General features: G+C 40.0%; 1 protein-coding gene across 2 annotated transcripts; it reads left to right on the plus strand.

The window, feature by feature from the left end:
* The first annotated feature begins 4941 nt into the window (after nucleotides 1–4941).
* CA13 (carbonic anhydrase 13) lies at nucleotides 4942–55358 on the plus strand. Of its 2 annotated transcripts, XR_004059223.1 has the most exons (9): nucleotides 5290–5372; nucleotides 10574–10771; nucleotides 19055–19173; nucleotides 26586–26681; nucleotides 27870–27932; nucleotides 28450–28605; nucleotides 38339–38437; nucleotides 41919–41982; nucleotides 55224–55358. XR_004059223.1 is itself a non-coding variant. In XM_010381748.2 (7 exons), exons 1-7 carry the CDS (start codon nucleotides 5336–5338, stop codon nucleotides 38456–38458), a joined length of 789 nt encoding a protein of 262 aa, XP_010380050.1. In that variant the 5' UTR covers nucleotides 4942–5335; the 3' UTR covers nucleotides 38459–41161. The 2 variants fall into 2 exon arrangements, 1 of the variants encoding a protein (XP_010380050.1); XM_010381748.2 differs by lacking the exons at nucleotides 41919–41982; nucleotides 55224–55358 and having other exon boundaries at nucleotides 4942–5372; nucleotides 38339–41161.
* Nucleotides 55359–56048: the final 690 nt, after the last annotated feature.

Below are 56048 nucleotides of genomic sequence, written 5' to 3' on the forward strand. Positions count from 1 at the left end.
TTCCCTAGCCCCCTGCCTGCCAAACTGTTCTTAAAAAACCCTAACCTTGAAATTTGGTGGGAGGCTGATTTGTGTAATAATAAAACTGTGAGTAGGGCATGGTGGCTCATACCTGTAATTTCAGCACTTTGGGAGGAGGCCAAGGCAGGAGGATTGCTTGAGCCCAGGAGTTTGACACCAGCCTGGGCAACATAGTGAGACCCTGCCTCTTCCCCCTCCAAAAAAAAAAAAGTTAGCCAGGCATAGTGGCACATGCCTGCAATCCCAGCTACGTGGGAGCCTGAGGCAGGAGGATGCTTGAGCCTGAGAGGTGGAGGCTGCAGTGAGCCATGATTACACCACTCCACTCCAGCCTAGGTGACAGAATGAGACCCTGTCTCAAAAAACCAACCAAACAAAAAAGCTCCAGTCACTCATTTAGCTGGCTCTATTGCAATTCCCCTATCTTAATCAATAATTAATTCTGGGCCAGGTGCGGTGGCTCAAGCCTGTAATCCCAACACTTTGGGAGGCCGAGACGGGCGGATCACGAGGTCAGATCGAGACCATCCTGGCTAACACGGTGAAACCCTGTCTCTACTAAAAAAAATACAAAAAACTCGCCGGGTGAGGTGGCGGGCGCCTGTAGTCCCAGCTACTCTGGAGGCTGAGGCAGGAGAATGGCGTAAACCTGGGAGGCGGAGCTTGCAGTGAACTGAGATCCTGCCACTGCACTCCAGTCTCGGCGACTGAGGGAGACTCCGTCTCACAAAAAAAAAAAAAAAAAAAAAATTAATTCTGCCTAGGAAATGGGCAAGATGAACCCACTGGGCAGTTTCAGGGTCTCATAGCAAAGGGAGATTCAAATTTGTAGACCCTGAAGCTCCTACAATTTTGGGACTTTTTTTTTTTTTTTTTTTAAGAAAAGGAACGTAAAGTCACAAATATAAAATTAGTATGTGGCTTTAGAAGTGGTCCCTCAGTGAAGGGCTATAGATTTTAAGGTTTATTAGCTTCATTATTATTGGGATATTATTGTTTTTAGGATCGTTCAGTGAAGAGAATGTTCAAACGCAACACCACGGGTTTATTTCTTAGCTTCTGTCATTTCCTATTTTTATATAAACCAGAATGAAAATCATGCTTCCAGAGATTATCAATATATTTGTTCATTTGCTCTATCTTACAATGTTCACACAAGTGGTTTCCAGCCAGGCGCAATGGCTCATGCCTGTAATCCCAGCACTTTGGGAGGCCGAAGCTGGTGGATCACTTGTCAGGAGTTCCAGACCAGCCTGGCCAACATGGTTAAACCCTGCCTCCACTAAAAACACAAAATGACCAGGGCCAGGGCATGGGGTTGGGGAGGGGGGGGCGCCTGTAATCCCAGTTACTTGGGAGGCTGAGGCAGGAGAATCGCTTGAACCCGGGAGGTGGAGGTTGCAGTGAGCCGAGATCGCACCACTGCACTCCAGCCTGGGTAGCAGAGCGAAACTCCATCTCAAAAAACAAACCAACCAACCAACCAATGAAAAATGGTTTCAGAAGCATAACATCAGTATCCTACCAAAACAAACCTACTAGTAATGTTCAAGATTTTCTTGCATTTCTTCTTAATATGTTATATGTCCTACTAAGGATATATAGCCAAAGTACTAAATTCGAATGCTATTTAACTTTTTCTTTATGGTTACATTATCAATTCAATATACAATTAATTTTAATTGTTTCTGTTTGAATTCAATTTCAGGGTTTGCTTTTTTATTCTCTTTGATTTAATTTTATTTTTTAAAAATGCAGAACAATGTTAGAAGAAAAATCTTAGACAAATTAAATTGAACAGAGTTTAACTGTGCAAACAACAATTTGCAAATTGGGCAGCGTCTCCAATCAGAATAGGTTCAGGGAGACTCTGGCCCTTCTGTGTGGTTAGATTGATGGACAGGGAAAGGAAAATGATGGACAGAAAGTGGAAGTCAGGTACAGAAACAGCTGGTTTGTTACAGCTGAAAGTTTACCTTAGTTGAACAGGGTTTGAACAGTTGGCTGCCTTTGATTGGCCAACACTCAGTGATTGGCACAAGAGTGGGCTACAGTCTATTTACACATCTAGTTAGGTTAGAGTTCACTATATACAGAGAAAACTTTAAGCTGAACTAAAATATATAAGGAGGCAACTTTAGGCTGAAGTTAATTGAACAACATTTATGATTAAAAGTAAAAAAGATACACTGACAAGTTTTACTCATCCCTATCCCTCTGTTACTGGAAAGCAGTCCCAATCCAAACCCCAAGAGAGAGTTCTTGGATCTCATGCAAGAAAGAATTTGGGGTGAGTCCACAGAGTAAAGTAAGGCAGGTTTATTAGAGAAGTAAATAAACAAAAGGGGCCGGTGCGGTGGCTCACGCCTGTAATCCCAGCATTTTGGGAGTCTGAGGCGGGCGGATCACGAGGTCAGGAGTTCGAGACCAGCCTGGCCAACATGGTGAAACCCCATCTCTACTAAAAATACAAAAATTAGCCAGGCATGGTGGTGTGTGCCTATAGTCCCAGCTACTCAGGAGGCTGAGGCAGAAAAGTCGCTTGAACCTAGGAGTCAGAGGTTGGTTCCATTGCCTCTGACACTTCCACCCCATTCACGCTCATCCTCTAAAAGGAACCATTTTTATTGATTTATGGCTTATTCTCTCCTTTTTTGTAAAAATCGGAAAATATGTGTGCAGTTTCTTATTTCTATTTTTTTTCTTAAGCATGTAGTCTATTATATACACTCTTTGCTCCTTTGCTTCCCCCACCCCCGCATCCTCAATACATCCCAGGACTCACTTTACATCTGTTCTGCTCATGGAGATCTTCATTCTTTTTATAAATGGACAATAATACATTGAATGGCAGCTGGGCGTGGTGGCTCATATCCGTAATCCCAGCACTTTGGGAGACCGAGGCGGGTGGATCACCTGAGGTCAGGAGTTGGAGACCAGCCTGACCAACATGGTGAAACCCCATCTCTACTAAAAATACAAAAATTAGCCGGGTGTAGTAGTGCATGCTTGTAATCCCAGCTACTCTGGAGGCTGAGGCAGGAGAATCGCTTGAACCCAGAAGGCGGAGGTTGCAGTGAGCTGAAATCACACCATTGCACTCCAGCCTGGGCAACAAGAGTGAAATTCCATCTCAAAAAAAAAAGTCCATTGAGTGATGGATGCTCTACAGATGATCTAACTAGTTTCCTATGAAAGGTAATTTGATTGTTGCCAATACTTAGGTTGCTGTTTTAGAAAATTATATAGACTGAGCTATGAATTTAAACAAGAAGGAACTTGAAACCACTACTGCAAAATTATAATTGAGACAGTGAAAGAGATCAGGCCTAACCAACTCCATCTTATTTCTAACTTCCAAGCTGTCCTTATTCATTCCTAGGCATAGACTGAACTAAGTTTGAGGAGGAACATAGTTTATAGTTTAGAACAAAGACAATAACAGCCCATTTCCCAAAACAAACCCTCTTCTTGTCTGGGGACTAGACCACCTTTGTAGGACTAACAAATTAGCCAAAAGATTAGAAATTATGGTTTAGGAGTCATACAGCTGGAGGCTACAAGATTCTGACCCTCCCCAAATTGCTTCTGGGAATAACATCACTATTGTAAAGCCTAAAACCAGTGCTTGAGATATGTTGCAGACCCTGCACTTGATGGATCAGCAGGCACCACCCAGATCCATAAACTGGCTCAGCTGATCCCACGGCCTCCACCCAGGAACTGACTTACTGCAAGACAGCTTTGACTCCCTGTGATTTCACCTCTGACCAAATAATCAGGTCTCCTGACTTGCTGGCTGTCCCTCACCCACCAAATTGTCCTTAAAAACTTTGATCCCCCAATGCTTGGGGAGACTGATTTGTGTAATAATAAAACTCCAGTCTCCTGCACAGCCGGCTCTACATGAATTACCCTTTATGTATTGCAATTCCCCTGTCTTGATAAATCAGCTCTGTCTTGACAGCTGGCAAGGTAAACACATTGGGTGGTTACAAACTGTGTACCCAAGCAATAGAAGTAACAACTTGGGAAGTATTTGAAACCCACTGACGACCAAAATTTCTTTAACAATTTTGGTCTATTCAGTCATTCATCCATTCATGTAACCACTATTATTGGGTATCAGGAACTGATATTTACTTCGAACGTTAAGAACATCATTCATCTTGACATACCAAATCATCCAGTTACTGAAAATGGGTTTACTAGGTTCCTTACAAAGAGGTTGCTTGGATTTATAAAATATGAGGCAGTTGACCCGAGACAAGGAGGTAGAAAGTGGTTCGTGTACCCAATTTTTATTTTTCACTTTGAACCCAGAACACTCACGATTCCAGGCCGGAAATTCAAGTCTCTGCAGCTAGTTCTGACTCCAGTCCTAGGGTAATAAGCTCACCAAGCATCCAGGAAAGATGTCCTGAAAACCTTCTTTCTTGCGGGGTCAGGAGGGCAGCAGAATTTTGGAACCAAATCTCAACAGCTGGTTTTGGTTTCCTCACTCACCAAGCCACAAGTCTGTAGAGTGAGAGGAAGAGGTGAGGAAAGGATAAATGGGCAATGGAGCCAGCCCAGGACGGGGAGCTGGTCCTCTCTAACAGCGACCCCACCAGCTTTAGCTGTGCGACCTGGGGCAGGTTACCTCGTGTCTCCTAAGCCTGAGCTCCTAATTAGGGGGCACACGTCTTTCTCGAGGAAATGCTGAGAGGATCTAATGGGAAAACGTGGGTAAACATCTTAGCTAAGACCCTTGCCCACGGTAAGCCCTTAATAAGTAGTTATTTTTTCAATGGTGGTGATTACCAGCGTCATTATTGTTTTGTATTTGTAATCACCACTGCCGGGACCATCACCAACCTCTTTTACGCCTCCACGGGGATCCCCACCTCCCAGCCTGGCAGTTCCAGGCTCTGGTGACTCATTTATTTCCTGCAAGCCCTCTAGGCAAAACCTTCCTCTCCCGAGTGACTCCTCCTCAGAAGGCAGGAGTTCCCCCCCGGGAAACCTTTCTCTCTCCGTCTCTTTCTCTCTCTCTCTCTCTCTCTAACTCAACTCTCTCATTCCCGAGTCCAAACTAAGAGAGACTCGCGCCTTCCAGGACTCAGCCAGCGGCGCGGGCGCCTTCCCCGCACGCCTCTGCCGCCTGGAGGACGCGGGCGGGAGCGCCCCGGGCTGGGTTCACGGTTTCGCACTCCTGCCGCCGGCGCCCCGCGGTCCCGCCTTAGCAGGCTCCCTCCCGCGCCCCTCCCCGCCCGCTCCTTCCGCGCTCTCGCTGCCCAGCCACATCTTCCTCTGCCTTCCACCCCGAGGGACCATGTCGAGGCTCAGCTGGGGATACCGCGAGCACAACGGTGAGCGCCTTTTCCTGATCCGAGGGGGACTTTGTGCTGGAGGCGAGAGGACTGGCGCGACGGCCCGGCGCTCGCTGACCACACACTCGGCTCGCACATTGAGAAACTTTTCGGTTCCTCTTAAAACTAAGCAGCACTCCTCAGAGCCCAGTGCAGGAAGGGGAGAGCTGGCTTGTCAGGGTAGACGGGTTGTTGGTAGTGGATGTGAGCGTTGGTGTGTATCTCTATCAGGATTCCCCAAACTCCCAAGTGTTCATACGTGTGCGTTCACCTTCATCTGAAAAGCCAAGGACTTTGCCTAGTAACAGCCACTTATCAATTAAAGGCTTGGAAATTAGAAGTCTGATGACACACTTTGGTGAAATAAGGACAAGTCCGCTTTCAGTCTTTTAAGCTCACTATTCACTTAGGAAAAACAAATCATAGAAAATCTTTGAAAATATGTTTAGGAAATCTTAACTTGCATTGTGACATTGAAGATTAAGTTGGCTTCGTGGCAAACAAAAAGCTGTATGTTTCCTAATAGCTGTTACTGTAAATATTCCCACAGCAATTTGCAGCTGGTTGACTACTACTGGGGACTTTGGTAAGGGTTCACGTTCTTGCTGGGAAATGAAGTTACATCTTCACTCTTCCTCTCTTTCCACGCTCATCCTTGCAGGGTGAGCAAAGGATTACTGAAATTATAGGATAAACAATAACGAGACATACACTTTTCGTCTTGTATATCCCACATTATCAAAAGTAAAACATTTTTTCTTGTTACTACGTTAAACTGAACTGATTGTTTCAAATAATAATTATTGAAATAATCGCAGTGACATCAAAAAGCCTTATAGTAAATAACTGGCAAAATTAAGGCTTGATTTAGCCATTCCTCAATGTGCATATGTTTCAAAACATCATGTTGTACACATAAATATATACAATTTTTGTCGATTTAAGGAGTAAATACGTAATAATAATTAAAGAAAAAATTAAGGCTGTGAATAATAATACTTTCCTTCTATTAGCATGTACATTATTGAACAGTATAGAATGGTCAAATTTTATAGAAAGTTTAATTTCACAGACTAACAGAAAAATTCCCTTTCTAATTGTAGTCTGTTTAATTTCTAATTGTAGCCTGTTTTTAAACATGCTAGTTTAAAAATGGCAGCAGGTAAAATTTATAACTTTAATAATAAAAAGTGTATACATAGACTTCTTCTTGATTAAGGCAATAAGTATAATCTTACATTTTGCTAATTTCCAGTGAATGTTTAGGGGGAAAATATGACAAATCTACTTTCATTTCCCTCTCTGCTGAAATCGTTTTTATTAGAGTTATTTAATAGTCATTGAATCCCAACTGCGCCCTTATGGTAGTTAGGAAGAAGAAGGGTATTTCAATCAATGGATATTGATTACTCTTTAGTAGGTTAGAAATTATTGGCCCAAATGAAGCTTATTTCAGGAATTTAAAAAATTCATCTTAGCAAAGCCATTAATAAGGAGTGGTTTTGTATTTCTGTTAGGAATTGTTCTGTTAGGAGTTAGCCATTCCCTTCTTTTAGATGCAATCTCTCTCTGAAGACCACATCCTTACTTAACGGTGTGGTCTTCAGAGAAAGATTGGGAAAATCTTATTGGAAATGTATTATATACTAACTAGGCAAGGTTTTTGTTTGTTTGTTTTTTGTTTTTTGTTTTTGAGATGAGTCTTGCTCTATTGCCCAGGCTAGAGTGCAGTGGCACTATCTTGGCTCACTGCCACCTCTGTCTCCTGGGTTCAAGCGATTCTCCAGCCTCAGCCCCACCAAGCAGCTGGGATTACAGGCACGCACCACCATGCCTGGCTAATTTTTGTATTTTTAGTAGAGACGAGGTTTCGTTACGTTGGCCAGGCTGGTCTAGAACTCCAGACCTCAAGTGATCCGCCCGCCTTGGCCTCCCAAAGTACTGGAATTACAGGCGTGAGCCACCGCTCTGGGCTTAACTAGGCAAGTTTTATTGTTGTTGTTTTTTTTTCTGTTTAAACATTGGTAAAACCAGTGACTGAGCAGATAAAAGGAAACTTAAGCTGGGGATAGCAACACTGATGAAATGAAACATCAAGACTTGAAGCCCTGAATGGGTACTGCCTTGACAAATAACTTAAGGTGTCTTCCCCTAACTTTTGACTACTTTATTAGTTTAGTTTAGGGAATGTGACATCACTGAAAAGTGTGTATCACTGTAGATATTTAAAAGTTCCTAAATCAATTGAGCAACCACCACATATCTCTAATTAAGAATTCTGCTGGCTGGGCTTGGTGGCTCACGCCTGTAATCCCAGCACTTTGGGAGGCCGTGGCCGGTGGATCACCTGAGATCAGGAGTTCAAGACCAGCCTGACCAACATGGAGAAATCTCGTTTCTACTAAAAATACAAAATTAGCTGGGAGTGGTGGCGTGCGCCTGTAATCCCAGCTATTCGGGAGGCTGAGGCAGGAGAATTGCTTGAACCTGGGAGGCAGAGGTTGCAGTGAGCCGAGATCATGCCATTGCACTCCAGTCTGGGCAACAAGAGCGAAACTCCATCTAAAAAAACAAAAAAAAAGAATTGTGTTTAGGCCGATTATGGTGGCTTGCACCTGTAATCCTAGCTACTCAAAAGACTGAGATGGGAGGATAGCCTGAGGCCAGGAGTTCCAGACTAGGCTGCGGGGTCATGGAGGGGACAAGGAGGAGAAGGAGGAGGAGGAGGAGGAAATTTTTTTTGGAAAAATTGAAAAAGGGGACGTCTTTAAGAGGCAGAGTGCTGAACTGACTATGGTAGTTAGTAGATAATATTGGAAATGTGATACAAAGTATTATTACTTTTATTTTATTTTGATTTGACATTTTAGAAAAATAGTTCTGTTTATAAATGACTGGAAATAGGAGAGCAAAGCAATTAGGAGAAGAAAGCAACTCTTTAGTGATTGGAAGAATGTCACCTGCATGTTGTGAAACACACATTGTGTATTTGAAATTGAATTTTCATTAGGTTAACTCTTACTTGGTGGCAGTGAAATAGAAGGCTTTTTCTGAATTAAGGGGGAAAAAAGGTCTCGTTGTATATTGAAAAAGTTCTCAGAAAGATGGTAAAATTATTGAATAAACAAGACTTTTTCTGTAATACATTCTAAGCAAGGACTTTTGATGCTCAAGTGGCTTTGAAATCCAGTTTGTCAGATGACACCTTTTAAGCTGAGTGTATAGTTATATATTTATGCTATGACTTTTTGTGCCTGAAGGATATATGAAAGAAAAAATGTGTGTATGTGTGCATTCTCTTTTGCAAAAATGAAGCATAGTAAGCGGTATTTGATTTAGAATTTGGGCCAGGCGTGGTGGCCCGTCGCTGTAATCCCAACACTTCGAGAAGCTGAGACATGCGGATCACCTGAGCTCATGAGTTTGAGACCAGCCTATAGTGAGACTTTCTTTCAACAAAAAAACAGTTTTTATAAAAGTAGCTGGGTGTGGTGGTACACACACACACTGTGTATTCTTAGCTACTTGGGAGGCTGAGGAAGAAGAATTCTTTGAGTTTGGGAATTTGAGGCTGCAGTGAGCTGAGATCACACCTCTGCATTCCAGCCTGGGCAACAGGGCAAGACCATGTCTCAAAAAAAAAAAAAAAAAAAAAAGATTTAGAGTTTTACACTTTAGAGTTTTTTGATGATTGTGATATATTGCATTTCTTTAAATATCATGCTAAATTTTATCATTTAAAAATGTTTTTTGGTTGTTAGTAATATGTTTAATGAATTGTCATGCTATGATGTTTTAATTAGTACTTGATTTTTAGTGAAAGATTGGTTAGCAAAGTAGGTGGGTAAACCTTAGTCAGTAGCCCAGTGTAGGTGGTGATAGCTGTGTAAATTTCAGGAATAGTAGCGAGAAGAGAATAAGAACCTATAACCTATAAAGTGACTCACATTTGTAGAATGATGTGGAGTTTACATGAAACTACAGCTTTGCTGCTGATTTTGAGAGGCAAGACTTTATAGAGTCTTCCAAAGAAGTAAAGAGGATTGAAAAAGGGAACTGTCAGCTGATTGGCTCGTTTCAGTTTCCCTAATGTGTCTGATTTGTGAACTGGATACGATTTTGACGTTTTGAATAGAGGACCGGGATGACACTTGTCTCTTTTGTTGAAATTCAAATGTAACATTGGCAAAATAACCACAGAAGAACCTTCTGAAATGAAGAAAGAGAGAAATAAATTACAACCTGACTCCACTGCAGATAATCAACAATATTACATTTCCTGATATGGTGCAGCCATTTTATTTGGATTATCCTAGGTGAAAAATTTGTATGTTTTCTTGGTATGCCTGTTGCACATCACAAGTAATTGAGTGGAGGCCTGAGTGACACTAGAAGATAGCACTGAGTGATAGAAGGAAGAATAAAGAAGTAAGCACAGCATCTTTTTTTTTTTTTTTTTTTTTTTTTTTTTTGAGACGGAGTCTGGCTCTGTCACCCAGGCTGGGGTGCAGTGGCGCGATCTCGGCTCACTGCAAGCTCCGCCTCCCGGGTTCACGCCATTCTGCTGCCTCAGCCTCCTGAATAGCTGGGACTACAGGCACCCGCCACCTCGCCCGGCTAATTTTTTGTATTTTTAGTAGAGACGGGGTTTCACCGTGGTCTCCATCTCCTGACCTTGTGATCCGCCCGCCTCGGCCTCCCAAAGTGCTGGAATTACAGGCGTGAGCCACCGCGCCCGGCCAAAGCACGGCATCTTTAAGAATGACACCCTTTCTTTGCTTCATGGCTTTTTCAGCTTTTTTGACTCTCCCAATCTGCAAACTTGACCTCTGGAGCAACAGCTCATTCTTAAAGCTGAGACTGAATGTCATTGTTTTCAATGATGAATTGTATTATTGTTTTTAGTTTGGTAGAAAGTTACCTTTGGAGAGTACTTTATAAAATTTACAGACTCCTTTGTCTACAAGGGTTAGTTTAATTCTGAAAATGACTTAAGGCACACCAAGAGTTTCCCACATCTATAATAAAAACAACTCATCTTGTAAAAAGAACACTTAGATGTCAAGGACCTGAGGATGAGAATCTCATTGTATTAATCTTTGCGTTTTCTTCCATTTCAAGCACAGTGCCTTATACTCAATGTATGTTTGTTGAAAGAAAGAACTTATTTAATCCTTTTCTTTTGGTCCTATGTATTTAAGGTCCTATTCACTGGAAGGAATTTTTCCCTATTGCTGATGGTGATCAGCAATCTCCGATTGAGATTAAAACCCAAGAAGTGAAATATGACTCTTCCCTCCGACCACTTAGTATCAAGTATGACCCAAGCTCAGCTAAAATCATCAGCAACAGCGGCCATTCCTTCAATGTTGACTTTGATGACACAGAGGACAAATCAGGTTGCCTTTTCTTTTTGTGTGTGTGTGGTGGTGGGTGAAGGGTTTGAATAATTAGACTACACTCTTTTTTTTTTTTTTTGAGACGGAGTCTTGCTCTGTTGCCAGTATAATGGCGCAATCTCGGCTCATTGCAACCTCCTCCTCCTGAGTTCAAACGATTCTCCTGCCTCAGCCTCCCAAGTAGCTGGGATTACAGGCGTGTACCACTATACCCAACTATTTTTTTTGTATTTTTAGTAGAGTCAGGGTTTCACCATGTTGGCCAGGATGGTCTTGATCTCCTGACCTTGTGATCCGCCTGCCTCGACCTCCCAAAGTGCTGGGATTACCTTCGTGAGCCACCGCGCCCAGCCTAGAATACACTCTCTAATCTTTCATGTTTTGTTTTTCCTAGACCTGGAATTTGTCAAATTGAAGCATATTTTTTCTTCATGTGAATTGAGATATCTTGTTATATATTTGAACCTTCAGATAATCTTACCTTAAAATAATAAAGAGTATTTAGAAAAGGATATGTTGCATGATAATTTAAAATTGACCTTAACTTGTTATTATAACTTAAAATTTACCATTATAAAAATGTTGGAAGTTTAATAGCTTTTATAAATATTTCATGATTTGTTTCCGCAAAGTATTAGCCGTAATTATTTTAGCATCATTTGCAAACCTATAATGCCATTTATGCTTTAATAGAAAAAGTTTAATAGTACATGCTTTAATAGAAAAAGTTTAGTTCTTAAAAAAACTTATTCCCTTATTTTAATTGCCAAAGTAATATCTACTCATAGTAAATAAAACAATATGGAAACATATGACAAATATTAACGTCTCTTTCTTCCCACAGTCTCTACTGAAGTAACTATTTCTTCCATAATATTTCAGTGCTTAGTTATGTATACATACACATGTATCGTCCTTGTTTTGCATTTTCTTATTAAAAATACATTTGGAATAATGCTGTATAACTCTGAAATTTTTTTCCCATTTACAAATATTTTATAGACATCTTTCCAGATTAAAATATATCTTGTTTAAAAAGCTAAACTGCAGCCAGGTGTGGTGGCTCACACATGTAATCCCAGCACTTTGGGAGACTGAGGTGGGAGGATTGCTTATGTCCAGGAGTTTAAGACCAGCTTGGGCAACATAGTGAGACCTCATCTCTACAAAAAATAAAAAATTAATCAGGCATGATGGGGTGTGCCTGTAGTCCCAGCTACTGTGGAGGTTGAGGCAGGAGGATTGCATGAGTCCAGGAGGTCAAGGCTGCAGTGAGCCATGATAGTGCCACTGTACTTAGCCTGGGTGACAGAGCAAGATCCATTCTCAAAAAATAAAAATAAAATAATTTTAAAAGTTGAATTGTATTATCTATGCTCATATCGTAATTTATGTACCATTCTCCTAATAATGAACATTGAAGGGAGGGAAAGTAGAAGTTTAATTTAAAAAATACATACATATTGGAAACTTTCTGTATATTCCCTATTAATACTTTTTTTCTAGGACATGTAGTCATTTCATTTAATGATTAGTTCTTGGGATAGTGTCTTTACACCGTGAATAAATAATGGACTCACAGATTATCTGTTAATTTATTAAGTGATGAAAAAAACATTTTCTTGAAATGAATGTTTAATCCCTCTTCAGACTATCTACTGCCCAAGCAGAGTTTCTGCCCAAAGTGTCAAGTTTAAGTGTAAGATGAGATAAAATATTAGGGAGAATCATACTGGGAAACACTTTTTAGGGTCTCTGACAGATTGTTTTTATTTTTAGTCTAAGATCAGGATGGAGCTATATTAGCTGTATTAATGAAAAAATATAGTTAATTTTTAAAAATCCTTAATCGAAAGAAAGTTTTTACTTATTAATTGAGCCCTGATTTAGATTAGTAGTAATATCTTATATTTATATAAAGCTTTATTGTTAGCAAAAATTATAAGCCCACACACATTGCTTCCTCATATTTGTCAAATTCATAAAAGTGGTATTTATTTATTTATTTATTTATTTATCTATCTATTTTTTTGAGACAAGGTCTTGCTCTGTTGCCTAGGCTGGAGTGCAGTGGTGTGATCATGGCTCACTGCAGCCTTGACCTCCTGGGCTCAAGCAATCCTCCTGCCTCAGCCTCCTGGGTAGCTGGTACCACAGGCATGTGCTCCCATGCCCAGCTAAGTTTTGTATTTTTTGTGGAGACAAGGTTTTGCCATATTGCCCAGGCTGATCTTGAACTTCTGGGCTCAAGGGATCCGCCCGCCTCGGTCTCCCAAAGTGCTGGGAGCCACCACACTGGCCTAAGTAGTACATTTTCATCAGAGCATTGTAAAAAATACATAAAGACAAATAAATACATGGTATTTTCAACTTTTTGGAAGAAATGCAAGTAAGGAGGGACCTGGCTTTTTGTATACATGTTCAACTATGTTTCTTTCAGCCCCTCAGTTTCGTGAATCTATGTTAATAAAAATGGTTAAGCCAGGCCTGCTGGCACACACTGGTAGACCATGCTGCTAGGGAAGGAGGATGATTAGTTAGGCCCAAGAGTTCGAGGGCAGCTGGGTAACATAGGAAGACCCCATCTCTTGTGGTTAATGTAATTGTAAAAGTGTCCAAGTCTTCTAAATACAAAGTTTATACCACCCATAATTGTAGTTTGTTACTGTTTACAATATCTCAAACATTTAAAAAGTGAAACTGTCTCAGAAAATAAAAAGATAAATAAATAAAAAAAATAAGGCTGGGTGTGGTGGCTCACATCTGTAATCCCAGCACTTTGGGAAGCCGAAGTGGGCAGATCACCTGAGGTCAAGAGTTCGAGATCAGCCTGGCCAATATGGTGAAACCTTGTCTCTACTAAAATACAAAAATTAGCCAGGCGTGGTGACACACGTCTGTAATTCCAGCTACTCAGGAGGCTGAGGCAGGAGAATGGCTTGAACCTGGGAAGCGCAGGTTGCAGTGAGCCAAGATCGTGCCACTGCACTCCAGCCTGGGTAACAGAGCAGACTCTATCTAAAAAAAAAAAAAAAAATGTAAAGCTACTCATTCCTCATTTTAGAATGAGAAAAGATTACATTTTACTTCATTTAAAACTTTAAGTATTTTCTTTATAAATGTAGACGTTCATAAGGTAAAAAAATTATACTCTGATTTGCTGTATGATAACCCAGGTTTCTCTCTCTCTCTTCTGTTTTTCTCTTCCTTTCATTTTTGTCTACTTCGGGTTAATCAGTGAAATCAATTTATGTTTCCAGATTTGACACTTTATCATCAGTAGTGTGTGTTCTTTCTTTTAAATGAAGATCCTTTTCCTATCTAGTTCACAATAAAATTACCAGGATTAATTGAAAATATCCATAAAGTACTTTGTAGTCCTCTGAGACAGTAACTATGTAAATATGGGTGATGATTCTTATTCTTTTTTTCTCAAGATAAACCTACCACCCACCAAAGAGATTGTTTCATGGTGATTTGGGAGATTAAGTCAATTAAAAAGAAGAAACCACCATAGTTAAATGAAATAAATTTTTGCTGTTTTTTTTTTTTTTTTGATTTTTGCTAAACTATAAAAAACACAAAGATACTTTCTGTAGCAAACCACATTAATTTGAATAAAACAGTTTCCATTTTGTAAAGAAGCCATTTTTGACCAGGATTAACCCTGAATCCCACCTCAGGCATGTCAATAAACCACAGGCATGAAATCTTCCTCATAGTCCTTGGAGGGCTTGTTTGGCTGGACACATCCATGCTCCATAGTTAAACCTTTAGAGAACTACTCAGAAATCCTTGCAAAAGGGAGCAAAAGGGAGCGGGTGGATGTGAAATTTTTCCCTTCCTCCCTCCCTCCCTCCCTTCCCTCCCTCCCTCCCTCCCTCCCTCCCTCCCTCCCTCCCTCCCTCCCTCCCTCCCTCCTTCCTTCCTTCCTTCCTTCCTTCCTTCCTTCCTTCCTTCCTTCCTTCCTTCCTTCCTTCCTTCCTTCCTTCCTTCTTCCTCTCTCCCTCCCTCCCTCCCTCTCTCTTTCTCTCTTTCTCTCTTTCTTTTCTTTCTTTTCTTGACTTGCTTTGTTGCCAGGCTAGAATGTAGCGGCCCAGCCATAACTCAGTGAAGTCCCGAACTCCTGGGCTCAAGTGCTTCTCCCCTCTCAGATGCACACTAACTACCATGCCTGGCTCATGAAGTATTTTTTTTTTTTTTTTTTAAAGACAAAGTCTCACTGTGTCACCCAGGCTGGAGTGCAGTGGTACAATCTCAGCTCACTACAACCTTTGCCTCCTGGGTTCAAGTGATTCTCCCACCTCAGCCTCCTGAGTGGCTGGGATTACAGGTGCATGTCACCATGCCCAGCTAATTTTTTGTATTTTTAATAGAGACAGGGTTTTGCCGTGTTAGTCAAGCTGGTCTTGAACTCCTGGCATTTATAGTAGAGACATGGTTTCGCCATGTTTTTCAAGCTGGTCTTGAACTCCTGGCCTCAAGTAATCCACCCACCTTGGCTTCCCAAAGTGCTGGGATTATAGGCATGAGTCACTGTGCCATGCCTGGCTCATGAAATTCTTTAGGAAGACTTCTGGTTGGCTGTAATATACAGGGGAAATAGTAGTCTGATGAAGAAAGACAAGGCTGTTCTCACCTGAGCTCCTGGTCTTTCTGGACTCAAACAGTATCTCGCTTCTTTGGGAAGCTCACCTGAGGCCCTATCACCCTTGCTGTGGCTCCCAGGGCATCCTGGAATTTTCCTAACACAGAACTCTCCACATTATGTTGTAACTGCTAGTTGGCTTCTCTGTCTTTCCGTTTAGCTAAAGCTCTCTATGAGCAACAACTATGTCTTAGTTACCTACCTAGGATGGTGCCTGGCACGTGGCAGGCACTCAATACATGTGTATTTAAGTTACAAAAAAAAAAAAAAACCTTTTTGTATGACGGAAAGACCTGGAAAATACCATGACATAGCATTAGGGTGCCTTAGCATACATAGGTTAACTCTCAATAAAATTAAAAACCACCAGAAATCCATTAATATTTACCATTTAACACTTAAATGCTTAAACATTATTCATGCTGGAACCTTTATTTTTAAAAAATATGTGGTATTAATTTTTGTATTTTATAAATGAAATAGTTCTTGGATTATAGTAGGCACTCAATAACAATTAGTAACTACTACATATAACAATAATGGTGTGTGTTCTTTTTGTGGATAAAATATGTGTGCTGAAATTTTAAAAAGATATCAAAAATAAAGTTGTCTTCTGATTAAGAAAGTCCTGCTAGGAAGAGCAGTAACTTGATGAATTCAGTGATTGTTCTTTAATTTTCATCTCTGGAAAATGCCAATTTTTCAGTTATGCTTCCATTATCTGGTTCTAGGTAACTGCCTGAAGTCAAACAAATTATTCACAAGATCTTACACTATATGTTCTTAAAAACAAAAACAAACAACAAACAGAAAAAGATTTAGTAGGTGGACATACCATAGGTGTATAATCCTCCCAGGAGCCAAGATAGCTAGGAAATGAATTGGTGGTCTATGACAAAGTGATAATTATATAAAGCTCTATTATGATTATTTGTTTCCTTCAATAGACTAAGTTTCTTAAGGATAAGAACAAACTTGTTTATCATTGCATAATTAGTATTGAATAGTTGCTAGCCCATTGTAAGCTCTTAATAATTGTTGAATGAGAGAGTAGCTTGGTGTGTATACGCTCTGGGTAAAGTAAGTCAGATTTAACGAAGGTTCTTCTGGCTCCCTAAATAATACAAGGTCCTACTGAGTGGGAACATCTATGTTCTTTGGTCTCTCTCTCTCTCTCTCTCTCTCTCTCTCTCTCTCTCTCTCTCTCTCTCTCTCTCTCTCTCTCTCTCTCTCTGTCTCTTTCTGTCTTTCTCTCGGCATAATCCTGGCAGATTTGTGCTCTTGCTTCTTGTTTCTCTAGATTCCAAGCAAATTGCAGATGTGCTGTTCATGTAGCTTTACTTCAGAGAACAAGATTACCATAAAGTGATTATTCTCAGGTTTACTAGTCCTAAGAACTTAGATTTTAGTGATTCCTAGGTAACTTCAGTAGCATCCCTACAAACTAAAGTTTGTGGAGGAGTGCCTTAACAGGTGAGGTCTCTTATTTTATCTTGGTAATGTTAATTGATTCAAGTACTTTCTAGGCACTGGAGATACAGGGAACCAAAACAGTTTCTGCCTCAAAGGAATTTGCATCCTAATTGGCAGAGAGTAAATGCGTGAGCAAACAGATCCTGTTGCCAGCTTGCTTGTCATTCAAGACAGCTGACTACAGTGTAGTTTAGGAAAATGGCTAGGGTTAGCAAATTACCAACAATTTTTAAAAAGTCAAATTTAAGGCTGGTATGGTGGCTCACACCTGTAATCCCAGCAATTTGCGAGGCTGAGGCAGGAGGATCACTTGAGCCCAGGAGTTTGAGACCAGCCTGGGCAATATGGTGAAACCCCATCACTACAAAAAAATACAACTAGCTGGGCATAGCTGTGTGCGCCTATAGTCCCAGACACTAGGGAGGCTGATGTGGGAGGATTGACTGAGGCTGCGAGTTTGGGCCCCACTGTACTCCAGCCTGGGCAACAAGAGAGACCTTGTTTCAAAAAAAAAAAAAAAAAAAAAAACCCAAAACGCTGCAACCTCTGCTTCCTGGGTTTAAACGAGCACTTTTGGCTAATTTTTGTATTTTTTTTTGTTTGCTTTTGTAGATACAGGGTTTCACCATGTTGGCCAGGCTGGTCTCAAACTCCTGACCTCAAGTGATCCACCTGCCTCAGCCTTCCAAAGTGCTGGGGTTACAGGTGTGAACCGCCACACCCAGCCAAACAAAAAGTATATATATATATATATAAAATATCTCTATATACAGATATTAAATATCAACTATATAGCATATATTTATATTAAATATAATACATATTAAAATTATATAAATATATATTTAAATAATAAGACGGGGTCTTGCTATGTTGCCCAGGCTGGTCTTGAACTCCTGGCCTCAAGCAATCCTCCCTCCTTGGCTTCCCAAATTACTGGGATTATAGGTGTGAGCCACCATGTAAGGACTGTTCATGGAAATTTAATAATGCTTATGGTATATTTAGCATCCAGTGCTTCCTGATTCTCTCATATGCTTTAAACATGCCCAATAAAGATTAATTAGGATGAGACAATTTAGGACTATGTTTTCTATTAAGAAATTTTTCTATATACTTAAGATATGATTTATTGTCATAGTTTTAGAGATCATATTTACTGAGGAAAAGTACTCAAATGTACTTTGTCAAAGTGACAAAGATATGACAGGTTTTTGAAAAATTATTTTTGTCCTGTATTTCACATTTCCCCAAGAATATAGAATTTAAGGACAAAAGGTATGATTGCTTTGCCTGTTTTTATAGTAAAAAACTGTGTTGATTGTGTTGACTGTGTGTCAGGTAGTAATAAGTGCTTTGTTTTCAATTTTTCTTCTGTTTTAATGACAGCATTAGGAGGAGGTACCATTACTATCTTGTTTTTACACGTGGAAGATAAAGTTTAGAAGTTAGGGTTTGTGGCCAGGTGTGGTAGCTCATACCTGTAATCCTAGCACTTTGGGAGGATCGCTTGAGGCCAGGAGTTTGAGACCAGCCTGGATAACATAGTGAGACCCCGTCTTTACTTCTAGCTACTCGGGAGGCTGAAGTGGGAGGATGACTTGAGCCCAGAATTTAGAGGTTGCAGTGAGCCATGATAGCATCAGCTTGGGCAACAGAGCGAGACCTTGTCTCAAGAAAAAAAAAAGAAAAGAGAAGTTAGAGTTTGTTCAAGATCACATAATTAGGAAAGGACAGCATGAGTGTAGGCCTTCTAATTGCTGAAGCCTGCGCCCTAACCACAATGCTGCACTGCTCTACCAAGCTCAAACTGGACCTCTCTGCATGTCACAGCCTTATTCAGATAGGCTGACTTATCCTCAGATAAACACAACCATTCCTTACCTTTCAAAAGTCCTAATTTCTATAGCTTTCTAACCAGATGATTTCTCAGGTGTTCCATAAAAATCTGTATTGTGGACGCTTTAAGCTTTTAAAAATGTTCTGTTTTCACTCTACACGTATTTAAAAGTGGTATTCTTGTCAGCAAAGCAAATGACACATTTGTAAAAAATTCCTTGGAGGACATGGATGTACAGAATAATTCAGGGAGATGTTGTGGTTTGAGCAGTTTATATAAATATTTTTTTCTTGCTAACAATATAAAACATGTTGGTGTTTAGTTCTGCATGGTGGTCCTCTCACTGGAAGCTACAGGTTACGGCAGTTTCACCTTCACTGGGGGTCTGCTGATGACCACGGCTCCGAGCACATAGTAGATGGAGTGAGCTATGCTGCAGAGGTAAGCCCTCAGATATATCTTTGTGATTCATGGTTTTCCTACATGGTGGGATTTAAGGGGTACAGAGACAACTTTACTGATTCCAAATAGATCCTGAGCCAATTAGGTATCTTAGTGTCTGAAATTGCTTTATTCATTCAACATGAGAGTTTATCAATATGAGAGCTTCAAATGTTGCCCTCCTAAGCCTTAAACCAACCCAGAGAGCTTAGGGTTATGTGTTCCCATTTTAGAAATGAGTAAACTGGTTGCTGGAGAGATTAAGTAATTTATCCAGCTAGGAAGCATTGAGACAAGTTTAAATCTAGATCTGTCTGATATCAAATTACGAAGTGTTTCTATCTACTGAAAGGCCAGTGAGTAGAGAGAGAAACATTTGTCTTATGTCCAAATGTGGTCATATTTCATCCAGATACAAATATCCACTAATATGTAAAGACCACATTAAATAAGTGATATTTAAATAGGTAAATGGCAAAGTTTCACTGAGGAAAAAAAAAAGACAAACTCTTCTGAACTCTACTTTATTTCTATAATTACAGGTATAAAAAATAAAAATCTGTTAATTATTCAGCTTACTGGTAAATCATAACACAAGAAAGCATTTATTGAGTTGTTTCTACTCCTTTTTTCTTATAATTATATTCACTAATAATACTCTGTGCAGGATCTGGATTTAAAAAAAATACTCTACTTTTTTTAATCCTCTGGTTAAAGAACAAAGCATAATAAGCTTCAGATTTAATCTGATTAAATATTACTAACACCCAACTTTACCATGAGATGAAAATGAATTATATGACTCAATCAATACTATTCACGTGAAAATAATTTAGTTTCTGAGTCGCCTAGGCAAGACAGAGCTAAGTTATCAGACAAGTGAAGTTTTTCTTCATGTTCTCATGGTTACTGAGCTGTAGAGTTTAGATACCCCGTACAGCCCTGCTGTTCAGAGAAATCTGACAATCGAACTTTTTTCCAGTTTCACTCTTCCGTTGACATGTACCTCTGCCCTTTTAAGGTTATCATCCAAAATGTTTGCTTTGCCACTAAATCACTTGTGTTTGAGGCTAAGTAGCTTTAGGGTATGGAACCTGCTCTGTCCTCAGGGTAGAGAAATAAAATGTATATACAAAGTTTTTAATGATGATGGACAAACTATGTCAAGAAGGTAGAAAGTGGGCTCCTGAGTTTGTCTGGTGTCTCAATTTGGATCATTTACCAAATAGTTTTCATGTTTTCTTTCTAAAGTTTTATGTTCTGAATATAACATGTTGTACGAAATGTCCAAAGCACCCTCGGGACTAATTACTGGTTGCTTTGGATCACTGGTCTCTCATTTTCCTTAGCAACTCAGGAAAATTGGTCAAAATGCTTTGTGTGGTTACACCTTGTACTTTAATAAACTTGAAAGTACTACATACTCAGAGAAGCTTAGGTTTTCTGCCAGCTGGCAAGTAGTTTCCTGAAAAGGGTCCTCCTGACACATGTCAGAGCCTTAGAGTCCTTACCTGCAGATCAAGGGCCATTTTTGTAGATAAAGACTTTTTGTTGTTAGTGTTCTGCAATAAATCATTTATTTATTTATTTATTTATTTAAAGCAAACCAGTGAAAGAAAGGACCAAAACCTTTGGTTCATATATGTATTTATGAATGGAAAAAATTTGTAATGCAAATTTCACTTATTCAAAAACTTAGGTACAACTTACAACATTACAGATAATTCTTTTCCCTTCTTTTGTTTCACATGGAGACCTTGGAGACTCAATTCATGTTAAGACACCTAAGTATGAGTCCTCCAGGTAAATATTACACAAATTGGAAGCATCTTGGAATTTTTAAGTATATTTTAAGACATACATTTTTATGCATGCTTTAAACAAACAGGTTTTTTTTTTTTTTTTTTTTTGAGACAGAGTTTTGCTCTTGTTGCCCAGGCTAGAGTGCAATGGTGCGATCTCGGCTTACTGCAACCTCCGCCTCCTAGGTTCAAGTGCTTCTCCTGCCTCAGCCTCCTGAGTAGCTGGGATTACAGGCATGCACCACCATGCCTGACTGATTTTGTATTTTTACTAGAGACAGGGTTTCTGCATGTTGGTCAGGCTGGTCTCAAACTCCCAACCTCAGGTGATCTGTCTGCCTCAGACTCCCAAAGTGCTGGGATTACAGGCGTGAACCACCGCGCCCAGCCAGTATTTTTTTTTTTTTTTTAATGAGAGAATCTAACAAAAAATCTATGACCAGCACCAGCATTTAAAGATAAAGCTTTGTGGATAAAGCTTGGAATAGATTTTCTGTTTTCTTTCTTTCTTTTTCTTTGAGATAGGCTCTTGATCTGTTGCCCAGGCTAGAATGCCATGGTACAAACATGGCTCACTGTAGCTTTGACCTCCTGGGTTCAAGGGATCCTCCCACCTTAGCCTCCAGAGCAACTGGGACCACAAGTGGGCACCACCACATCTAGCTAATTATTTTTTATTTTTTGTAGAGACAGAGTCTGGACATCTTGCCCAGGCTGGTCTGAAACTCCTGGGCTCAAGCAATCCTCCCTCCTTGGCTTCCCAAAGTTCTGGGATTACAGGCCTGAGCCACTGCACCCACCCTTGGAATTGTATACTGTTCTTTAATATGCATTCAAGGCTATTTCTTATTTCATTGGCTTATATATTCATTCATTCTTTCACTCAGTAAGAATTCATTGAGAATCAAACCCGCTCCTAATCTTTACACAGCTTACTGATGCTTACCCTGAAGGGAGTGCAGCCTCACACATATTTGAGGTCAGAAAATGCTGCCCTATGGGATGGGCATCCGTTTTAAGTTAAACCAGGTTTAACCTAAACCTAAACCTGGTTTAACTTAAAACCTGATGGATGAAGGGGAGGGAACCAGGTCAACTGGGGAGATAGCAGTGGTTTTGCATAAAATCATGTGTGAGGATGTGGGTTGGGAAGGAGGCTTACACATTTGAAAAACAGTATGGCCTTCAACAGTGTAGTTAGAGCATGGAGAATGAAGGGGAGAGTTGTCAGAGGCCAAGTTGGAGAGGCTGGGAAGGGCCCAATCTAACTGAGGTACGTCCTGGTAAGGATTATGAAGGTGATTCTGAGTACAATGGGAAGCCACTGAATGGCTTTGAATTGGGAAGTGGTGATATTTGCATTTCAAAAATAATTTAACTATTGTTTGAGAATAGATTGGATGGAAGCAGGAGTGGCTAAGGGGAGCTTTGGAGGAAACTTTTGCGGAAAGTTCCTGGCAATAAATGAGAGTGCAGGTGGAAGCTGGCTGGCAGTGGCAACTTTAGTGGGATTTGTCGATTGGCGGGTTTGAGAGTGAGGAAGGGCAGGATCCATGTTTCTGGGTTGAGATAGGAAATGCAGATAGAGAAAGTCTGGGTCAAACCTCAGAGTTGGTGGGGTAGGAGAGGTAGACAATAAACAAATAAATGGTGCATGGTAAGTTCTTTGATGGGAACAATACCGTGTGATCTAGTAGAGTGGTTGAGGGCTTAGGAAAAGCCTCTTTGAGGCGATACATGAATTGAGACTGAATGATAAGAAGAAAGCACTGTGAGAAAAATCTAGAGAGAGCTTTCCAGGAAGTGGGAGCAGCAAGCACAAGTGCTCTAAGGCAGGAGTGTGGCTGGCGTGTTCAAGAGGAGAAAGTCATTGGCCTATAGGATTGGAATTAATGAGAAAGGAACAGTTATGTGCCCTGTCCCAGAGAGGCAGGCAGGGACCACGCCACATCGGGTGCCTTTGGGCATGGTAAACAGTCTAAAGTTTATCTGTAACGCAGTGGGAAGAAGACAATGGAAGGTTTTGATCGGGGAATGACATGTTCTGCTTTATATTTTACAAAATATAACTAGCTGCTGGGTGGAGAGGAGGCTGTTGTCAGACAAATGTTGAAGTAGGGAGAAGAACTAGAAGGTTGTGGAAGTCATTCAAGTGAGCAGTGACAGTAAGTTGGACTATGGGAGTGGTGGAGACGAAGAGAGCTGGACAAATCTATGATGTTTGGGAGATAAAGTCAATAGGGTTTGCTGATGAAAAGGATGTCATGATTGAAGGAAGGAAAAAGAGGAGTTTAGAAACACTCTAAAGGTTTCGGTGTAAGCATATCGGAGGCTAGTGGTGCCATTTACTGAAATGTGCAAGTCTGGGAAGGAGCAGGATGCAGAGAGGAATTCACTCTCTGTTTTAGACAGGTTGTTTGAGATGCTTGTTAGGCATTCTACGCTCATGTTCAAGTAGGCTGTTGGATAAAAACTTCGGGTTTAAAAAGAAGTCAAGGCTGGAGATGGGGGCATTTGGGAGTCCTTGCATTTGGTTTCACGTTCAAAAGAACCCCTTTGTGCTCAGCTCCATGATTCCAAGGAGTTGATTAGTTTTTCCAGCCACTTTTGTACTAAGTTCATGACCATCATCAAGTTATGTTCCCTTGTGAGCAAAAAGAAGAAGTGAAAGAAAGAAAAAAGACATTTAAAGTTGCAACATATACAACTTTAATTTTAGGGCTAATATGATGGTTTGTGATATTACAGAGAGATTAAAGCGATCTAAATCAAGAAACATTTTATCCCAAAAGTTAGGCATCTACAAAACTAGGCTAATTGTCCATTCTGTGTTTGGAACTTTAATGAAAGTTTAGGCAGAATATGGCCGGGCGCGGTGGCTCAAGCCTGTAATCCCAGCACTTTGGGAGGCCGAGACGGGCGGATCACGAGGTCAGGAGATCAAGACCATCCTGGCTAACCCGGTGAAACCCCGTCTCTACTAAAAATACAAAAAACTAGCCAGGCGAGGTGGCGGGCGCCTGTAGTCCCAGCTACTCGGGAGGCTGAGGCAGGAGAATGGCGTGAACCCGGGAGGCGGAGCTTGCCGTGAGCTGAGATCCGGCCACTGCACTCCAGCCCGGGTGACAGAGCAAGACTCCGTCTCAAAAAAAAAAAAAAAGAAAAAAAAAAAAAAAAAAGAAAGTTTAGGCAGAATATATAGCAAGCATTTTAAATATGTAGTTAATAATAAAACTGATTTCAACATTCATCATGGATTTTTGGCATAGTATTTGGCAGTATATTTTGCATACCACTAATATGCATTTAAAACTGCTAAATTTTAATATTATTATCTAGAAATTAGTTGCCAGTAGGGAAGAATCTAATTTTCATTTTTGTAGTGGCTACAATTTCTTGTCATTCAGCTCAAATCACTGCTGTTGTCAATGTTAGTCAGGAAATGTGAGTTTGCTATTTTTTTTTTTATGTTTTAATTCAAATATAAATGCTAATAGAAGTGGTATCAGTTTCTCTGGGAAGTTATTGCTGCCAGTTAAGTAAGATGTGTAGGAGAGAAAGAAAAAGATTTTCTTGGCCTAGTTTCCCATCATAGTTTAAATAGTTGTATTTTTAGCTAGCAGAAGGATGGTTATATATAGGATATATATGTGTCCATTCATCTCTCTTTAGTTACACATTCATATTTTAATCAGTTCTGGTTGTGACCCTAAAGAAGTCATTTTATATCTTCCTCTCTTTGGTCTCATCTCTTACTAAGAGAACTGGTGCACTGGCACGGAGCCACTTAAAACAATTTTAACATCCTTATCAGCCCTTCCCTGACAGTGAATGTCATCTGTCTCACGTGAGCCAAATGAATTCTGTTTCATCACCCAGTGTTTTCAGGTTTCTTTCCTCCCCCAACTATCTCACACCAACCTGGAACATGGCACTATAGGAATCTACTTTTATATTACTTGCCTGATATCGCACAGTCTTCCTTGATCGTTTGTGAATGGTACACTGTTTTATAGTTTTATAGTTGACTGTTTATGATAATTGTTATCTATTCATAAATTATCTCCTATAAATTGCCTGTAAGACATAGAGTTATATTTAAAGGATGGGATAAAAATGTATTTGAAAATGCTAAATCCTCTCTGTAACAGTCAGCTAGAAAGATGATTTGGGCATGAAGGCTCACAAAAGTATTTTCTTCCTGATAAACAAAAGGGATTCGTTAGGAGATCTTGTCTGAAGTCAGTCCCTCATATCAGGTCCTTGGACACCATGGCTTGATCACCATTTATGATCGTAGCTAAATCTTTTGGGCATGTCGCATTGCCCTTTGGCTTCTGTCTCAGTTTGTCCTTTTGGGGAAGACTCCCCAAAAGTGATTTTCTCCTTTATCGTTATTCTGAAATTTTTCACACTGGTGGGTGTGTTAGAGATACTGTATTGCTTGCAATGGTAAAACATTTAGGATACCTTTAGGTGTTGCATAAGGCTGCTTGCATATGAGTAGAGTTGTGAGGTGGGTGAAGTCTGTTTTCCAGAGTTCCAGGCCCTCCACCTCCTTCCCTTCCCCATTGTCTATTTATCCCCCTCCTTAGTAGCACCAGCTACCCTCCCATTTTCTACCTCTTTTTCCCCCATTGAAACTTGCTTTCAGCAAAGTATCTAAACATATTCATAGAACATGGTAAGTGTATCAAAATGATAAGCATTTTTATGTGTGAGATGACAAATATGTTAATCAGTTTGACTTAATCATTCCACATTTATACACATATTAAAACATTACATTGTGCCCCATAAATGTAACACTTATAATTTGCCAAATAAAAATGCTCTTAATAATAAAAAAGTTTGAATGCTACTTAACATGATTACTCATAAGGAGACTTTGTGTTTTCAAGCCATAAAAAGTGTTAAAATGACAGGTAGTAAACATTTAACTGGGCAGTTTTAGAAGCAGCCTCACTGTCCTTGGTAGCGGGATTGTCCTGGAAAACCTACTATGTAGGAGGTTGACTTCTCCACCCACCTGTGAGCTCAGGGCCCTTCCATGGACTTTACTGCCAGCCAGGATCTAATCTGAGGCTGCTCCATTGCAGTCTCATCTGTGGAAGACATGGAGGAGCCTCCAGTTACTTGGGAACAATGACTGGAGTTTGTTAGAGCTGGAGAGGCTGTGAAGGATGTTCAAAGCTTTTTTTTTTTTTTTCTGAGATGAAGTCTTGCTCTGTCGCTCAGGCTGGAGTGCAGTGGCGCAATCTCAGCTCACTGCAACATCCACCTCCTGGGTTCAAGCAATTCTCCTGCCTCAGCCTCCCGAGTAGCTGGGACTATAGTCATGCACTACCATATCCAGCTAGGATGCTCGAGGCATTCTATATAGTCTTTAATATAGTGCACCACAGGCTAGTTAAGTGACTGTGATCCTTCACTTCATGAACTTTCACTTTTGGACAAAAATAAATAAGAGGATTCTGTCCAAGATTCTTGTGGTAAATACATTATACATAAGTGTACAGCACTAGAAAATTTGTAAATGTTTTATTTGCATTTATGTTTTTCAGGATGTCTAACAAAACATTCCTACTATGTTGTGTATCTCCCTTTCAGCTCCATGTTGTTCACTGGAATTCAGACAAATACCCCAGCTTTGTTGAGGCAGCTCATGAACCAGATGGACTGGCTGTCTTGGGAGTGTTTTTACAGGTGAGAATCTACTGATTTCATTTTAAATGATCAGCCTTGTTGAAGAAAGAGCTTCAGTCACGAAGTAGACATTTAACCATCTTGTTTAATAGTAAACTCAATTTAGGTGTAGCATTTTCCTTTTGCAATGAATATTTAAAAATTATATATTCATTTAGGAACATTGTCTTATAAGTCTTCTTATTGTCCATTGGTCATTTTTATGTGAATAACAATAGCAGCATCAACATCAAGAATAGCAGCAGAAATAACAACTGAGATATTGGAAGAAAACATTTATTCTGGGCTCTTCCTAATTGTATACTATTTAGGACAGAATAAAGTTCAAGCTCCTGATTCTTCAAACACTGGTCTCACCACAATGACATATTGTCCCAATGTGCTCACTGGTTTTTAAAAAAAATTTATTGTATTTCCTTTAATCTAATATTCACATGTGGTTAGACAATTATTGTCATCATACCTGGGAACAGGTTGGGCTTCTCACCTCCCTCTGCCTCCACATTCTTGTAGGCGTGCCCCTTTGTCACACCCCATACTCTCCATGTGTTGTAACTCATGAACAGGGAATACCATGGATGGCAACAGTTTCTTGCCTTTGGACACCAAGTAGGGGTGGTTGCGGCAGGATCCAGGTGCTTTAAAACCTTCAGGTAGATTCAGAACACCTGTAATAATGAAAAGAGGATCCTTTATGAATCTATAATTTATGATGAGTTTGCTTATGATGATATATTCTCTTGATTTGGGACCTCAAATCATTTTAGGCTGCAAATGTGAGATGTTTGCATCTAGTATTTTGATGCCACCATTGTCCGTTTGAATTGAGGGGCTGTCACATCTAGCTAAGTAGTGCAGGTTATTTGTTAGACTGTCTTATACAAAGTTTCTCTCAAGTTAACCTACATCTTAAACACTGATAAAACTGAACAAATATTAAGCTGTTACTATTAGTTTTGGGACTAAGCTGCAAGTTCAGTACAGGAACCCTGTAATATTATCTTGTTCAGATCCTTCTGGCATGATAAGACCGGCAGGTAAAAGAGAAGCTTTGTTATAGAACAATCACTGTATGTTATGTGCTGGCTGAGGTTTTTTAAAAAATAATTTTAAAGTAGCGGGTGAAATTGAGTGATTCAGACCTGATCTGCTACAGTAACCATTTCTTTTGAAATTTTATGTTTTTAGATTGGTGAACCTAATTCCCAACTGCAAAAGATTACTGACATTTTGGATTCCATTAAAGAAAAGGTAAAATGAATTACTATTTGTTAATAATTAACGTATTTTTTGTTCTCTCCCACATTTTCTTATCTTCCTTTAAAGACTTAGACATCTGCTGCCTGCTTTGAAGTTTGCAACATACTTGATAAAAAAAAAAGCAGAAGTAACCTATTATCACTTATCTTTTGAATGTAAAGGTCTTAAATTACCTAAAATCAACATGAATACATATACTTATGCATAATTAGTCTCTGGTATTATATTACAGAGTAAGCCTTTAATTGTAACACATTTAAGGGACCCACTTATATTAAAACAAACTTTATGCTTCTTAAATAAATCTATATGATATGTTACTTTATCTAAAAGTTTTAAGATGAAGATAGATGCTTTTTAAAAGATACTAAAAGAAGATATTAGATAACTCTGGATGCAGATATTCTATATTTACGGAATTATAATGGATGTGCATGGATGTATGTTTTTTGAGGTCTATGTAAAGCTATCCCATTGTAATTTGTGGGAATTCTTTTTGTTCCCCCAGGGTAAACAAACTCGATTCACAAATTTTGACCCATTATCTCTGCTTCCACCATCCTGGGACTACTGGACATATCCTGGTTCTCTTACAGTTCCACCTCTTCTTGAGAGTGTCACATGGATTGTTTTAAAGCAACCGATAAACGTCAGCTCTCAACAGGTACATAATCTCTTCCAGGTTGATAAAGGAATACAAAGGAAAGTGGGCTTTTTTTTTTTTTTTTCCAACCCCGCCCTTAATTTCTGCTGTGTTTTGAAGTCTGTGTTTTCTCTTTATTCATCAGATGCGTGATTGGGCTAGATGAGATCTGTGTCCCTTTCATATTTGACCTTCTGTGATGAGACGATTTATTTGCCACTTCTTAGAAATATACATAGCGACACTGATGAAAGTGAAGCATCATTTTGAGTACTATAATAATTTGCTTTTGTTTTGTTGCTGTTTGATATGGGGATATAAACAGGCCGAGATACAAACAAAAAAATCAGAGACAGGCTTATAGAAGGTGACATTTTTCTTTCTGACCTTAGTGTCCACACCTGCTTCTACAAATTTCCAAGTGAAACTTGAGGACAGTGATTCGTGCAGTGCCTTAAGAAATGTGTGCCTGCTAAGTGTAAGAAGTCGTTGTTTTGTACACTTAAAAATTAGTTAAGTGGGTAGGCTGGGCACAGTGGATCCTGCCTGTAATCTCAGCACTTTGGGAGGCTGAGATGGGTGGATCGCTTGAGCCCTGGAGTTTGAGACCAGCCTGGGCAACATGTTAAAACCCTGTCTCTACAAAAAATACAAAAATTAGCCAGGTGTGGTGGTGTGTGCCTGTAGTCCCAGCTACTCGAGGGGTTGAGGTAGGAGGATTGCTTGAACCCAAGAGGCAGATACTGCAGTGAGTCACGATCATGCCGCTGCATTCCAGAGCAAGACTTTTGTCTCAAAATTTCTTTTGTTAAGAGGGTAGATCTCATTTAAGTGTTCTTACTATACTGTAAGAAGAGAAAAGAGAGAGAAAGGGGAGGGGAGTGAGAGGGAGAGGAGGAAATGTTGATCTTTTGGCATTTGTTGACAAAAACCTTTGTTGGGCTGTCTGAGGGGCTTAATGCTTAAAACATTTGTAGAGAGGCTGTGGGAAGGCTCTTTTTGTGTAGACATCTAGTCACTCATTCTTCTGTTAAATGCTTATGGAGCTTCCCCTGTAGGCCAAGAGTCTGCTAGACTCAGGATATCCAGTTTGTCACCCAGGCTGGTGTGGAGTGGATGCAACCATACCTCACTCCAACCTTGAACTCCTGGGCTCAAGCCATTCGTCTTCCTGCCTCAGCCTCCCATGTAGCTGGAACTACAGTGGCATGCCACCATGCCTGGCTTATTATTTTGAAAAATTTTGTGTAGACAGGGTCTTGCGTTACTTCCCTGGCTGGTCTTGAAGTGATCCACTTCTGGTCTCAAATGATCCTTCTGCTTCGGCCTCCGGAAGTGCTAGGATTACAGGCATGAGCCACTGTGCCCAGCCAGGATATCCAGTCTTTAATGTTCAAAAACTGTGCTTGGAGCGCTGAACCATGGGGCTGGCCAATCTGATGGGTGGATGCTGTGTGTTCTTGGATGCTGTGGTTCTTTGTTGGTTTTGTTTTTGTTGTTCTTTTTGAATTAGGCGCAATATCTTATCATGAACATAGTCTACTAATTTTTTTTTTTTTTTTTTTTTTTGAGACGGAGTCTCACTCTGTTGCCCAGGCTGGAGTGTAGTGGCGTGATCTCGGCTCACTGCAAGCTCCGCCTCCTGGGTTCACGACATTCTCCTGCCTCAGCTTCCCGAGTAGCTGGGACTACAGGCGCCCACCACAGCGCCCGGCTAATTTTTTGTATTTTAAGTAGAGACGGGGTTTCATCATGTTAGCCAGGATGGTCTCGATCTCCTGACCTTGTGATCCGCCCACCTCAGCCTCCCAAAGTGCTGGGATTACAGACGTGATAGTCTAGTAATTTTTGCAGCTAATAAAGTACACATGTACTGGGCTTGCCCACCTGCCTACCTCTTTATTTTTCCTCCTACTGATACCAGAGCTGGCCCACCTTTACCGAGATCATTTCAGGCAGCATTTCCCCTTGGAGCATTGAACACATCCTTCTTTCTGTTGGGTGTTTCTCCTTGTTGACCTTGTCTTTAGGATTAAAGGCAAATAATAACCTAGTGTGTATACTTTTTAAAACATTTTACAAAGGTCTGTGTAGAAATCCAGAGCTTGACTGACATGAAAACTCCTGTGAATTTTTCTATCATTGTATCATGAGAAAAATGACCTGTTACTGATTCAGAGTCCTTAATAAGGGAATTCATTTTTCTCCCTGTCACATGCTAAATGGTTTGCTTTTATATTTCTTTATTAAATTTGAACTGAATGATATTAAGAATGAATAAACTATAACATCAAGGTGGTTAATAAGGTAATCATGCTTTCCATCATATTTCAAGGACACTGTTATTTCTTAAAGCCACTTGGAAAATAACTTTTTGTTTAGTTTTATTTTTTGCTTTCAATCCACCAGTGATCTGGAGGAGAATATATCAAAATATATAGTTTAGTTCCTTAAAAATAATAAAGTTAACCTTATTAAAAATATCTACCTGCAAGTTTAGAAATTATGACTACCTAGCTGTGGATTCACTACTTTGTCTTATTTGAGGCTCAATGGATTACTATTATTAATGTGGTTTTTATGCAGAACAGTATATAAAATAATAGCTGTGTTTTAGAGCTCTGAAGTGATTGTTAATTCACTTTGGAGCATTCACGTAAATCTCCTCTAGTAGGAACACTTTCACATATTTTAGTTTTTAACCAAATTGACAAAGTTATTTGAGTAGCAATTCAATTTGCTAAAATCTGATATTGTGGTGGTTTTAAAAGTTAAAGAATAAAGCAAAAGAAAAAAAGTTCAGTCCCAGTCTAACCATGAAAAAATATCAGGCAAATCCAGTCAGGGGACATTCTTTAAAATAGTCAGTATTCTCAAGGTCATTAAAACTGCCAAGGTCATCAAAAACAAGGTAAGTCTGAGACACTGTCACAATCAAGAAATGCCCAAGGAGATATGAATACTAAGTGTAGTGTTGTCCAGATTTTTTCCTCCACAGTTTCCTGTCAAGTTACAGTTTGACCTAAGGGGCAAATCAGATGTTTTTCATTTTCTTTTTCTTGATTTAAGTCCATTTTCCTCTCTCAGAGTCACTCATTGAGGACTAAATTCTTAACTGCCATGCCAGTGAGCAGATAAATGTACTATTTTCTGATCCTTTTGAAGACAAATCTGTCATTTTCTCTGGAGGGCCAACTTCTCTTGCCAAGTCTCTTTGGGTTATCTTAAATCATCAATATTGGGTTACTTAGCTGAAATTCAATATGCAAAATACTTGGCTTTGTTTCTACTCTCCTTTTAAAGAAAAATAACTCTTTTTTATTATGATATTATTTGCATGCAGTGAAACTCATGAATTTTAAGTGTGTGGTTGCTGATTTTGGTAACTGTATATAGACATGCTACAACTACTGCAATCAAGATGTAGTTCTCAACCACCACTGTGGCTCACACCACTAATCCTAGCATTTTGGGAGGCCAAGGCGGGCGAATCTCCTAAGGCCTGGAGTTCGAGACCAGCCTGGTCAATATGGTAAAACCCTGTCTCTACTAAAAATACAAAAATTAGCCATGTGTGGTGGTGCACGCCTATAATCCCAGCTACTCAGGAGGCTGAGGCAGGAGAATCGCTTGAACCTGGGAGGCAAGGTTGCAGTGAGCCCAGATTGCGCCACTGCACTCCAGCCTGGGTGACAGAGCAAGACTCCATCTCAAAATAAATAAATAAAAGATAGAGATCTCAGCCAAAAATTTTCTGGTGCTCTCTTGCAGTCCTTCACCTTCTTCACTATAGTCCTAGGCAACAACTGATGTGCTGTCGCTAGAATTTTACTTTTTCTAGAATTTTATTTAAATGAGTCATACAGTAGATTTTTGTGTTTGAATTCTTTTACTGGTATAATCTTTTCAAGATTCATCCATTTTATTTTATTTTATTTTATTTTATTTTATTTTATTTTATTTTATTTTATTTTATTTTATTTTTTTCCCTGAGACAGAGTCTGGCCCTGTTGCCCAGGCTGGAGTGGAGTGGCGTGATATTGGCTCACTGCAACCTCCACCTCCCAGATTCATGTGATTCTGCTGTCTCAGCCTCCTGAGTAACTGGAACTACAGGCACTCACCACCACACCCAGCCAATTTTTGTATTTTTAGTAGAGATGGGGTTTCACAATGTTGGCCGGGCTAGTCTTGAACTCCTGGCCTCAAGTGATCTACCCATCTTGGCCTCCCAAAGTGTTGGGATTATAGGTGTGACCCATGCATGGTACCTGACCCATTTCATTAATTTTTATTACTGTGTAATATTCCATGGTATGGATATATTATATTTTAAAAATATATTTCACAGTTGATGGACATTTGGTTTGCTTTTAATTTTAGGTCATTATGAATAATGGCAATCCATATACAGATATTAGGAGTAATTTGCACACTTTTGTGTGCACACATTTTTATGTGTCTTGTGTCAATACCTAGGACTGGAATTACTAGGTCATGTTTGTTTAATTTTGTAAAGTACTATTACATTGTTTTCTTTTCTTTTTTTTTTTTTCTGAAGGAGTCTTGCTTTGTTGCCCAGGCTGGAGTGCAGTGGTGTGATCTTGGTTCACTGCAACCACCACCTCCCAGGTTCAAGCAATTCTCCTGCCTCAGCCTCCTGAGTAGCTGTGATTACAGGCACTCGCCACCACACCCAGCTAATTTTTGTATTTTTAGTAGAGGCAGTGTTTCACCATGTTAGCCAGGCTGGTCTCGAACTCCTGACCTCAAGTGATTTGCCCGCCTCAGCCTCCCAAAGTGCTGGGATTACAGGCATGAGCCACTGTGCCCGGCTGAGTAAAGTACTACTATATTGTTTTCTAAAGTGGCTGTGTCATATTAAATTCCCACTAGCAATGTATGAGATTTCTGGTTGCTTCATACCCCTGCAAGCATTTGGCATTGTCAGTTTTTCTAACTTTAGGTATTCTAGTGGGTATGTGTGATTTTAATTTGCATTTATCTAACGACCACTGATTTTGAAAATTTTTTATATGCTTAATGGCTAAGTATGTATTTCCTTTTGTTAAGTATCTGTTCAAATCATCTGTCCATTTTTACATTGAGTTGTTTGCAAGAGTCCTTTATATAATCTGGATAACAGCTCTTTCTCAGGCTGGGCGCAGTGGCTCAGCCCTGTAATCCCAGTGAAAGATTCTCCCGAGGGCCTGAAAGTTTAAAGGAATGAATAACTCCTACCTCCTCAGGCCCGGTCCCAAGGTGCAAGGACATTTGCACCAGCAGCATGCATCAGCAAGATACCAGAAGCAGGAATAGAGCTGGCTGGAAGACACATACCCCCTGAAGACCGAGAGGGAGGCCATCTGGGTACTACGTAGCAGTTATTCCAGACTGGGACACTTCCTGTTTACAGAGGACTATAAAACCCCTGCCCCGTCCTCACTTGGGGCTGAAGCCATAGGCCTCAACCTGTCTGCACCCGGGGATGTAAGGCTCTTGTATTGGTTTGAACCCCGAGAGCAGGCCAATAGACAACACGAGGCAGTGTGGAGCAACACGCTGTTTTAATGAGCGCCTGGGTGCAGACGGGCTGAGGCCTAAAATGGCGTCAGTCCCAAGTGAGGACAGGGCAGGCAGGGGGTTTTATAGTGTCCTGTAAACAGGAAGTATCTCAGTCTGATGTAACTGCTATGTGGTACCCGGACGGCCTCTCTCTTGGTCTTCAGGGGATATGTGTCTTCCAGCCAGCTCTCTTCCTGCTTCTGCTATCTTGCTGACACATGCTGCTGGCGTCAGTGGCCTTGTGCCTTGGGACTCAGCCTGAGGAGGGAGGAGTTATTCACCCCCTGCCCAGCTTTCAGGTCCCCGGGAGAATCTTTCATTCCTGTCTGTTTGGTTATAGAAAAGGGAAAAGGGATGACTTTCTCAATAACTACTTGAGTGACATGGGGGGGGCGTGGGCACCTTGGAAAAAGAAAAACTTAATTTGGGGGTATTCTTGAGAGACGAGTTGGTATCCATTGTGTCGTTGTAGCAGGAGCATCGTCTGGATTGTCCTGGAGGCTAACTGTAGTTTCAACAAGAGTTTTAATGGCTTTTATTATTAGTGGGATAACACAGGGGAGAAACAGGAGGCTCCCAATGATGAAGATTACTGTCCCTACCAGTGTTTTAAATCCTCCTAAATTAGAGAACCACCCTCCTAGAAGGTTTGTTGGGTCCCATCCCTTCCAGGTTTGGACTGATACATGGGCTTCTTTTCTGATGTTTGAAGCGATTTCTAGAACTGCTTTTCCATGATTGTCTATGTTAAGACAGCAATTATAGATATTAAACTTACCATACATCCCACCCTCTTCTGCTAATAAGTAGTCTAGTGCTAGCCTGCTTCTGCTATCTTGCTGACACACACTGCTGGAGCAAGTAGCCTTGCGCCTTGGGACTGGGCCTGAGGAGGGAGGAATTATTCATTCCCTTAAGCTTTCAGGCCCTGGGGAGAATCTTTCTTCCAGCACTTTGAAAGGCTGAGGCGGGAGGATCACTTGAGACCAGGAGTTCAAGACCAGCCTGGCCAACATGGCAAAACCCTGTCTCCACTTAAAAAAAAAAAAAATTGGCGTGGTAGCGCCTGCCTGTAACCCCAGCTACTGCGGAGGCTGAGGCATGAGAATTGCTTGAACCCAGGTGGTGGAGGTTGCAGTCAGTCGAGATTATGCCACTGCAATCCAGCCTGGGTGACAGAGCGAGACTCTGTCTTAAAAAAAAAGAAAAAAAAAGTGAATCCTTGGACCTTATTAGAAATTCCAATTCACAGGTTTGGGGTAGGGTCCAGGGATCTGAATTTTAAGAATTAACTCAAAATATTTTCATTCAGATGCTTTGGGACCACCCCTCCCAAAACTGGCTTAGAGTGAGACATGCATGTGGATATAATAGATCCATCTAGGAAGGTTAGTTAGAACTGGGTGGTCAAGGGGCTTGGAAATCATGCTGACACGTTTGTTTTGGGTACCTATAAAAATGTTAGAAATGTGGCGTGTTATAGGGATGTATTTGGAAATGTTTACACTAAAATGATATGATGTTTGGAATTTGCTTAAAAATAGCCTAGTTTGGGTAGGATGGCAAATGCAAAGAGAGCTTTGGTGGGAGAATGGATGGAAAAATTGGCTGTGTGTTGATGATTGTTGAAGATAAGTCATGGATTCCTGGTGATTTATGATGTTGCTTTTTCTACCTTTGTGTCCTTTTGAATATTTACATAATAAAATGTAAATTAAAAGGATAGGGGAAAATGGGGAAACAGAAAACAAGTTTCTCTGTGGTTTGTGCATGGCTTGTCAAGATGGCTTCTTTACTGAAACTTCTCAGCTACCCCTCAAGTTTCTCAACTGTAAAATGGAATAATTATATATTATTGATAGGGATATTTTGGAGATTAACTGAGGTAATGTAAAGCACTTAACACAGTGCCTAGTCCATCATTTTCCATAACAGAACTTATTTTTATTATTACTCAATTTTGGCAGGCAGTCGAGTGCTATCAAAGAGGTTTGAGCATAAGAGTGACATAAAGCTGTTTACAGAACCATAGCAGAAGAGTATTTCAGCTTATTGGAGTTGCTACACAATGAAATTAGAATTTCAGTATTAGAGTCAAGGAAACCAGCAAAACAGGTCATACCTGCTTCAGCCTTAAGGCTGAACTGGGAACATTTCTACCGGGAACCTGTAGGTACTGAGTCAGCCTTAGTGACAGAGGGGCAGCTTTGCTGCCTGCCTGGATAAAGCCTGGAACCACGTAAAGGGATAAGACCGGTGGGAACCAGCCAGGGATGTGCATTTTAAGGCCAGGGCAGTAGTGGAGGACACCTAGAGTCAAGAGAAGCAAATCTGAATGGGGACTGGCAAATACGGGTTTGACCTAGCTGGGCCAAATGACTGTGAGACCCAGTTATAAGGGGAAGGGGTTTGGCGAGACATCAGAACAGGTCTAGGAACTCTTACCAAAATATACAGGCTGGTCAGAGAAGGAGCTGAAGTCGGATCCAATTCTAGACTGGTGAGCTGAAAGTGCTGCTGGGGCAGAGAGCCATGATCAACTTCCAGAGGGATTGAACAGGGGCAGGAGCTGGGGTTGTGGGAGAAAAATAAAGCCAACGTCTTCGGAGAAGTTAGCGGTATCACTGTGGAGGCAGGTTGCTTGATGAAGCCTGTGGACCCATGCTTTAATTCAGGACTCAGAATTCCTGCACAGCCACCTGGAATGACCACTCCAGACAGACCTGGATTGTCATGATCTGCAGAAGACTAGGTGTCTTTCCTGTGGTCTCAGAGGTTAGCCTCTGCTATTAGCCTCTGCTACTTGACCAGAGATTCTCTTAAGCCTCGTGTGGTTTTAGCTATAATGATCTGGTCTAATGAAACATGAATAATAGTATGTTGTAAACATTTTTCTCCTTCCCATATCTGTACTTAAAAAAAAAACAAAAAACAAAAAAACAAAACCTCAAAATGGCTGGGTGTGGTGGCTCCTGCCTGTAATCCCAGTACTTTGGGAGGCTGAGGAGGGCAGATCATGAGATCAAGAAATCGAGACCATCCTGGCCAACGTGGTGAAACCCCATCTCCACTAAAACTACAAAAATTAGCTGGGCGTGGTGGCATGTGCCTGTAGTCCCGGCTACATGGGAGGCTGAGGCAGGAGAATTGCCTGAACCTGGGAGGCGGAGGTTGCAGTGAGCTGAGATTGTGCCATTGCACTCCAGCCTGGGCGACAGAGCAAGACTCTGTCTCAAAAAACAAGCAAACAAATAAAACCCTCAAAATACCACATGTGGAAAACATGGTTGCTTGTATATATGATGGTTGATCCTATTGCCATAGAGCATAGTTATAAACTGTTGCCTGTTTCTTATAAAGGACCTCCCTCCCCTCTGCCCCCCATCCTGGTTAGTACTGTATAAGAAACATTTTAGGCATCAGGTATTTGATGAAAACCTAAAGGATGTGTCCTAGTCTGAATTTGCTTGACTCTGAGATTAGATGGTTAACAAAGTTTAGAGAATGTAGGTTCTCATTCCTAATTTGTCTTCATCAAAATAAAACAAACACCAAAGATTTACTTTATTAATTGACAATATAATTTTGGTGCATATTTTTGAGAAGATAAAATTAGTTTTAATTTTTCCAACTTCACTTTAGGCCTGTACTAAATTTTAATAAATAATATTAAACCACCAAGGAATTGTTAAAAATTTATAAAACATATTTATAATAGAAAAGTTTTCAGCAATAAAAAATAGTGATGTAGGTTGATATTTATTGTTATGCAAAGATGGCTAGGATATATACTAAGTGAAAAAAATTAGGTTTCAAAACAGCATATATAGTTGAGTTCATTTTTGTCATAAAATGTGTGTGTGTGTGTTTGTAGATTGAAAAACATTGAAAAACGTTCTCTGATTTCTAGATATTTACTCTTTAAACCACACTCTAGGTGTTTCCTCTTGTTACTTTGATCATCAACTTAAAAATGCTTATACATTTAATTTTGGAACCTGTAGGTATTTGTAGAGCAATGAGAATTTAGCAAAAGAGTTTCTTTATTGTATATGACGTGTAACAGAAAAATTTCATTGCAATATTTTTTGTTCCTGGTTATAAATATATCTTAATTCTTTATGCAGGGTAATTCATTAATATTGGTGGGAATTTCTATGCTGAAGCTAACTCTTTTCTTCTTCTACAGCTGGCCAAATTCCGCAGTCTCCTGTGCACAGCGGAGGGTGAAGCAGCAGCTTTTCTGGTGAGCAATCACCGCCCACCACAGCCTCTGAAGGGCCGCAAAGTGAGAGCCTCTTTCCGTTAAAAATTGTCACTAATTAACTCCCCCAAACATGGCTGTGGAGAGACAATGAAACAAAACAAAACACAACACAAAAGTCTCTGCCAACAACTCCTTTGTAGAATTCTAATTTATAGGAACCATTTTACTATGAGCTTCAGTGTCACAAAGAACACCAGATCTCTCTCTCTCTCTCTCTTTGTAATTTTTTTAGTGATAGAGTCTCACTCTGTCACCCAGGCTGGAGTGCAGTGTTACCATCTTGGCTAATTGCAGCCTAAAACTGCTGGACTCAAGTGACCCTCCCACCTCAGCCTCCAGAGTATGAACCTGGCTAATTTTTTTTAATTTTTTTTTTTAGAAATGGGGTCTTGCTATGTTGCCCAGGCTGGTCTCAAACTCCTGGCCTCAAGTGAGCCTCCTGCCTTGGCCTCTCAAAGTGCTAGGATTTCAGGCCTGGGCCATCAAGCCCAGCTGGCTTAGATCTCTTTACTAACTTACTGTCTCATATTTGCACTCATGGATATTCACAGTAAGCATTGTTTGACATATATTAAAACCCATGAAATATGTCTACTTCAACCTGTGTGAAAATATGGTTAACATTGCAGACTTCAGAATGTATTAAAAATTACCTTGCCATAGAGACTGAATTAGTCACAGCTTTCAGTGATGTTAGGTGGAAACTTATATCTCAAATGGTAGGATTGTGATACTTTTTTTGAAACAAGTGATTTTGCTTAATATTTTGTTGTTATTCCAATTCATAAAAAGTAGATTATGTTTTCTTATAAGGATAATTTTTGCAGTGATTATGTTGCTAACTCTCATTGCATGATACCTTTAATAAAATGCACAATATAAGAGTTAAGGGCAATGGGATAAAGCTACTTAATGTGTCTCCTCCACTGATCAAAAATATTCCTTATAGTCTTGGTGAGGAATTCCTCAGGGTATAAATGGCTATTTACACTGTAATGAATTATACCATATATAATATTCACTCAGTAATGTTAATAATGAACTAGCTAATAGTTGACAAAATGCAATGCCTGCCAGTTTATGACATTAACATGGTTTGAAACTAACATATAACATAGTACCAGTGCAGTCACAACTGCCCTCAGGCATGATGAACACGTTGCCCATTTTTGCCTGGTGTTTTGGCAGCAAAGCAGGATGCAATCTTGTGTGGGTCATTATTCTGTCAATTTGTGGAAAAAATTACTTCAGTCTCATATAAATATATAATGGGTCCATAAGCCCTTCAACCCATTTCCATGGCAAAACTCACTTTTCCTTTTATGCATGTCTCTCTGTCTCTTAATTTTGTCAGGTGGAGCTTGATCTTAATTTTAACCTATTATCTTTTTTTTGTTTGTTTTTGGTGGGGGATAAGAGTAGTGTTTCTTTTGCTCTTTCTGGTACAAACGGAGGGACACTAAGCATTAACTTAATAACTACATTTAAGACTTGAACACATGCTATACTTTTGTCATCTTCTAACATAAGTTTACCTGAGTTCCCTTGATTTTGATGATTTGTTTCTTATATCTCTCTTTCTCTGGATGTAGTTTTTTTGTTTTTTTTTTTTTTTTTTTACTGAGTCTTACTCTGTCACCGAGGCTGGAGTACAGTGGCATGACCTTGGCTCACTGCAACCTCCACCTCCCGGGTTCAAATAATTCTCCTGCCTCAGCCTCTTTAGTGGGTGGGATGACAGGCGCATGCCACCACACCTGGCTAATTTTTGTATTTTTAGTAGAGATGGGGTTTTGCAGTGTTGGCCAGGTTGGTCTCAACCTCCTGACCTCAAGTGATCTGCCTGCCTCGGCCTCTTAAATTGCTGGAATTACAAGCGTGAGCCACCACGCCTGGCTTGAATGTAGATTTTAATAATTGACCTTATCCTGCAATGTTGATAGAGTGACTGAATATCAGTAAATTGTGTAACAGTGATGGATACTGTTACATAAGGTGAGCTCCAGAAGAGTGAAGCTAATACGTTGGTCAATGTTCTTTTCCCCTCGGTATCTAGTTTAAGGCTTTTAGAAGATTGATCTGTAGCAATTATTTAATGAATCAAATATTTTTAAAAATTTTATTTACTGTCTTTGGTAATTATCTCTCTGCTTGAAATCAAATGTACTGTAAGTTAATATAACAAGTAAAATACATTATCTTTTGAAAATAGTTTCTTTTTAAAGGAATACTAATTAATTGTAACTTATAAAACTGAAAGTTCTAATGGTTTCTAAAAGCCAGTGTTGAGTGGAAAAGTGTTTCTTTAGTTTGGAAAGACCTGTGAAGTATCCCAGTCAGAGAAAGAACCTGTTTTCTCGAAGAATGTAAGTTGCTATATCTGGAGGGGCATGTAGGACAGGGGTTCTAATTACTGTCTGTGAGAGTTACTACTTTGTAACTTAGGTTTCTGCTGCAATGTTGTGTTGGTTCTGTATTATAAATAGCACCTTAATAGACCAAAAATATTTATACAGCACTGATTTCCTTGAATATTGTGTGTTAACTGATACTCCTAGAGGCAAAAGGTTTAAATGTGTGTTAAAATGGTTATATTGCTTCCTTTTTAAACAAATTAAAAAGTTGTAAATACTAGTGTAGATCTTTTTTGTTTACCACAGCAAATATTGATTTTATGATTGTTAACCATTTCATATTTTAATTTAAATTGGATTCAACCACAATAAAGAAAATGAGACAAGCTTTCATTTTCACAAACTTGGCTTTATTATTAACCACTCAATCCATTCAAGAATAACTTGTCCATTTAGTTTTCATGTTTCCTTCATGTGTCTTTCAATTACCCGAGACTGGGTAATTTATAAAGAAAAAAAGGTTTAATGGACTCACAGTTCCACATGGTTGGAGAGACCTCACAATCATGGCAGAAGGCAAAAGGCACATCTTACACAGTGGCAGGCAAGAGAGAGAATGAAAATCAAGCAAAAGCGGTTTCCCCTTATAAAACCATCAGACCTCCTGAGACTTATTCACTACCATGAGAACAGTATGGGGGAAGCCACCCTCATGATTCAATTACCTCCCATTGGGTCCCTCCCATAACATATGGGAATTATGGGAGCTACAATTCAAGATGAGATTTGGGTGGGGACAGAGCCAAACTATATCAGATGGTGTCTGCTAGATGTCTTTGTTGTAAAGTTATTATGTCCTTTGTAAATATTTGTTGGGAAGGGATTCTTTTAAGAGTATGTAAATATTCTGTTCCTCATTAAACCTGTAATTTATTCATTTACTTCCAGCATAGATTTAGAGATACCTATGTTATTTAATAGGCTGTAATCTGTTATTATCATTGTTTATTCTAACGCTCAAATTTTTTGTTTTGCCCAGCAGGAGCACCTTCAAGCTGACTTGTGTGTCCTTTTGTCATGTCCCCATGTACTTACTTTCTGGCAGCTATCCTATGTTCCTGGCTCATTTTATACTTTTCTTTCCCCAGCTGTAGAACCAAGGAGCCCTGATTTCTTTTAGTAGAAGATAGTATTGAGAAAACCAAGATTTGGGTGAGCTCATTGCTATTGGAATGTTGCTACTCTGAGGCCCTCTTGATAAACAGTGGTTGAGAATGTATATGCACAGATAAACATCTACTTGTCTATACTTATTTACATTAAAACATGATTTCACACTCATATCTCCAATTCTAATCCAGCACTACAGTGTTCATTCTAGTTTTCTCCATTTCTATATTTGTAATTTCCTTCCTCAACAGTGAGAAACCTGGCTTCCATTATCCCCAACATAGTTTCTGATTTGGCTCATTCTTCTGTGTGTAGGAAATACCCCATTACTACTTCACCTCTCACCCTCACACCACAGATGCCTGTCTCACTCAGCTTGGGTTCTGGCATCCTGGGCTAGGCTGCATTGTCCCTCCTGTCATCATGCAGTGTCCACCTTGCTTGGCTCTGTCTTATAGACACTGGACTAAATTTTCGGGAAGGGAACAGAAAGGAAGGGGAGGAGAGGGGGAGGGGAGGACAGGAGGGGAGGGGGAGGGGTAGGGGAGAGGAGGGGAGGTTGGGGTAAGAGTAAGATTATGCTTTGAAATATTTGCTGAGCTGTTCATAGGGAAGTCCTTTTTTGTTTTTCTAACATAAAGTTAGTAGCTTTACTTATACACATTCTATCGAAAATGGTATGGGGAATGGGATATTTTTTGAAAGGCTTTCAGTACCTTCTGAGTGGGGCTGCAAAAAAGGTAGGTCAAGAAATAGTGGTCTTGTTTGAGAGGATGGGAAGGCATCCTGGCCCTCAGATAACTACCTCACGAAGCTCTTTCACATTTTACTGAAGAAGACTAAATCCTTTATGTTAAGGTTTCAATACCCATTGAAATACAAACTCCACTCAGGATAATTTTCCAAGTTACCAGCAGTGATATGCACTTGAGTGTAACTGATCTTCATATATCAAGTTTTGGTAGGACCAAAGACTCTGACAGAAGGGAAGTTAGCTTGATACAAGAGTTAATGATCTGAGTGTTTGGATAACCAAGGTGGACTTGAACCACTTCACAGTTTTGCCTGTATGCTTACTGTACCCTAACACCTTGCACCATGACTGATGTATAGTAAATACTCAATTTTGGTGAATAGAAATCACTCTTTCTTGAGTCGAATTAATTGGCGATTTTTCTGGTGTGGCTGGAAACCTGCCTTTCCCTTCCTAAAGAGAAGTTATACCAATCAAGGACCCCCGTCTCTGTCATGGGCTGACAGCAGTCTTTCTGCCTGAAGATCTTCAGCATTTTCTTACTTCACCACTCCTGCCAGAATAAGTTACCCAGCAGAAGAAAGTGGGTACATTAAACTTCCTTGTTTCAAATGAGTTTGCTTCCAATATAGCTCTTCTGGGTGAAGAGAATGGTCAGTTTATCTTAGCTGTACTCAGAGAGTGAGAGTTGCAGAAACTGTGTGGGTTTGTGTCTCAATGAGATCAGATGAACCATAACTTAGCCCTAAGTTATTTATGGAAGATATGACTTAGGAAAAATATGTTACACAAAGATTTTGTATTTTAACAAGGACTCCTGGAAATAATTGTGTTATGGAGGAGATACATAATTGTATTATGTGTCTAAAGGCTCCAGACACAAACACATAATTAAATGATACTGGCATTAAAAAAAATAGATGGCATAGTATCAGTCAGATTCCAAAAGGAAGACAGAAACCATTCAGTATTCCAAACAGAGGGTGTAAATACTTGGGATTAATTATACAAGTGATGAAAGATGCTGAGAAACCAAACAGAGGACAGTGAGGCAACCAAGAGATTAGCAAGAGCAGGAGGCTCCCGCCTTCCACAGGAGGAGGCAGTGTTCCTGGAGCCCAGGAGCTCTGGAACAGCTGAGTTGAAATGAAAGTATGCCTGAGTGGTAGGATCTGGTTATTTTTTTAAAAAACACAGTTATTATCTAAGATCTTACTTGAGGCGGAGAAGAGGGGAGAAATACTCTGGGTTCTCCCTTTGTTGTATCCACTAAATTTCCACTAGTACCCATAGATGGAACCTCACCAGAAACCAGACACATGAAAGGCCATCCATTTTGTGATACAGAGATTAGTGGAAAGGTCTAGGATTGAATCTGAGAACATATGGGCTTAAGACCAGCCAAGACACCAGCGCTGAGAACCTCCATTATTAGGTCAGACAAAAGACTATGATGCTAGGGTGGAAGTCTCCAGAGAGAGAAAACCAATGTTATACTTCTCTCCCACTCTGTAAATTTAATTTGACCACCATTTATTGGACATGTTAGATGCTAAATGTAATGCTAGGGATTAGAGATCTAAAGATGATTAAGATGTTATTCCTGCTCTTAAACAGCTCAAACTTCCACGGCACATATAAAAACAAAATGCCTCAATACAAAATATTACTTTTCTTAATTTTAGGCATCTATAGAGTGCTGTGGGAATGTGGAGAAAATGAAGAAATTATTAGTTCTGGAAAAATTAACAAAAAGCATGAAGATTTCCAAGTGTGGTATATTTGGAAATTTAGTTCTTTGGTTCCCTGTATGGTTTGGTACCTAGTGTCTGGCGACAGGGAGATGTATCAATGAGGACTCTTTTGTTTAAGAATAATAGGAACTCAGCTCAAAATAGCCAAAACAAATAATATAATTTATTTATTTATTCATTTAGAGAAGGGTCTTGCTCTGCCACCCAGACTGGAGTGCAGTGACTCAAACATGGCTCCCTGCAGCCTCAAATTCCTGGGCTCAAGTGATCCTCCCTCTCAGCCTCCGAAGTAGCTGGGACTACAGATGTATACCAGCATGCCTGGCTAATTTTTTTCTGATAGAGATGGGGTCTTGCTATGTTATCCAGACTGGTCTTCAACTCCTGGCCTCAAGCAGTCTTCCTGAATTGGCCTCCCAAAATGCTGGGATTACAGGTATGAGCCACCACGCCCGACCAATAATGGAATTTATTGATTTACACAATCGAAAAGTCCAGAGGTAAAGCTGGCTTTCATCATGGCAAAGCCAGGACCTGCAATCAGGCCTCAGTCTCTCTACTTCTTGGCTGCCCCCCAACTTCTGTGGGCTCTGTTAGCAGTGAGACTTTCCCCTCATGTTGGCAGATGAATGCCTGCACCTCTGTACCTATACCACCTTCTATAAGACACCTTCTAGAAGGTAAAGGAGGGCTTTTATGTCCAAAGACTTCAAAAAATGTCTGACTTGATTTCTGACTAACCTGGATGGAGTCACATGCCCATTCTTCATCAAGTCCTCATGGCAAATGGAGAGAACATTGGCTCAGGGCAGCAGGGGGAGTCAGCTTCTTTCATAACTGAGCAGACTAAGAGTGGTGGGGTTCAGAGGGACACTGCAGTGAAAGAAAATGGGGGCTAGGACCCAAAGGTTGGGAAAATATTCTGCACAGCAAAAGCAACAAATATCTATTTAGACCTCAAAAAGTGGCTCAAAATAGGACAGAAAAGAATAAAATTCATAAGGTAATTCAGAGTTTCCAGGAAATAACTGTCATTCAATTAAGAGATGTTTCTCAAGCCAAAATTAGAGTCAGCATTTCAATAAGGCATAAGATTTAAATTTTTTTTCTTGCTAATGCTTTGATAAAGTGATTAACTGGCATGAGGAAGAATAGGGGCTGTCAGACCTGGGAACTAAACCTGGAATTGCAAACTTGGCATTTCAGCGGGACAGAGCTACTGGGTGACCCAATCTTGTTGGTGTCCCATGTGGGACTCACATGTGGACACTGGGTTCTGAGCATTGTGGCCTGTCTCTTGCTGGCCTCTCTGAAGTTCCAAGAAGGCAGAGACGCGTCTGTTAGATTTCATCCTCATCTCTCTTAGCCTTCTTTGAACTTGTCTAGCAACCAGCACGGAATGATCATGCCTGCTATTCACAGTGCCTTGTCCTGACAGGTGGTTCAAGAAGTACTTGTTGAAAACCCTGATGAATGAACACATGGATAAGCACTCTGATCACGTGTAAAATTAGCATATCCTGCAACCTATTCTGCCTCAATAAATAGCAAGTGTCCATAGATTATTCACCTAAAAACTCAAGCAATTCATTCCCCCAGGACATGCCAGTTTATCATTTGTGAAATTACTCCAAGATGTGGCGGGGTAGATTGCATTGTGACAAAATAGGTAACCTCTCTTCCCAGGATGATCTCTGTTTTTCTTTTTTTCTTTTCTTTTTCTTTTTGAGAAAGGGTGTCACTCTGTCACCCAGGCTGGAGGACAATGCCACAATTCAGCTCACAGCAACCTCTGCCCCACAGGTTCAATTCTCTGGGACTACACGCATGCATCACCACACCCAGCTCATTTTTGTATTTTTAGTAGAGATGGGGTTTCACCATGTTGGCAAGGCTGGTCTCGAACTCCTGACCTCAGGTAATCCACCTGCCTCAGCCTCCTAAAGTGTTGGGATTACAGGAGTGAGACACGGCACCCATCCTCCCCAGGATTTCTAACCAAGTGTTGCCCTTTTTTGTTCTGGCTAAGGTTCTCACATCTCTCCTCTGAGTAAAATCTGCTGCCATCATCTGGACAACTAGGACAATTTCTTTCACAGCCAGTGCAGTAGACCAGCAGATTGGCAAGCCCCTAGGGGTCCTTGAGAAATTTTCATGGAGTCACTGAGGTCAAACTATTTTATAATAGTACCAAGTGTTATTTGCATTTTTTAATAACGGTTTTGGCATTTGCACTGCTGTTACAAAAGGGTTGATGGACAAAACCTCTGGTTTCTTACATAAATCAAGGCTGTGGCAGTAAACAATACTAGGAGTCATTATTGTCTTCACCACTGTCCAATCGCTGTTTTAAAATGTTATTTCTTTCAAGAATGTTCTTGTTCCTAAGTAAAAATTGCTGATTTTTTTAAATCCCCACCCCGAATCTACATTCTTTTAATATTTGGAGTCAAGAAATGGAAAACCCGAATGAAGAACTTCTGCTGCATATTGAAGTATGACGATTACCTTTAGGGAAGCACTTCTGTGATCGTCTGAATGGCAAACCGAATTAGATTTTTTTTTTGTTTTTTGTAGAGCACCATTTTTATTTGATAGAAAAACTGACAAACTGTGGATATTCAGACTTGGGTAACTGGCAAATATTTTCTTGGAAATGAGCAAAGTGAGCTTGTCACTTCAAGAAAAACAAGCTAAAGTATTTGTGGGCAATAGTAAAATAAGATTTTTCAAGAGAAAATTTGGATTTTGGAAAGTTTGTATATGCCTCTGTTGGCTTGCCTGCTTTTCAAGGGATAGAGACATTTCTAATTAGACCACTGGTTATTTGAATAAATGTGATTGGGGGGGGATATTTTATAATGAATTGTGTCAATATTTTGAAGATATGCCTAACTCAATGGACTGATATTTTCTAAATGACTAGTGCATGATGTTACAGTCATGCACAGAAAAAATCTATCTATTCAAAATTCAATATAGAACAATAGATTTTACTGGAACAAAGCATGAAAAGTTTATTTGTATGGTTTATTCATAAAATTTATTCATATGGTTTTAAGAAACCACCACTTGTGGCCGGGCGTAGTGGCTCACACCTGTAATCCCAGCACTTTGGGAGGCCGAGGCAGGGGGATCACCTGAGGTCAGGAGTTTGAGACCAGCCTGGCTAACATGGTGAAACCTGTCATGAAAAATTCAAAAATTAGCCAGGTGTAGTGGTGGATACCTGTAATCCCAGCTACTTGGGAGGCTGAGGTAGGAGAATCGCTTGAACCCAAGAGGCGGAGGTTGCAGTGAGCCAAGATCATGCCATTGCACGCCAGCCTGGGTGACAAGAGCAAGACTCCATCTCAAAAATATAAACCACCACTTGTTAGGTTTTGGTGTAGTACTGAAGACAAATATACACAATTTTCTGAAAAAGCTGCTAACTTCCTCCTCCATTTTTCAAGCTACATATCTGTGTGAGTCTGGATTTCCTTCAAGCAGTTCAAACAAAACAGCCTATCACAGCAGATTGAATGCAGAAACAGCTGTAAAAATCCAGCTGTCTTCTATTTATCCAGACATTAAGGGATTTATAAAAAAGAATGTAAATATCTCTTTTTTGTACCTTTTTTGGTAAAATATTATTCACACAAAATTTGTTATTTATGCTAATTTATTGTTATATGAATTTATTACCTTTAAATGAATTAGTAAAGAAATACTTTAAACCTTCTGTTTAAATTTCTAATTCAGTAAATATCAACAGATATAATCCACATAAACAAAAGCTCTTTGGGATCTTCAGTAACTCTTAAGAGTGAAAAGATTCCTGAGACCAGAAGGATTAAGAACTACTCCCGTGGCCAGGCACTGTGGCTCACACCTGTAATCCCAGCACTTTGAGAGGCCAAGGCGGGTGGATCACTTGAGGTCAGGAGTTCAAGACCAGTCTGGCCAACATCGTGAAACTCCATCTCTACTAAAAATACAACAACAACAACAAAAATTAGCTGGGTGTGGTGGTACATGTCTATAATCCCAGCTACTTTTGAGGCTGAGACAGGAGAATCGCTTAAATCTGCGAGGCAGAAGTTGCATTGAGCCAAGATTGCAACGCTGCACTCCAGCCTGGATGACAGAACAAGACTCCATCTCAAAAAAAAAAAAAAAAAAGAAGCACTCCTGTAAAGCACACCCCATGATTCAGTATCCCACCACTTGTTCTTCCCAGCACTCCTTTCCTCTAAAGTAGTGCTACTGAGCAGAGTGGCATATGCTGTAATCAAACCATATGCACATACACAAATATATTACCCAGATACCAAAATATAATAGTGTTCACACTATTAGGCACAGCACTGGTCACTCTATTCCAGGCACTTCTAGGTTCCCTCTTCCTTTATGGCCCTTCCTCACTTTTACTGTTATCTCTTCCTTGCCACTTTACTTCCTCCCATCAAGTCCAAGGCCAAGGGATCTGTGTTAATTCCTATTTAGAAGCTGAAGGGACAATATAATTTTCATTGTGTTTGAGTTAATTTCTTGAATTCAAGTCTCAACAACTTGTTGTATAGTCTCTTAAGGCCCTGGCCAAGCAGTTCCCTGGGTTCAATGCACAAAAATTCCCTACCTAGTTTTGCTGCTAGCAAATTGCCACCCCTCTTGTTCTAAGCATTCAGTTTTGAAAACCTCTCTCTAGTGCCTTCATTTTCTTGTGCATTTCTAAATGATTCTGACCATGAGCTTCAAGTTTCTTTGCCATGCTCTTTCCCAGTCTCAACTTTTACATGTATTGGCCTCCCACTTTTTCTCATGCCTTCTCTTCTACCTGTAGGCATTTACATCTCCAAGGCCCTACCTTGCAATTCTTTCCTCTTCTCTTGGAAAAGAGCAGTAATCTATCTTGACAGATTTGTTACACTGTGGGTTTTTTTTGTTTATTTGTTTTTTGCTGGATTATAGCAATGCAATAGGCATGTGTGGCCAGGAGTAGACCAGATGGCTATTTTCCTAGAGAGTATCAGGAGTGAATGAACCTTGATGAAGTCCTGTAGGTCTAGAGTCAAGCCCTCAGCTCTGCAAGATCAGAAACCTAATTTGTCAGCACGATGTCCCTTTCTCATGAGCAGACTTACCATAAGTGAGTTCACAAGTCTGAAATATAAGATAAAAATCAAGTTATTAATTTATAATGAGCGATATGAGTCTTACATTAACTGGAACACTAATCAAACATGAACGTTCATTCAAGGAATATTTCCTGAGCACCACTAGGAAGTCCGCCATACACAGGAAACGAAATTATATAAGATGTTTACTTGGTGAGTATGGATCTCAGAAAAAATAAGACAAATAGGAGAAATAAATTGTCTGAAACATCCAACTCGTCTAAAGAGTGATTTTCAAAGTGGGACATAATAATAGAATTTTGTTGGCTGTACTTCCCAGCATTTTCTTCAAAATATGTATAGTTTTGCCAAAAGGACTAAAATACTTGACCTGTTGACTAATGTTTTCTTAAACACTGGATTATATTTGGATAAACTAGCAATATGTGCTTCTGTCGTTTTCAGTTTTCTATTCTATGATAAACCCACCATTTCCCTAGTTGGCACATCCTTATATTGGACATATTAACACATGCACTCAAGTAAGATTTTCAAATGTGAAGCTACTGTACCCTTTAAGGAGTGTTTTCATATTTTGGTTCTTATTCATAAGGTATAAATTGCAAAGTCCAACTCTGAGAGAGCAAACATATAATATTAAGCTCACTTTACTTATTCTCAAGTTCTTGTGGGAAAGTCTCAGTATAGCCCCCAAGGACTATACAGTATTGTTTAAAACTACTTATTGAATATATCAAAAGAAAGCAAAGTGTTGTAATTCAAGACAATGAGACAGCATAACCACCAAAACTCAATATAACCTGTTTCTTTATTTTATTATTTATTTATTTAATTTATGTTTTATTTTCATAGGAATTTTCTTCCAGGAAACCTGTGTTAGCATTTGATACAGGTAGATGCAATGTTTTCTCAGCCAGCTAGGATGAGATGCAAAAAGAGAAATACAGGGATGCAGACAGAAGGAACTGACTGAGATAAATATAAGTAAGACTAATCATAGCTCTGTGACTATGTAGAGGTTTTACAGGTATAACGACTTTTAAAGGCAATTTTCAGGGTTATTGTATAATAAAAATCTTTGGGATCTATGAAACTCCTGCAGCCCTGGTCCCAAGGGGCTACCCAAATATCGTGTATCTAGCAATGCCCCTTTCTCTTGGCATAAAGACTATGCTGTGCTGGGTTTTTCCATCTGTCACTCAGACATCCTGAGATCAAGTAAAACAATAATTCCTACACCCTCATCTATTTCCTTCTCTTATTTCCTGTATAGTGGATATACTTTCTGTGTTTTTCCCCTTAGAAATTGGAGCCTGGGCCGGGCGCGGTGGCTCAAGCCTGTAATCCCAGCACTTTGGGAGGCCGAGGTGGGCGGATCACGACGTCAGGAGATCGAGACCATCCTGGCTAACACGGTGAAACCCCGTCTCTACTAAAAAAATACAAAAAACTAGCCAGGCGAGGTGGCGGGCGCCTGTAGTCCCAGCTACTCGGGAGGCTGAGGCAGGAGAATGGCGTAAACCCGGGAGGCGGAGTTTGCAGTGAGCTGAGATCTGGCCACTGCACTCCAGCCTGGGTGACAGAGCGAGACTCCTTCTCAAAAAAAAAAAAAAAAAAAAAAAAAAAAAAAGAAATTGGAGCCTGGACAAACACAAGCTTGAAATGCTCCTTCCTCAAATAATGAAAGGTTCTGTTGTGCTTTGCAGCCACCCAGAAGCATGCTTTCAAGCTGAGCCTGCTCACTCATCACAAGAATTTGAAATGTGAGCTCCAAATGTTCTTTTATATAAATGACTTTATTAAGAAAAAGCAAAGCCAAATCTGGCTTCTCAACCAATATTAAGGAAGAGAAGAAAAAGAGAGCTCTGTTTGTTTTCTTTGTTATGAGAATACACTTCATTTGTATTCAAGCAAAGATTTTTTTGTCATACATAATGAAAGTGTACGCTTGTTAAAAATCAGTAAGATTGAAAAGGCTAGGAGGACATATTCCATTTTAGCCTTTTTTTTTTTAGATAAAAGAAAGATCTCAGCTATATCTATTTCAGTATGCTTGAATGAGTCTCTATAGATGGTTCATATTTCTTGTGAATGTGTCAGCTTATCATTAGATCAGGTAGCATCTTTCAAATGACTTGGTGAAACTTAATTACCTACTCTTGTTCTGTAGTAATTTCATGTAGGTAAGCTTACATATGAAATACTTTGTAACTAAGTTGTAAATCAAAACCAAAATTTATCTATGCTTTTTCACCCTTGCCCACTTATTCCTCTTCAATGCTTGACACAGAATCAGAGAATTAGTGAATGCCTAATCCTGAATTTAATTATTTACTAGACATGGGTATATGTCATATTTCTATCTCCTCACTTGCCTTCTGAGCTGAATGTCCTGGTTTCCTCCCTCCTCACCAGCTGTTGCTTTCCGGTCTGTTCTCTCCCTACTTCACTCAATTCCTAGGTAATTTTTGTTTTCTAGCCACATGATGTTAAAAAACATGGTTGAGATATATATATGTGTGTGTACATGTATATCATATATATGTGTGTATATATGTCATATATGTATATATTCAGATATATATACTATATATCATATATGTGTATATATTCAGATATATATACTATATATCATATATATGTATATGTATTCAGATATATATACTATATATATGTGTGTGTATAGCAGCATATATCAGAGATATATATCCATTCCCAGTCTTTCCCCTGAACTTGGAACTCATATACCCAACTGCCTATAAGACTGCTCCATGGAATGTCTGACAGACACCTCAACGTTAGCATGTCCAGATCCCTCAGTTCTGCTTCCCATCCCCTTGTTGTGCCTGCAACCTTCCCTTCCCCAGGATGCTCCATCTCAGTAAATAGCACCACTAGCTACACAAAACTCAGTCATTTCTTTACTCTCTTTCACTCACACGCAGATTGAATCTGCTAGCAAGTCCTATGGATGCTACTCTTAAAATATGGCTCTCAGCTGGTCTCTCTGCCCCACTCTTTACCCCCTTCATTGTTCACACAGGGGCCAGAGTGATTCTTTGAAAAAGCAGGTCAGAGTGCTTCACTCCATTGAGCTCCACACTGCAGTGACTTCCTATCGCTCAGAACAAAATCTACTGTGCCTATGATGGCATATAGAGTACTCTGTGATCTGTGCTCTTGCAGCTCCTGCCCCCATTCTCTCCCCCTGTCCCACCCACCACACTTCAGTCTTGACACCCTCCTTGTTTTTCCTCTGCCAGGCCTTTTCAGTCTTTACAGTGGATATTCTCTTTGCCTGCAATGCTCTTCCCCAGGTACTCATATGAATCACTTCCTTGTTCATTCAAATGTCACCTCTTCAAAGAGGCCTTCCCTGACCACACTTTCTAAGTAGCAGCCCTGTTACTTTCTTTCTCCTTACTCTGATTTATTAGTTTTCATAGCATTTACAATATTATTAATGTAATATCATTTATTTTTAAACATCAGTCTCTCTTACAAGAATGTAACCTCCTTAAGGATGTGGTTTTCATTTTGTTAATCAGTTTCTTTCTTTTTTTTCCCCAGAGTTTCTAGCACCTAAACTGTGTTTGACTCATGATAGATATCAATAGGTGTTTATTTAATTAACCAATAAATATTGGTTGATTAAAATAAATATTTTTTCATGCACATTTGAACTAACATATACATTGACAATATAATCCTTAGTTTTCTGGATTAGTTGTGTGCATCTATAGAAGATCAGGTATAAATCCATAATTATATGTCAGCTTTTATGTTATATTGAGTGCATGGGTGTTCCTTAAAAAAAAACCCTTAAAAGATATTGCAGTTTTTAAGACGTTAATGCACCTATGCACATGCACATATTCACAAAGTGTTTTCGGTAGTACTTCAGTACTTTGAAATCCCTGTTGTGGGAAGTCAGGGACCCTGAATGGAGGGACCGGCTGAAGCCATGGCAAAAGAATATAAATTGTGAAGATTTCATGGACATTTATTATTTCCCCAAATTAATACTTTTATAATTTCTTATGCCTGTCTTTACTGCAATCTCTGAACATAAACTGTGAATATTTATTTCATGGACATTTATCACTTCCCCAATCAATACTCTTATAATTTCCTATGCCTGTCTTTACTTTAATCTCTTAATCCTGTCATCTTCATAAGTTGAGGATGTATGTCACCTCAGGACCCTGTGATGATTGCATTATCTGCACAAATTGTTTGTAGAGTGTGTGTGTTGGAACAATATGAAATCTGGGCATCCAAAAGGAACAGGATGGCTGCGATTTTCAGGGAACAAGGGAGATAACCATTGGGCCTGACTGTCTGAGGGGCCGGAGAGAACAGTCGTATTTCTCTTCTTACAAAAGTGAATAGGAGAAATATCGCTGAATTATTTTGCTCAGCAAGGAACAGCCCTGAGAAAGAGAATGTATTCCTAGGAGGAGGTCTCTAAAATGGCCACTCTGGGAATGTCTGTCTTATACGGTTACAGATAATGGATGAAATAAGACGTGGTCTCCTGTAGTGCCCCCAGACTTATTAGAATTAGGAGATTCCTGCCTAGTAAATTTTAGTTAGACCGGTTGTCTGCTCTCAAACCGTGTCCCCTGATAAGATGTTATCAATGACAATGCGTGCCCAGTGGGACGTGAAACTTCATCAGCAATTCTAATTTTGCCCTGGTCCTGTGGTCTCGCTCTGCCCCCATTTGCCTTGTGATACTTTATTGCCCTTGAAGCATGTGATCTCTGTGACCCACACCCTATTTTACACCCCTCCTCTTTTGAAATCCATAATAAAAACTTGCTGGTTTTACGGCTCAGGGGGCATTACAGAACCTGCCGAAATGTGATGTCTGCCCCGGACACCCAGCTTTAAAATTTCTCTCTTTTGTACTCTTTCCCTTTATTTCTCAGACCGGCCAACACTTAGGGAAAATAGAAAAGAACCTACGTTGAAATATTGGGAGCTGGTTCCCCTGATAAATCCCCCTAAAAGTTTTCATGCAATGTTCAACAATATAAATCTTATTTCAAGTAGCTGATTCATAGTGAAGATCCTTACTCACAATATAATAGATGCCATATTATCCAATACTCAGGTGGTCACTTCACTATGGGCCCCTTATCTTCTAGCACAACACTGCTAGGGTGAGAAAGACAGAAAGGGAGTGAGGGAGAGGATGGAGAGAATAAAATAAAATGTTCTTACAGTAACTGGTCAGTACTTGAAAGGGAGAATATGCAGTAAAGGAAAAGGAGTATTTAACAGGAATTAAGCGTTAAGAGGAAACAAATATGTGAGCATAATCTCCTCTAAAGAGGAAAAAGGAAGGTGCAGAGACAGCAGTGACTTGTTCCTTATCTTAACCACCAGGTGGTGGTGTCGCATCAGAAAAGTTGATTTGCACTGCCTGGGAGTGCATGAGCCTACCGGGCACCATGGCCATTACTTTACTCCCACCTGCTAGTGCAAGAGTTCAGCCCCTTCCAAAGCCTCCCTCTCCTAATTATTTCTAAATATTCCCAAAGAGTGTCTCATTTGTGGTCATGAGTGAGTCAAGTCAGCTTGCACTTGGTGTCTCATAATTTCTTCTCTTTTGTCTTCACCTCCCTCTCTCCTCCTCCTACCTTCTAGGCGCATCACTTGGCCACCGTTCCCTGTGGGAGCAGCTCTGCCACCTGCTCTGGGCATTGTTAATCCTCTGGGTCCCAAACTGATTCCACTGGGCCTTGCTTTTGCTGCTGCTAGGGAAGAGACGGCAGAGAAGTATTCATTAACAGTAAACATTTGATGTGCTCAGCCCTCTGTGATCTACCTCTACTAAGCACAAAACAAGGAGAACTGGCTTTGGGTAAAAGCAGATTTGGATTAAAATTTCCTAATGCCAAGGCTGCTTGAATGTTGGATTACTCTTCACCTATACTTCTATAAATGTGTAATCTTGTTCTAAGTTTTCCACAAGTGGCATAGAGTCTCATCTGTGAACACTGTTCTTCTCTGCAGGTCTTCAGCAGCTTTGATCAACCAGTGGATTTCAAAGACCCATTAATTAAAAGCTTTTTAATAAAAATCTTTCTTACAAAGGGCCCCGTGTTTGTCTTACCTCCCTGCCCTTCTCTTTGGCATGCTCCATTCTTGTCGAGATTCCCAGTGAGTTGGGATTCTTTGAAGGTTAGCTACTGTTCTTTCTCCATTCCTTATTCAATTCCAGGTTTTCTGCTGGGTCAAGACCACATCCCTGCCTTCAAGGCTCAGCAATTTCATTAAAAGCAATCTACAACCTTGCCCAGTCTAGCTTTTTTCTCTGTGGTACCTTGTCTACCCAGTTATCCATACACAAGACTCCATTCTTCAGAGGACATTCCTAGCATCAGAGCAAGCAAAGCACTTATTTGTTCATGAAAAGTTATGGGAATGTGATTAGAATTTTCTAGCCTTGAGTTTCTAGAGAACTCAGAG

This window comes from Rhinopithecus roxellana, chromosome 9 (genome assembly GCF_007565055.1).
Source record: "Rhinopithecus roxellana isolate Shanxi Qingling chromosome 9, ASM756505v1, whole genome shotgun sequence".
Classification (NCBI taxonomy): Eukaryota; Metazoa; Chordata; class Mammalia; order Primates; family Cercopithecidae; genus Rhinopithecus; species Rhinopithecus roxellana.

Coding starts and splice junctions, on each gene's coding strand:
- CA13 (XM_010381748.2), top strand. CDS start 5,336: ATGTCGAGGCTCAGCTGGGGATACCGCGAGCACAACG. Junction 5,373..10,573: donor GGGATACCGCGAGCACAACG/GTGAGCGCCTTT, acceptor TATGTATTTAAG/GTCCTATTCACTGGAAGGAA. Junction 19,174..26,585: donor GAGTGAGCTATGCTGCAGAG/GTAAGCCCTCAG, acceptor TCTCCCTTTCAG/CTCCATGTTGTTCACTGGAA.